This window comes from Cyprinodon variegatus, unplaced genomic scaffold, assembly GCF_000732505.1.
Source record: "Cyprinodon variegatus isolate N-32 unplaced genomic scaffold, C_variegatus-1.0 Scaffold91, whole genome shotgun sequence".
NCBI lineage: Eukaryota > Metazoa > Chordata > Actinopteri > Cyprinodontiformes > Cyprinodontidae > Cyprinodon > Cyprinodon variegatus.
This window is the reverse complement of record NW_015150544.1, coordinates 782,077-853,452: the sequence shown is the minus strand read 5'-3', so window position 1 is coordinate 853,452 and position 71,376 is coordinate 782,077. Positions and strand designations below refer to the sequence as shown.

The 71,376-nt window shown below is 37.0% G+C and overlaps 5 protein-coding genes across 7 annotated transcripts in view; 3 read left to right on the top strand and 2 right to left on the bottom strand.

The window, feature by feature from the left end:
• scamp3 (secretory carrier membrane protein 3) overlaps positions 1-10,264 on the bottom strand; it is a 10,850-nt gene extending 586 nt beyond the window's left edge. The window contains exons 1-9 of the mRNA XM_015373669.1: positions 9,891-10,264; positions 9,650-9,730; positions 7,726-7,836; positions 6,628-6,748; positions 6,322-6,450; positions 4,934-5,093; positions 4,572-4,673; positions 1,640-1,757; positions 1-309 (exon numbers count right to left, since the gene is read on the bottom strand). The exon at positions 1-309 is cut by the window's left edge and continues 586 nt beyond it. Of these exons, the coding sequence (XP_015229155.1) occupies positions 172-309; positions 1,640-1,757; positions 4,572-4,673; positions 4,934-5,093; positions 6,322-6,450; positions 6,628-6,748; positions 7,726-7,836; positions 9,650-9,730; positions 9,891-9,944 (1,014 nt within the window). The 5' untranslated portion in view covers positions 9,945-10,264 and the 3' untranslated portion in view covers positions 1-171. The remainder of the gene's footprint in view (positions 310-1,639; positions 1,758-4,571; positions 4,674-4,933; positions 5,094-6,321; positions 6,451-6,627; positions 6,749-7,725; positions 7,837-9,649; positions 9,731-9,890) is intronic.
• An 8,382-nt stretch (positions 10,265-18,646) lies between these two features.
• Positions 18,647-27,815, bottom strand: crabp2 (cellular retinoic acid binding protein 2). Its single transcript, XM_015373680.1, has 4 exons — positions 27,624-27,815; positions 23,127-23,305; positions 21,567-21,683; positions 18,647-18,941 (listed from the first exon to the last, which is right to left on the bottom strand). Exons 1-4 carry the CDS (start codon positions 27,703-27,705, stop codon positions 18,891-18,893), a joined length of 429 nt encoding a protein of 142 aa, XP_015229166.1. The 5' UTR covers positions 27,706-27,815; the 3' UTR covers positions 18,647-18,890.
• A 3,796-nt stretch (positions 27,816-31,611) lies between these two features.
• On the top strand, positions 31,612-33,950 carry mrps21 (mitochondrial ribosomal protein S21). Its single transcript, XM_015373692.1, has 2 exons — positions 31,612-31,729; positions 33,065-33,950. Exons 1-2 carry the CDS (start codon positions 31,647-31,649, stop codon positions 33,243-33,245), a joined length of 264 nt encoding a protein of 87 aa, XP_015229178.1. The 5' UTR covers positions 31,612-31,646; the 3' UTR covers positions 33,246-33,950.
• A 7,559-nt stretch (positions 33,951-41,509) lies between these two features.
• LOC107084042 (circadian-associated transcriptional repressor-like) lies at positions 41,510-50,453 on the top strand. The gene is made up of 6 exons (XM_015373683.1): positions 41,510-41,636; positions 45,808-46,080; positions 46,162-46,237; positions 46,322-46,400; positions 46,557-46,710; positions 48,319-50,453. Exons 2-6 carry the CDS (start codon positions 45,808-45,810, stop codon positions 48,667-48,669), a joined length of 933 nt encoding a protein of 310 aa, XP_015229169.1. The 5' UTR covers positions 41,510-41,636; the 3' UTR covers positions 48,670-50,453.
• A 1,340-nt stretch (positions 50,454-51,793) lies between these two features.
• LOC107084079 (regulation of nuclear pre-mRNA domain-containing protein 2-like) overlaps positions 51,794-71,376 on the top strand; it is a 23,041-nt gene continuing 3,458 nt past the window's right edge. The window contains exons 1-10 of one of the 3 annotated variants that reach the window (XR_001481206.1): positions 51,794-52,238; positions 61,088-61,217; positions 63,557-63,708; positions 63,875-63,927; positions 64,043-64,169; positions 64,277-64,452; positions 64,624-64,966; positions 65,056-65,424; positions 66,269-66,439; positions 66,533-68,414. Coding sequence is in view for 2 of the 3 variants with exons in the window: in XM_015373745.1 (XP_015229231.1) it covers positions 52,076-52,238; positions 61,088-61,217; positions 63,557-63,708; positions 63,875-63,927; positions 64,043-64,169; positions 64,277-64,452; positions 64,624-64,966; positions 65,056-65,424; positions 66,269-66,439; positions 66,533-68,184 (3,336 nt within the window). In the remaining variant the exon portion in view is untranslated. Of the gene's footprint in view, positions 52,239-61,087; positions 61,218-63,556; positions 63,709-63,874; positions 63,928-64,042; positions 64,170-64,276; positions 64,453-64,623; positions 64,967-65,055; positions 65,425-66,268; positions 66,440-66,532; positions 69,070-71,376 lie in introns of those variants that run through there. The other 2 variants (XM_015373746.1, XM_015373745.1) reach the window with 2 other exon arrangements.

The window sequence follows — 71,376 nt, the reverse complement described above, 5'->3', positions numbered from 1 at the left end:
ACCACCTAAATTTTTACCTTTTGGTTCATTCAGTTTGGCATTGTCTGCATCTTCTCCTGTACATTTTCAAAACAAAAAAAAAATATCAGAAAACTCATGCATGACTGCTGAATTTCAGCTTTCTAGAGGCGCTTTGTCATCAATCCCTGGCGCTCCGCTCATCCTGCTGTCCTATCGAGGTGCAGTGAAGGCCCCCTGGGCAGCAGAGGCAGCTGCTTGGCGTACGGTCTGATTGGACATGACTTCGGTGGCGAACTCAGCCTGAGCCTTTTGGAAGCTGGCATCGGTTTGCCTGTACATGCTGTGGATCTGAAGCGGAGGAAAGAAGAGTACACTGACACCTGAGACCTGCAGCAATTCATTGTCATGTTATCAACACAATGCGGATGAAAACGATACCTAGAACCTAATATGTGGATTTTCCCTCAGAGACCACTTGCTATCTGCTAAATATATGGGGGGTGGCTCAACAGGACAAAGCATAGAGATCATTTCATTTCATTACACACACTTAGATATTCTGCTTTTAAAACATTTCAGGAAGAATATATATCATTGTTTTTATGAGCGTCTGATCAACTAATCAGCAATATTTCAAAAGGAGATTAACTCCAGGTATATCAGGAAGAGAATTGCACATCTTTACAAGTCTGATTAATCCTTGGGTTCGGTTCAAGATGCCTGACTTTTTAAGGTTCATGTGTTCTAAGAGTGAGAAACAAGTGTAAAATCCAACTGAATGTTCAGCCATAGTAAAATTAAGTAAGGTAACAGGTTTGGAGTCTCATAGATTAATGTGTTTAAAGTGAAATGTAGCACTTAAACAATTAACAGGATTCCCCAGATGATTTAAGTTTTGAAATAACTGTAATTTTTATTAGAATTATAGAGATTCTAAATAATGCCATTGCTAAGCCAAAACTATGAAATTTGCTAAGTTTTGCCTTTCCTCCATTCGCACAGTTTAGCTTCACCTGGTTCAAAAGATCTCTAATAAAGGAGGGGCCCCATCAAAAAAAAAAAAAAAGTTTAGGATCTGCTAAATTAGCATTAGATTTGCAGATTTAGTCAGGCTTTGTGTCATTTTTTTTTTTTTTTTTTAAACAAGTTGGAGTACAATGAGATTCTGGGATATAACAGCATGGCTGATTATCGCCTAACCTAAAGAGACAATGAAAATAAAGAAAAAGTCTGTTTTTTTAAAGAGAACATCTGCTTCCATTATACAATTATAGAAAAAAATTGGAGGATAAAAACTTGTGATGATTTTGTTCTTACTTGAAGCTACTTACGGAATCAGAAAGAGTCGAGTAGTGCCTGCTATAGATGTAAATAAAAAGGTGGTGTGTTTGTAATGAGTTTATTCTGACTATAAACTGAGCAAATCAGTTTATTAAAAGACCTTGTCCCTTTTGAGATTTTAAAACTGACCTAATCTAATTTAAAACATGTCTCATTTCAAATCATGAATAAAAACCAAAGTATATTATGTGTGGGTAGGCAGTAAACAGCTTCAGAATAACCAAGTTTAAGCGTATTAAACCAAATAAAGATCAAAATAAGGACACAAACATCTGTCAAACTGCAGCCTTAGTGTGTTCTATCCTTAGATTAGCCCTACAAATAGAAATCCACTGACCTTCTTCAACAGGAAAACCCCCATGGCGGTCTGGGCAGTGAACAGGATGGCGTTCATAATCATGATCACACCAACGGCGGTGCTTTTACTCAGAAGAGCCAGGCTCACAATCCAGCCGCTGAGGAGAAAAATTGTTTACAGTAAAGATCCAGCGAGAGAAAGTAGGAAAATAAAGATTATATCAAGAAAAGCATAATGGTCGAAGATTATATTATCAGCTGCAGTAGCCTCCCAGGACAAATCTACTTGTCTTGATTTTCATAAAATAAAATTGTGCTGAATACATTAGTTGAAGTACTGAAACTCATCTGTATAAGAAAATTTAGTTTGAAACAAAAGGCATAAAAACGTACCTTAATCATCAGAAAATCTCTGGTCTAATTGATCTTATGCAGCTTTAAATGACTGCTTCTAATCCATCCTTTAAGTCGAAATAGTGTTTTTCTCAACTATATTCTGCAGCAGATGTCTTCTATTCTGTTCTATTATCGGCTGACCAAGGAACTTAACCCTAAGTTACCCACCAATTATCGTATTTAGTTAAGTGGTCAACCTGGCTCTAGTGCTACTGGCTCAACTTGCAGCCAGTGTTTTCATTTTATTTTATTTTTTTCAATTTTAATGTTTATTACATCCTTCAACAATTAAACATATGGTAAAACCAGTGATGGCATTGTCAGTACTGTAAAGTGTACAACGTTGAGTGATTGTACAGAGAAGGACTTGGGTTTTTAACATTTAATCATGAATCCCTCCCGGCCCTCCTGTACCCACCCCCCCACCTCCGCCAGCAGATGAGACTAAAGAGAAAAATATATAATAATAATAATAATTCTCACACACTGCATCTTTATTCTGGATCAATAGTGTTTGAGTCTTTCCTCTCTGGTTTTAAAAACGGTTCCCATGTACTTTGATACGCCTCAATCTGGCCGTTTATTTTGTGTACGAGTCGTTCATAGTGTTTTCATTTTAAATTGTAATAAAATAAATGTCATTTTCTGCAAAAACTTTGGAACTTACACTATGCTGCTTTAATTTTGAATAAACACCAGACTGCATATTAATACCTCAGAGAATTAGCTAACCTCACATCCTTCCTGACAAAACCTGATTTAGAAAAACAGGCTCACATCTTTAGTTGCAGTTAAGAATGCTATAAGGCACACTTTGTTGGAAACAAAAAATATTCTGATGCACAATAAGGCAACCATTTTAGCCGAACTCTAAAGGTTTGAGCAAATTATGCCCATCTAAAAATCTCTTCACTGTCTTTGGTCAAAGGAAATATATTCCAGACAGCTGCTTTATATTTTTAAATCCAGATCAGCTGGAGTGTTTTAAGTCTTTTTGGTTGTGATCACCTCTGATCAGTAGCTACAGTGTCTCAAACACTAAACATGCCTTTTTTTTTTTAAATCATCATTTTAGTAAAGTTCAGGTATTTTAGTTGAAAATTGCAAATGTCATTCTCTTTTCTTAATTTCAAATATGAGTCACTCTTGTGCTATTTTACCTTTCCACACAATTGCTTTATAATTTGTTTTACTGTTTTTTTTAATAATTTGTCTTATTTTCTATTTAGGGACGTTTGTACTCATTAAATAAAATGGAAAAGACTTGACTATTTAAACTTAGGGCTGAAACAATTAAATGGATTAATATCTTATTGATATAATTGATGTAATCATCTGCTAATCTATTAATTGTTAAATGCAGAATAGAGAATGTCTTTAGCTAACAGAGCAAACCACTTAAAGCACTAATTATACCACACTGTGAAAGAAAATAATATAAACATTTTACATTTAAGATAAAAACAAAAACTTTTTAACCTGTCTATATATTCCTCAAGCGAAAAAGCTTTAGTTGCACATGGTTTAAATTTGAGTTTAAATAAAAAAAAAGAAACCTTTTGGAATCTGATTATTAATCCATTAATCATAGAAATTATTGACAGATGAATCAATTAGGAAAATGATCTTTAGTTGCAGCCCTTCTTGGATTGCCTCACCGTGGCTTTCCACCTGAGTCACAGTGGTCTGTAGGAGGGTAAACAAGGAAAAGCAAAGGAACTTTAAAAAAAACCTCACAGATTGTTAAACCGTTTTAAGTTTCTCAGCTCAAAAATGACCATTTCCCCTTAAGAGATTATGTTTTTATCACGAGAGGCAACTTTTAGTTTTTGAGTCAAATTAATCACACTACTACTTGGAGATAAAAACTGAAACTGCTTTCAAGCTTTGATGTATACTACAGTGAGGAAAATGAGTATTTGAACATCCTGCTATTTTGCAAGTTCTCCCACTTAGAAATCATGGAGGGGTTTGAAATTGTCATCTAGATCTTCTCTAGATCAGTCAGGTTTCTGGGCTGTTACTGAGAAACACAGAGTTTGAGCTCGCTCTGATAATTCTCTTTTGGGGTTATCCAGGCTGTGCGCTTCGGATAATTGTCATGTTGGACTCATCTTCAATACCCTTAATTGAGGGAAGGAGGTTGTTCCCCATAATCTTGTAATACATGTCCCCGGTCATCCTCTCCTTAATACAGTGCAGTCACCCTGTCTTGGGATGGTACTCATCATTCTTCTTCCTCCAAACGCAGTTAGTGGAGTTTTGACCATAAAGTTGTAATTTGGTCTCATCTGACCACATGACATTCTCCCATGACTCCTCTGGAACATCCAAATGGTCATTGGCAAACTTAAAATGGGCCTTGACATGTGCTGGTTTAAGCAGGGGAAACTTCTGTGACATGCATTATTTCATACCATGACGTCTTAGTGTATTACCAACAGTAACCATCCAAGCTCTTTTCAGGTCATTGACTTCAGGTCATTGTTTTAATGGAAAAGAAGCTGGTATAAACAACAACCTGTGGGAGTATTAATTGGTTCAGCGAATCAAATATACATAGTGCCAGGTTGTACCTGAATCCTGATCCAGGGATTCCAATAGTCATGATGACAAAGACGCAGACTTGAGCAAAGAAGATAAAGAAGAAGATAAAGAAGTTGAAGGAGCTGTCACTCCTGCAAAAGAAAAACATTATAATCATATTATATCACTTTATCTTTTTATATATGATTGTTTAGTTTTAATACATTTTTCAGTTTTTTTATTCTCATGTACAGCACATTGTACTCTCTTGCTACTTAAAGTTGCTATATAAATCTGCTATATTCATGAAATGGACAAAGCAGCAACCACAGGAAGGGATTCTTAATAGTTTGAAAAATAACAGTCAGCATCTTTTGTCTAAACACAAAGGATGAAAAAAAGCTGGGATCACCTGAAGGCTTTATAAACAGGTCGATACCAGCAGACGAAGGAGCAGGGAGTGAAGAGGAGAGTCCAGAGGATGGAGAGTCCAAAACCGGAACCCTCGCTGGTGTCCACACAAAACATAGCCAGGGAAGAGATCAGGTTGAAGAGGAGGGTGAACGCACAGACTGTTTGTTACAAAGACAGGAAAATAAATCTCTTTAGATGGCAAGGAAATAGAGTGCTACTTTTCACAAACGGTTCTAAATTCAAAATAACCATACTTCATTCATATTAAACAGACATAGCTTAACAAAGAAGTTCATAAAAAGAACTAAAAAAAAAAAAAAGTTTCTTAGTAAGTCGGTTATGCCAGCACTAAGCAACCTGCTGACATAAATACCAAAATGACAGTTTCTCTGCAAGTTTCTGAAGGATTTGAATCCATATATAAGTGGGGGATGTATTTGAGTTTGTAACTGAAATTGGAGAATTAGGAAAAACTTGCCTCCAGATTTTGTTTTTTTGTAAAAATCCTCAAAGTTGTTTACTGCATCGTCATTTGACTGCAAATAATAGAGCAGTTCACATAAATCCCTGAATATATGATGTAAAAGTCATGCCTACTGGAGGTTTAACCCTTTATATGCAAGCTCCCGTTTGTGATCACTTGCATTCCCCTTACAAATGGAGTCCCCCCTGTCCCTCAGTGAGATCTAGAAGCACAAGATCTATATCCAGCCATTCAGCAAAGATACTGCTACATGGCTGTACATCTTATTTTGGCATTTGACCAATTAGCAATTAGCCCTTGAATGATATATTAACTACTGTAAATTAAGTTGGAAAAAAAAAGGTTAAAAAGTCAAGAAAAAAAAGGTAATAAGCTATTTTAAAAAGTTAATACAGAAAAAAAGGTAAATGCTAATTAAAAAAGTTAAAAAGTAAAGTTAAAAAGTTAATAAGCCTAGTTAACAATTATATATAGGTTTATGAACTAAAAAATATAAGTGCCAGTATCAGCATTAATGCCTCTACGTTTATTTTGTACCAAAAAAAAAATGTTTCTTTCACTCTCAAAGTGTTTTAGATGAATTTCTTATAGAAACGCTTTTTGTTATTTTTCTTAATATATCCGGGCAAGATGGCATTTATTGTTATTTCATTGACATTCTTTTTTGCCATCAAAATATCCATATTTTTTGAATGTTAAAGGTAATAAGGTTTTGTCCTGGACTCCAATAACACTATTGGCTTGACATTTTGATTTTCAAAGTATTTCACTGAGTGCCCTGTAAAGGGTTAAGAAAACATCTGACCAGAACCGTGCTAAATAACAACTGGTTCTCATGGGCTTGTGAGTCTTATTGAATTTGAAGTGTGTGGTGTGTATATATTTCAGTTCATTAAACTCACACATCCAGAAGTAGTACATAATGGTGACAGTACGCTGGAAGCGCTGGCTGATCTCCACACTGATGTCCTGGTAGAAGCAGGGCCCGACAGGAAAGAAGGAAGGCAGTGGGGGCCAATTATTCTGACGCGCTGAAGAAGAGAACAGAAGCAGCTAAAGCCAAAGAATCCCTTATTTAATATTTATTTGACAAACTGACGCCAATAGAGTCCTTTCAGGAAGCATTAATATAAAGAAAAAAGGACTTCCCACTTTGAAAAGTAAATTATATGCTGAACAAAGCAGAGTCTAGCTTTGCTGTGTCTTACTGGCTCCCGGTCCGAGGCTGTGAGACTGCAACTCCCGTTCCCTCCTCTCCAACTCCTGGGCTTTCCTCTCAAGCTCCTCCTGCTTCCTCAGGAGCTCTGCTGTGGTGGCGTTCACTGCAGGCTAACACACAGACACAGCAGGAAAACTGGAGGTCAGCTTTCACAGAAAAAAAACAAAACAGTCGCCTCTAATACTTAGAAGTGTTTTGCAAACATGTCATAGCTTAAAAGCAGTTCTAAGTGGTTTAAAGTGGTGGACTCATTTAGATGCTTACATTTATAATTAATAGAAAAAAAGTTTTTAGTCCTGTAAGTCGCTTTACTGTTCTTTTCATCAGCTCTAGCCTGATTTTCTGTCCTGAAAAATGCATCCCTGCAGCGGGAGGCTGCCCCTATGGTTCTCAGTGAGGATGCTGTGTTCAGACTGACACGCAGTGCTAATTTCCTGTCACACAAGTAGACAGAAAAGCTAAAATGTCAAGTCTTTCCAAAATACCTTCCCTTATATTTGCCATCTGTCTTACATGACCAATAAGGAACCTGCTATGGCTTTCTTACAACTCATCCACAGCGATAACAGATCCTGCTTTAAAAGTCTATGATTTCAGTATTTTTTGCAAAGCACTTCATATCCTCTTTATCACATTGATAATTACAGAGCCACATATATATGTGAACCTAACTTCTACTGAAATAAAAAGGGCAAAAGTGATGAGAGATCGACTTATTAAGGCCATCGCTGATTATTTGGAGATTAGCCTAACCGATTCCCGGTATGTGCTGTTGATATGTTTGGACCGATTCTTGAAGCTTATATTGCTTTTTCTTTTTCCATTCACATGACAAAAACGGAAAAAAAAAAAAAAAGCAAACAAACAAAAACAGAAATGTTTATTAACAAATAAAACAATAACAATAAACAGTAAATAGAGGAAGTGGAAACAAACATGCCTCATTCTATTTTAAGGTATGGCTGCTGAATATACTAATGATTCGGCTGAAACAAAGAAAAAAATGCTTGGATCGGCCAAAAATATCGGCCGTAAGATGAAATGCTCCATCAACGTTAGTGGTAACTGTACATTGCGAAATGACTACCTGGGAGGTATAGGAGCCATAGTTGCGAGGCTCAGTGGGTGTTGTTCTGCTGGGTGGCGTCTGTGCAGGAGCAGGTGCAGACGGAGATGTGGCTTCATATGGTGGTGGAGGCTATAAAAATAAAACAACAAAACATATCCATTAGAGTGATGAATAAAACATTAAAAACCAACGAGTTAATAAACAGGGCCTCTTGTACAGAACACTGTATATAACTTGGCTTCCTATACAGTTGTTTATATCAAAGTGTGAATTACATTTAGAAATGGGAACTTCTAGATAAGGGCCAACAGATCATGGGCCCTCCCTGTTAAGACCCCTGTAGTGAAAACACACACAGCAAAACACTCAGTATAAGAAAGTCATTTTCTCTTGAAATTGGTGTATTTCCCCTTGATTTAAGGAGGTAAGATAATATACTGATGGTGTAAAATGATTTAAAAGCATTTCATTTATCTTGCTTCAAGTGGGTAATACCTAATCATCTCATTTCAAGAGCAGAAATACTCATTCATTAGCCAGATCATCCCATTTATTCGTTGCAATTAAGGGAAAATTCACCTGCAATTGTTTAGCTAAATACAAAATCAATTTCTTATGATATGCAATCACAGTTTTCATCCATTAGATCAGGAATCTGAAAACCATTTTTTTTTTGGCTCACTTAATATACTAAACAATGCACTGTTGCCCTAGTTTTTATGTGTGCGTTATTGTTTTTTTCTGTCACCCAATGAGAAAACCCGGACCTTATCCTGCCCCCCCGGTTAATTTAGTCCAGGGGTCTTCAACGGTTTCCAGGCCAAAGACCCTCAAACTGATGGCGAGATGGAGCGGGGACCCCCCAATTATATATATTGTATGAAATTGTATTATATCAAACTGGTCCTATTGTCTCTCTATTACAGATGGAGTAATGTAACGAAAGTAATTTCGCTCTGGGATTATTAAAGTATTTCTGATTCTGATTCCTGGTTGATGGGAGAGGTGTTGTGAATGAAACGGTGCCCAGCTTAAAAGAGCTCTTGTGTGTCGCTGAATGTGTGCATTGATAAAAGACATCTTCTGCCTCCATTTATCTGTTCACTACAGTGTGTTGAATTCATCCATCCATTTTCTGACACGCTTAATCCCAAGTGGTGTCGCGAGGGGTGCTGGTTTCTTTCTCCAGCTGTCTACGGGCGAGAGGCGGGGTACATCCTGGACAGGTCGCCAGTCTATCACAGGGTAACAAAGAGACAAACAACCATTCATGCACACACTAACAGCTTGTTAGTGTGTGTGTGAACAGTCATGTTTTTGGACTGTAAGAGGAAGCCAGAGTACCCGGAGAGAACCCACGCATGCTCAGGGATAACATGCAAACTCGATGACAGGAATCAAACCCAGAACCTTCTTGCTGCAAGGCAGCAGTGCTACCCACTGCTCCACTAACATGTTGAATTCATGTTAATGTGTATTTAAAGACAATTTAATTATTGGAAAGAATTGCAGAGTGGAATATAAAAAAAAAAGTATAATCAACCAAAACTTTTGCAACCCCCATGCAGCACCACTGAGGACCCCCTAGGGGCCACGGACCCCCTGTTGAGGACCTCAGATTAAGTCTAAAACCACTACTTAGACCAAAAGCTGACTGTAAATGTGTGTCAAATATTTCTACTCTGTTCTGGCTTAAAAAATAGGACCTGTAACTGTAAACAGAGGGTAATGAAGAGACAAAGAAACAAAAAAGATAGAGAATAATCTATAGTAGTGAAAGGTATAAAAACAAATGAGTTACAGGTCTAAATAATGGATAAACATATGGATAAATGAATGAGTAGAGGAGCAAATGGATAACAATGTAAAGACAACTGAAACCAAATATGCAATATTTTCTTGCTTGTTTTATTTTCTAGGCAAAAACAAAGACACTGCTCACCCCAGCTGGTTTGTCAAACGGGTTGTAAAGGTCCAGTGTTGCAAATTCTGTGTTGCTGCTATGCTGAGTCACAGCAGGGTCCTAGTATATAGTAAAAAAAAAACATCAACAAGTTATTGAATTTTCTATTGCATTTAAATTTAGGCTCAGATGATTTATACAGGAGGACAGATGGGCCTGGACAAAAACCAGGTCAGATGAGCGACATCAGTGAGCCGTCATCATCCTGTCACTCACCCACCTGGAAAGGGTTCTGGTCCTCCGTCGGTTCTGGAAAGCTAGTGTACTTCGACATGTCACACAGTCACTGCCCACCACTGAGGGAAACGTTGAAGAAGCTAAGCTAATGCTAGCTATGAGATGTAACGAGGCTTTAGTTTCTTTTTTGTCGGAGAAAAAGGCGGATGTTGCTGTTATCGGTTTATCCAGTCAGATGCTGCTATGGTCAACATACCGGTTAACTAGCGACTAGTGGCTGGAGACTAAACCCTGTATTCGCCCAAGCTGCTAATGTCTACTTAATGGTCCTGTAGAGTCAAATATATCAGCGGAAATCAGATATTATAGGAGGCAGGAAAACAAGAACTAGCTAACGATCATGTGACTCCTGCTGCGGCACGGGGTCACGTGACAAAGGTCAAGGGCGGGGCAAAAAAAATAATATTCCGAAATAAAAATAAAATATTTTAAAGCTTTATCTGTTCAAATAGAGTAATTCTTAACAGTCACTGAAGAAAACAAATTTCCGAAATAGAAATAAAATATTTTAAAGATTTATCTGTTAAAATAGAGTAACACTCAATCGTCACTGAAGAAAACAAATTTCCGAAATAAAAATAAAATATTTTAAGATTTCTCTGTTAAAATAGAGTAATACTTATCAGTCAGTGAAGAAAAACAAATTTCCAAAATAAAAAATAAAATATTTTAAAGATTACTCTGTTAAACCAGAGTAATACATAACCGTCACTGAAGAAAAATAAATTTCCGAAATAAAAATAAAATATTTTAAAGATTTCTCTTTTAAAATACAGTAATATTTTACCGCCACTGAAGAAAAACAACCCTTTCAAATTTAACATTTGAAAACCTATTTCAAAAGAGGTTTCTAAATGAACATTTTAAATGGAATTATTCATAATTTACATTTTAATTACTAATCCATTGTTAAATACTGCAATTTGAAGATATATTTCAAGTCCTATTTCTAAATGGATATATGAAAACTACAACACATCAGACTACAAATAGGCCTAAGGTTTCTAATCACAGTTTAAAAAAAAGATAATACTTAATTGCAAATCCCTTTTCCTATTTACCTTGCATTTTCCATTCCTTTTTGCAATTTAAATTTTGGTCCTTGTACAACATGGAACAAATCAATGAAGAAAGAGTCATTTAAAACAGTTCTGGTGGGTTATACCTCAGTTAGTTGAAATTCTAACTAATCTCACCTCTGGGGAGATGAAATACATAGTCTGTAACTAATGTAGTTATGAATTAATAAGGGGAATGAAGACCTGTTCAAGGTGTAGCCCAACTTTAAACCAAAGACTGCTGGAGAGGGGGCCCCAGGCCCCCATGACCCTGACAAAAAGAAGTATATATGTATACTATATTTAACAACCTAAGTATTTATGAAAGATAAAGATGATTTTAAATAATAGATTCTAAAATCATTGCAAAATATATTATTCTATTTTATTTATGTCAAAGCCTATCTTATTTTATTTTTTTTATTCAGTGTTACATTTACTATTTTTTTTAAAAGTTTGAAATATTTTAACTTTATGAGTCTGCCATGCCACAAACATGAATTATGGTTTTATGATACTACCTCCTAACTATGAGATAATTTGTAATGATTAAAAATATTAATTTTTCTGGTCAAGGATGAGTCCAGATTTAATATAAACATCTTTGGAGGGAGCTACATATAACAGTGATGGCTGGAAGTTCTTCCATCCTCACACAATTCTCTCATTATTAAAGTTACTTGATCAATAGACCAAGGAAAACATTCCAAATGATCATCAGTAATCACAGGTAGGGTATGACTTCCTTAATATCAACTAAGTCGCATGTCTATAAATATTTTTACCAAACTACTTTTTATTTTAATTTTATTTATTTTTTTGAATGATACAAATGGAAACAGATAAATCATTTTTATTTTAAATTCATATTGATTTAAACATTTTCATTAATATCGAACAAATTTCTTCCTCATTCCTTATCAATGCCACTAAGTTAATGGAAAATCCTTTGAAAACAAAATCTGAAGTTTACCAAACTGTAATAACTACTTTTAACCAGTAGATGTCTCCCTCGTTCCTCGCCTATCAGGGCTCACATAAATGGGATTCATAAACTTGGCTTAATTAAAATTGGACCCAGATAATGCAAAACTATACAGCAACTTCTCCTCACTTCTTAAAGATACTGTTTAAATAGTCTTTGAAAAAGAAGCAGAGTAGTCAATCACTTAAGGTGGATGGGATTAAATTGATCTCAGATAATAAAGTAAAAAATCTTGGTGTTATTTTTTATCAGGATCTGTCATTTAAATCCCATATCAAAAAGGTTTCTAGAATTTCCTTCTAACATCTGTGGAATATTGCAAAACTGAGAAATATCCATGTCCAGGGGTGGTGATGAGAAACTGTTAGTCAATGCATTTGTTTCTCCAAGGCTGGACTATTGTAATTCTTTACTTTGAGAAAGTCCACAAACTGTAGTTAAAACCTCTCTATTTGCAGGTTTACTAGTGTTTCTACAAGTTCCTTATGTATCTCTGCTTCTTTCTGTAAGTCTGCTTCTGTCTCCTTGAACCCTAGTCAACCTCAGCAGATGGCAGCTCACACTGAGGTTTCTTCCTGTTATAAGGGAGTTTTTCCTCTCCACTGTCGCTACAAATATGCCTGGTGTGAGGGATTGCCTTTGAGGCAATCAGTCAATGCAATCAACTGGTTTTTCTTCTATATAAAACTTTAAATCAATTTGACTGTATGATCTGATGAATTGTAAAATGTCTTGAAATGACATGTGTTGTGAATTGGCACCATATTAATAAACTGAACTGAATTGAAATCGAAATATTATAGAAAAATAATAGATTTGTTTTGTAAATCACCACATATTCTCATCCACTGTCTCCATCGTCAGACTGAGCAGCAGCTGATAAGATTACATCTTCATGTCCAGCAGTCCGTGTACATTTCATGCCCTGCTGCCCTTGCTGAATCCGTCCGCCTCTCTTTTGATCTTCTTCTTCTATGGAATCACATGGGGTCACATGGGTGAGGACAGTCATGGGGTTTTATTACAAACCTACAATTCAAACTTCAGATCCTCTAAACTGCTTATACATGATGTCCCTCTCTTCCAACTGGAGATCTCTGTTATTTCTGACATCTATTTTGAATCAGTTTCCTCTTTAACGACTATCAAAAGTACACATTTTACTGGCATGTTGGATATATATTTAGAAAAGTGAACAGATATTTTCCTTCTTTATTGCTACATACAATGTCCTGCTGAAGTTATCGCACCCCTGAACATTCACATTTTAGAACATTGCAACCACAAACATCAATATTATGGGGATTTCAATGTGAAGAGAAAGAAAAAACACTTAATCAAGACAGCTGAGCTGCTTTGATGAGCTCTGATAGCTAGGTGAGAAAAACAGCTGATCCCAGGCTGTTCTCTACATCCAGTCTGTTCCTCTGCTTGGTTTGGATGTGTGTCACAGCTGAGGGTGAACTCAAACATATAAGTATACTTTACTTTTTGGTTAAAAAAGGCTTGTTTAATCTTTCAGGTGGGTCCTCAAAAAGTAGAACAGATCCCAGCCCTATTTTATTTAAAGGCCTAAGAAATGGAATATTTTCCTGTACCCTTTGCGATGGACTCAGGGTACACTAGGGTTCCCCGGTTGGGAAACACTGAAGTAGAGTACAATTAATAATGGTAATAAAACTACCATGACAAATTTGTTCACCTGTACTGACAGGCAGTGGTGGAAAAAGTACTAAACAACAGTAGTGGAGTAGAAGTATTGATACCAGGGACATCATTTTTAGTGGGAAAAGGGGGGACATTTCCCCCTGCATTTTTTCAAAAGGCGGTTTTGGTCCCATACATGTTTTACTGTCCAAAAACAATGTTACGCTACAGTGCAGAGACATTCGTTGAGCACTAGGACCAATCCGAAAAACCTCTGCTCAAGTTGAAGCCCGCTTCCCTGAGCTTAAACCACTTACAAGCTTCTGATTGGCCTACCGTCTTTTCTTTGTGTGATTTGCTGTCATGGCTGTCACTCTTGAGAAGCTCAATTTACAAACATCTGATGTGCGCACTGAACCGGGTCTGTGATTGGATGGTCAAACACGCTGAATTTAGTTATACAGTATTAAAAAATACTTGCGTCCGTCCCACTTCTGAAATGAAGATTTCGTCCATGATTAATACTCACAGTCAAATCTTACTCAACTACAAGTAAAAGTTACTTTGTCAATCATCTACTCAAATTAAAGTATTCACTTTTGAAAATACTCAAGTATTCAAAAGTACATTCATTTTGAAATACTTAAGTATGCAAAAATACAAATAGAATTTTCTAATATCAGTACATTTCTGGGGCGCTCAGTGGCGCAGTGGGTAGCACTGCTGCCTTGCAGCAAGAAGGTTCTGGGTTCGATTCTACTTATAATATCTTCTGCATGGAGTTTGCATGTTCTCCCTGAGCATGCGTGGGTTCTCTCTGGGTAAAAACATGACTGTTAGGAAAATTGTTTTCTCTAAATTCTCCTTAGGTGTGAGTGTGTGCATTTGTCTCTGTGTTGCCCTGCGATGGACTGGCGACCTGTCCAGGGTGTACCCCGCCTCTCTCCAGTAGAAAGCTGGAGATAGGCACCAGCACCCCACACGACCCCACTTGGGATTAAGCATGTCAGAAAATGGATGGATGTACCGGTACATTTCTGTATAACCTTGTAAATCTCAGAAACCATTGAACCACTGCTACAAATTCTAAACTACAGCATAAAAATGCCACAAAAAATAAAGAGAGCTATTTTGATTATTATTTCTATTTAGAAACAAATCTAAAAGAAAACTTGACTGTCTTGATTCTCTTCACTATGGAATAGACTCTTAAGGTTGTTTCTATTGCCACAAAAACTACCTTAATAACATTTATAAACTACTTATAATATCTGCCCAGAGTTTCTAATATTTGAGGACCGTCATGCAAATATCTAAAACAGTGGAGTCCAAATTCAGTCCTAAGTGATGCTATCTTGCAAGAAACAGCACCAGCAGTTTAAAAAGCTAAGCTGAGCCAAAAGGAACAAGTAACTAGCAGCTTCCTAGAAATGGAGTGAAGTACAAAGTATAAAATTTGACTTTGAAATGTAGTGAAGTGAAAGTTATAAGTTCTTCAGTTTCTCGTTGTTACTTAGCTCCTCTTGTGTGTTTTCCCCTGGCGTCTTTTGGTTTTTTTTTTATTTTTTCTTGTGTGTTTTCCCCTGGCGTCTTTTGGTTTTTTTTTTATTTTTATTTACTGGATTTTGCCATTGTTGCCTTTGGAACCGTGATTAAATCAGCAAAACTCATCTCTGTCTCCTCGTCTCTGCATTTGGGTCCTCACTAACTTCCACCAAACCTGAGAACCACTGTATTCAGATGTTGGTTTTAATGTTTTGATTGAAAGCCTATGTATCATAAAATCAAAATAAATTGCATAAAAAATTTGGGTTGAAATGTAAATAAATGTGGACTCTATTAATATGCTGCTTGACTCTTCTCTTATTTTACATACATTAGTGATGCATTCATTATTTTAACACAACAATGCTAATGAAGGTTATATATACTAACATCACACCTTACCAAAGCTTTTTTTTTGTCTTCATGGCTCTCAGTCGGCAAACTCCTGTTACTAAAACCCCTGCTGTTAAGCACTTAGCGTCCAGCTGGCTGCCAATCAATCGCTGGACCAACTGTCCTGAAACCGCAGCATTCCTCCTCAGCCATTTGAGCAAAGCAGTGCTCCATTACATCCCTGCCTGAGGAATGAACTGGCATAACAGTTGTGTGTGGAAAATAACCCACCTAAGGAGCAGCAGCTCTAAACTGCTCCACCGAGGCACACAATCATTTTTCAAATAGGTCATTTCAGTCGAATCTTGTATTTAGAGTTTTTTATGAGTGATCACATGTGGTTGGTCCAGTTCTTGAGCAAACAGCAGGAAACATTCCAACCAAAATAAGAGTGCAGCACTGTGCCCCAAATGGTGTGGTTTTAATGAGAAGTTGCACAATGATATGGGGTTCAGTGACACCACTGAACACAAAGCTTCTGCCTCATGACATAGAAGCATGTTGGAGATGGTGGAGCCTGTACAAACACTGAATACTTTGGAAAATGTTCTCACAAATTTTGATTATGTACCTAACTCTGCTTTTAATCAACTTCCATAAATCATTTTTTACTTTATGAAAGTTGCTACATTAAAAAAACAAAACAAAAAGAAGATTGTGACATACAAGTCATTTCTGCAAATCACAGCAATTTAATCATCTTCTTTTAGTGTAGCTGCTGTCACTATTGCTTTGCATCAAAAGGTTGAGGGTTTATATCCTGGTTAAAACTTTTTTCTGGTGTTTGCATTTTCTTCAAATTCACACAAGCTACTAAAGCTTAAAATAATGTAACTTAGGTTTGAATACATTTCTAGATAAAAATACCTAAAAGTTACAACAGCAAAGAAGATGTTTTGCTCTTTACGTTTTGCTCTTTACACTGCCTATGTACAGCTACAAAGTTTTATTTATATACATATGTAATACTTGCAGTATTGGCTGGGAAGCTGGGGTTGATTGGGTGTTTTCCATTCCAATTTTAGTGGACCAACAGGATAATGGCAGGTGGGGGGAAAAAATGAAGTTAGCAACACAAATTAACTATTTTATTTAGTATTTATCAGATGTTTTGATAGAACATTGAAGGATTCCATCAAGCCGTCCCTCCATCCACCATCCATCCATCCATCCATCCATCCATCCATCCATCCATCCATCCATCCATCCATCCATCCATCCATCCATTTTAGGAATTCATGGTATATCGACTTTGGCATCGGAGTCGGCTGTTATTCGTTATTTTCTTACACATTGTTTTTGGGCCCTATATATAAAAGTATAACTATAAGTATAAATAGCAGTGTGTTATGGTTCACTTGTGTTAACAATAGGAAAGCATTCAATAAATATATGTTTGAACTAATTTTTGGAAAATACAAAAACCTAATGAAAGTGTTCGGGTCAAGAAATTTTAGGTAAATCAGCTACCAGCCGATTTACCTCTAATGCTGCTTTTAATAACAAAGCTTGTTTGGTTATACAGTTGAACAGAGCCACACAATATATGTATTAATGATGCTTAAAGATGCATGTGGGACTTTAACGAATTGCTTAATAGCACAGTGGATGCTATATGCTTTAAGATTAGTAGACCTGCTAATCCTTGAATAAGACCTAACATTATAAGGCCTGACATTAAAATGACTAATCCTTGCTTCCATCCTAGTCATCCTTCATTCCATTCAATCAGTCAATCACTGTGATAATTTATTAACGCATTAAAAATCCAATGGCTAAAATGTACATCCCTTTAAATGGTGAAGTGCTTCTTTGAACACATAGCAAATGTTGATCTTTGATCATTTTAAATCTAATTGAGCCTTATTAATAATAATAACAGCTGAACTTTATTGATCTTGCATTGGAGAAATTTACCTCTGCATTTCAGAGGTTAAGGGTCTTACTACAGAATCTTTGGCATGTATTGATATGTGTTTCTACCTAAATGAAACCTATAGTTGTTTCCATCCATGCATCTGTTACTCCTTCTGTTCCTCCATCTATCCATTAATGTTTTTCCGGCATATTCAAGATCAAACAGATGATAAATATAGCAGGATAACCGTGACTTCCCTCTCCTGTTTAGCCTGACCTGAGAATCATGGCTTCATCTTAAATCATACGATCTTGACTTGCATCTTGTCATTTTATAGTACTGTTAAAGTAATTTACAATTCCTATGCTTTGCACCGAATGCAAAAAAAGTACATACAGAGTTTTATTTCTTTCAAAATCCTTTCCCTATTTTTCTCCCTCATTAATAACCTCAGACTCTGGGAATGGATCACCCAATAACAGATGTATTTTAACTGGATCAGGCAGTAAAAAAGTCCTTAGGGTACATTTTAGTACTTTTGTTTCTGAAAATGTTCTTAAATCCAGTGGTGCATTCTGGCTGCTAGCTCAGCACTGTGTAGAAATTAACCTGGGAAACAGATCAGGAGGAGGGAGGACAACATACTGATTAAAAACCTGCAGAAACCTTCACTGCCTGTGAACTGTTTCAGTCCTCTATTTGGGGGAGTGCCAGAGAGAGCCTCCAAAGGGCCATTTTTCCTGAAAAGTGAATATTTTCTCAAGCTAAACCACAGTATAAAATCTGGGATTTTTAAAGTTTTTATGTCTTTCATTTAAAACCAAATTATATACACCATTTGTAATCTATATCTTGTAAAGAAAAACAAAAATCGAAATGGTTGGACAATCCCAGGAGGTACAAAAGCAAAAGATTGCTGAATACTTTCTTGTTACAAAGAAAGCATTACCAGTAAATATACAATTTCTCATGGCCTGCTCTCTCCTTCTCTTACTCATTTTCCTCTCCACACCCTGTTTCCCCCTTTGTCTGTGCCAAGTGTCTCGTTGCAGAGTTTATAAAATATGATTCATCCTCAGGAGTTTTTGCTCATAATCAAGCACATATTGTAGTCAGAGAGCAGACAGGGGACATGGTTTGAAAATGGGAATAAAAAAAAAAAAAGCTGTGGAGAAAAATGGACTGGAAGGCTCAGCAAAAGCAACAAGATGTTGAAAATGAATCAGGAAAGAGAAACTTCATATAAAATAGTTTATTAACATTTATAACAGGAAAAGGTACAAGGATAAAGAACAAAAATGGAATGTGTGACATGATTATATCATACAACAAGAAGAAATTTTCATGTTTAAAAAAAATTGCCTTTTTTTTACTCATTTTATTGTTTGGCTGTTTGAGAAAGCTTTGACCGAATGAATAAACGAAGCTGAGTAAATGAAAACCATGCATGAAGCACAAAAAAGAAGTATTATATGACAGTATTGAGTAAAGGTCTCCTCATTCTCTCTCATAAACTCTTGTGCAGACAACGTCCCCGGCCGTCATCGTCTGAAAGAAAGCAGCAAAACAACAGACATGAGGTTGAACCTTTAAGGCTTCCTTCAAAGATTATCCTAATGGATACATTTTTTTTGAGGTTTAAAAAATGAAAACAAATTAGGTTGTTCTTAATCTGGGGATTAGCAGCTAACTGGTCCCCAATTTAATGTGCGGAATATGTGGTGGTGGGACTTATTATTTATATGTGGAATACATTTTAATTTCAAAAAGTAACTTTGCTTTGTTTATTGATTAAGTCTTTAAGTTGCATAATCAGTGAATACTTTGAAAAACTAAATCCACTAAATGATGCGCAAAGTTAGTCTCCGATCTGGGAATGGAATAACAACCTGGTTGAGCATATTCTCATTGCAGTTTGGAAAATGTTATATGCTATATGTTTTGGTGCTAGTTACGATTACCAATACAAGCCAAAAACCAGTGTATGTGCTCAAACGCTATGACACCATAAACGTAAAATAAAAGATTGTGCAGAGCTCTACGTGTGCCACTGGTTTGCCACAATAGGTACTGAAATCTGGGCTGTAAAAGAACTCTCCCTTACCTAGTAAAAAGTATGACTTCACGTCACTTTTACTTATCATTGTAACTATGAAGGAGAAAAAAAGTACAACAAAAAAGCAAGAGATTTTCTTTTGGGATGATGCTACCAATGTAATCTTTCATTGTATGGTGTACTTTCAGAAAGGTACTTTTTTGTTATGCCAACCACTTTGCATAAATTCAATTCAATTCAGTTTATTCATATAGCGCCAATTCACAACACGTGTCATTTCAAGGAACTTTACAATTCAACCAGATTGTAAAGTCAAATTGATTCAAAGTTTTCTATCTAAGGAAAACCAGTTGATTGCATCGACTCATTGACTTGAATGCAATCCCTTACACCAAGTATGCTTGTAGTGACAGTGGAGAGGAAAAGCTCCCTTTTAACAGGAAGAAACCTCCATCAGAACCAGGCTCAGTGCGTGAGCCCATCTGCAGAGGAGGAAAACAGACGCAGACATACAGAAAAAAGCAGAGATACAAAAAGCAACCGTATACCAGCTAGAGCCAGACTGTGTATACCAGACGAGCTCCAAGCCAGCTCCTATATCAGAGGACGAAGCGAGCACATCCAGCCAGTCACAGTACAACCCAAACTTGGAGTTTTGTCCTAAAAAGCTCCCACAGGCTTTGAGAGATTTTCAAATTAGCTTCTAAGCTAATTCAATAATGAAACCTAAATAAAAACAAGCACTCTTTACAGATATTTAACAAATTTGATAAGTCTTGTTAAATCCACAATTTAAAAGTAATCGAATAATGTTTTTACATATTGTACCTTTGGTCCAGCATGAATTGATGGACACAACTTTGTTATACAGTAATACTATTGAAATAACTTTTTTTTAATATATTATCTTCAAAGCTATTTTTAGTTTGATTTGTCAATATTAGCATTACATTTAAAAACTGTCCAGCTAATGATACAGATGGGTTAGGCAGCCTATTTAACGGATACAAGAGAAAAATGGCGTTTTTCTCCGCACAATATTTAACACAACTAATTTTTATTCTTTCTGTTTCCCTCTTTGCCTCCGGTGGGTGATTTTAAACCATCCTGAAAAAAACTAAAAACTTTAATGCTAGAAACATATAAAAGTTCTGGTTTCATTTGAAAGTTTTTTCCACCTGTGTTTTGAGCCCAGCTGAAACTAGAGGGTCTGAAAGTCAGAAACAACTGAGTTAAATCACTTTATACTCTCGCGATTTTCATTTCCTGGAAAATGAATAAAACCAAGAAAGGGGCACAGGTGTTTCATTTGAGTTGAGCATTAGGGTTTCTGGAAACACACCCAGGATCTTCAAACCCTCCTAACACATGAATTTGGCACACATAGAAAAATATAGTGAAAATCAGATGTAAATACACTTATGGAAAAAACACATTGAATCTATTTCTCTTTGCCTGAAATTAATTCAGACTTAGCCTTTCTTCTGTTTGAAGTCATTTAGGATTTTTAATCTATCATTAAAATAATTGTGTAATGGCAGATTTCTGCAAATTTTGCACCCAAACCAGCTCATCTCTTGGACACAGAGCCCATGTCCACCCTGAACAGTGTTAAGGTCGGACATTCCCATTGCTTATAACTAGAGATGAACATGGCAAAGATTTGCCCATGAGGCCCTCAGGCCTCTAAAAATTGAACCGAAGGGGGAACCTTATGAGTATAGGTCAACATTATTTTCTCTGACATTGTGGCTATATGTAATAATTTTGATGGTTAATAAATGGAAAAAATGTAATCAAATAGTCAGAAGGATGCCTATTTCCAGCAGTCATTGAGCATACACATGGTAGTCTGGCTGGTCAGGCTGTAAAGACGGATACATACTGGAAAGGATGGCAGGTTAACACAGACAGAAAAAACCAAACCACAAGAAGACACTCACTCCTAATGACAACTTAAACAGTACAAAACCCCAGTTAGGACTTTGAACATCCTTTTATATTGTTATTGTAAATATCTAATTTTCACTGAACACTTCACTGACGGTTAAACATAGAAAATTTGCATATAGATCTCCGATGAAGTTGAGTATTTGTCTTATAGAAAAGATAATTACCAGTATGAGCTCTCCATCATTGGTCAGTTCTCTGGTCCATGCAGTCTTTGGTCCGTCTCCTTTTGGTAAAGTCTGTTCACAGCTAATCTTTCGGTCTGTCTCCCACTTTGGAAAACTCTACAGGAATTAAAATGAGAAGAAGAACATAAATGGCTGGCATGCTTTAGCTGGATACTGGCTGCTTTCCTAAATCCGGGAATATAATAGAGCTGTTGGGAAGTTTGGTCCTGAGGGACACTTCATACATGTAGTTTTGAATATCACATAACTATAGGTGAGTAGTAACTAGTTACATGTACTAAGTTACATTTACTTGAGTAACTTTTATTAATAAACCTGAAATAAATGTACTTTGAGTAGTTTTACGATCATGGATGATAAGTAGGTCAGTTACTCAGTACTTTAGTAGCCTTTTTACCCAGATACTTTTTTTTTATTTCATTTGAGTAATTTCTCTTAGGGCCACATTTCACGTTAATTAGATTAAAATACAATGACATGGTGTTACTTTTACTTAAGTAAGATTTTTGGGTACAACATAACATATTGTCATACTTTTAGGTCCAAGAGGTAAATACCTCATGTAGACTTAGGTTTAAAGTAATCTTTCAGTTTTCCAAAGATTTATTTTTACTGGAAGTGTTATAGATATTTCGGACTGGCCCAGGCAAATATGAATATTTTTCTTAATTCGAGGAAAAATTATTATTTTCTTTTTATGATGCATGTATGTATAAATAATTTTGGGCTTAAATGTGCAGTTTCTATATACTTTTCCAGGAAGCTATTTCTTTTTGCTTTTTTATTTAATTTTTTTGCAATAGTGGCCTTTATTTGTAAAGTTAGCAGGATGGAGATACAGCGGTGAAATGAAGCACAGATCTCAATAGGTCAGGAGGGCTAAAACGTTGAGGGCTGCATCAATCACCAAGGCCTCTGTATACGGGTAACACGCTGCATTGCTGAGCTTCAGAGGATTTCTAATTGTTTCTTGGTTTTATCAGGGGGTGATAAATCCTCACACCAAATAAGAATCGGAACTGAGAGAGCAATGGGTTATAATCTAAAATCTTTGTAAAATTTCCGACCTTTAAAATAACATTGAATTAAATTGTATCAAATGTTTTTTTCTTTTATTTACTCTCCATAAAGTAGTGTATATACTTCACTTCAGAAAAATGAAATGATATACAATAACTTAAGTACAACATGGTTTGCTACACAAAACACAGGCCAAATGATTAAATGGACAAACTGAACCAAATGCCCCTCTGACACCTCATTACAATCAGGTGTGGTTGTAACTGGAGCTTAGATTTCCAGCTGCAGTCTGTGAGAAAAACCCTTACAGGCTGTCGGAAACCGTCACTCGACAGAGAAGAAACCAAGTACAGCCCTCTGTATACAATTCCTCAGTCTGACTCTTGAGTTGCACTAAAATTATTACCATATGTGCCTTTCTTTTGTAGAACTGCTGCCAGTTTTGCTGTTCTTAAGCAGAATCTGGTGTGCATGTAATGGCATTACAGAGGAAGGTCTTATGAGCAAAAAGATGAGTACCGTGCAGGGCCGTCCATCGACTGTGGCCTCGTTGAAGGACTGACCCACGGTGAAAGACACGTGGGTGGTGCGGACGCTGGTGGACGTCTTGATAGAGAGCGTTTCTCCTTGCTGGGTGATTTCCACAGCTGGGCTGGAGGCTGCGGCAACTGCGATCTTCCTTAGGAACACGTTAACACCTACAGATTCACAAACAGAGCTTAAGTCAGACTAACAGCTGTTCAAAATACAGTGCTAAAAAAATAAGGGGAACATTCAAATAACACATCCAAGATAAGAATAAATGATATATTCTCATTGAATACTTTTGTTCCAGCTTTTTGAAACAGGTCAAAATGGGGCTCAGTATTTTGTATGGCCTCCATGCGCCTGTATGATCTCCCTAAGACACCTGGGCATGCTCCTGATGAGGTTGCGGATGGTCTCCTGAGGGATCCTTTCCCAGACCTGGACTAAAGCCTCCGCCAAGTCTCGGACAATCTGAGGTCTAAGATGACGTTGGTGGATGGATTGAGACATGATATCCCTGAAGTGTTCTATCGGATTCAGGTCTGGGGAATGGGTGGGCTAGTCCGTAGCTTCAATGCCGTCATCTTGCAGGAGCTGCTGACATGCTCCATTGCTGTGCAGTCCTGTAAAGGAATGGCACCCCACACTATTAAAGACCCACTGCCAAACGGGTGAAGGATGTTGTAGGCAACAGATCACTCTCCACGGTGTCTCCAGACTCTGTCATGTCTGTCACATGTGCTCAGTGTGAACCTGCTTTCATCTGTGAAGACCACAGGGCATCAGTGGCAAATTTGCCAATTGTGGTGTTGTCTGGCAATTGCCAAGCATCCTGCATGGTGCACAGCTGTGAGCAAAACCAGCACCTGTAGATGTTGGGCCCTCATACCGTCCTCATGGTGTCGTTTTCTAACCGTTTGTGAAGACACATGCATGTTTGTGGCCTGTTGGGGGTCATTTCACTAGGCCCTGGCAGTGCTCCTCCTCTTCTTCCTTGCACAAAGGCAGAGGTAGCGGTCCCGGTGTTGGTCTGTTGTCCTTTTAGGGCCTCCTCTGCATCTCCTGATGTATTGACCTGTCTCCTGGTAGCGCTGATAGACACAGCTAACTTTCTTGCCTCAGCTCACTTTGATGTGCCATACTGGATAAGCTGCACTAGCTAAGCCACTTGTGTGGGTTCTTGAGTCAATCTTACGCTACCGCAAGTGTGAAAGCACCAACATTACTCTAAAGTGGCCAAAACATCAGCCAGACAGTATAGGTACTGAGAGGTGGTCTGTGATCCCCACCTGCAGAATCACTCCTTTATTAAGGTTTACTAATTATCAATAATTTCCACCTGTTGGCTATTCAACTTGGAAAACAGCATGTGAAAGAAAGTTGAATGAAAGTTGATTGTCAATCAGTGTCGCTTCCTAAGCAAACAGTTGGATTTCAAAGAAGTTTGATCTAAATGAAGTTATGTTGTGTTGTTCCCTTTATTTTTCGAGCAGTGTATATAATCATAGCTCTGCATGCCAGTGGCTTTGAAAGTTTTTGTGGTGGATAATCCACCACAGTAAATATGTCTCTGCCTTCAATTTTTTTATTTGAGTTTAACTCATATAAAAGCCTCCTGTGGTAATTCAGCACTGTGCAAAGAATGGCTGGAATTTTCTTTCTTGCCCTGGGCTCATTGAAACCATGTTATCTGATATTTAGGAGTCAAAAGAAGCTTTGATAAAGCACCAACAAAATGTATTTCACAATCTTTGCCTGTCACTGTTTTGTTCTTGATTGTTCCTGTGACAACATGTAATCTGTACTTTATGAACAGTTTTCACAACTGTAAGCAGAAATTATTTGATTTATTTCTCACTTGAAAGTCAGAATGAGCTAAACCACAAATGATCCTGCTTAATAAAAACAAGACGCATCTGATATGTTCCAATGGACCACAAATGGTAGAACTAACATAATACTATACTCCAAAATTAACAAATTAAGATAAAAAAAAAAAAATCTGTTTCTTTACAATTTTTGTGAAGGCAACAAAGGTTATTGTACTTGAGGGGAAGACAATCTGAAACTTTGTAGTTTCCCATTTGCTACTTTTGGTAAAGTAAACAAGATGTTCTAACGCCATTAAAATGTGAACAACATTTCAGTACCAAACTAAATGAGAAAAACCTGTGAACCACATGCCTTTAACAGCTTATTTTCCAAAACAAACGACTGTGGCGAGGAGGTTTCAGTAAATATCGTCATCCGAACGTTTAAGTATTCAGTTCTGGGCAGAAAAACACCACTTGGCTTAAGGTTGTTAACACGGTGGCTTGGTTCATGTGCACACGCACTGCTTAGTGTCAGTGATTCACCGGAGCAGGTTAGACACATAGGAAACCTGCAGGACATATCCTAAAGGCTATAACGGGGAAAGCTTATGCTTAAAAGAGTGAAAAGAGCCTCAAAACACTTTTGACTGCAGCATGTGCGGATGCAGATATGAATACATGTAATAAAGGTTAAATTTACAGTTTGCAACAGAAACAAAATGAACATAAGGTGATTGGGAACAATATCATGTAGGCAGTCAGTATACAAAAATAGGTTTTGCAAATGAAAACATGAGTAGCTTAAGAAGACCATATTAGATATTTATGTGGTGTGATGCTGAGGTATGAGATTAAAAGAAAGAAAAAAAGAACAAAGTTCCTGCACACTTTAAAAAGTCTTAAAGAAAGATGGCAACAATCTTCTCAGTGCATGTGTCACTCATATTAATGTGTTTTTCTAACTCAACAATATTTTCAATGCATAGTCAAGATGTCCCAAAAAAAAAAGCCACACTATGCATCTTTTGAACTAATTTAGTGTCTTGTAATATGATTTGCCAGTCTCAGAGACACTAAATTTCTCCCTCTGTCCCTTTAGGTGGTGTTAAACACTTGAAGTGGGTTTGTCTCCACGCGGAAAGGTAGAGAGAGTTGCAGCTAGCAGCAGATCCATGCATGCAAGTAGAAGTAAACACTTTTTCACACAATGATTACAGTCAAGACCTGTAACAATTCTCTCTGGGCAAGCAAGCTTTCAGAAACCAAAAGCCTGGGGTGAAACATCTACAAGCTTGGGGTAAGTGAAGAGGAAAATGGAAATAAAACCGCAATCAAAATTTTGATTGAAAATAATCACAATTGAGATATTTAGCAAAATCATCCAGCCCTAATAGAAACTAGGACATTCAACAAAGAATACACATAAACTGAATAAATAACCAAGCAAACAAGGTGGTACTCTACATTATAAATAAAAGTTCTGGAGAGTTATCTTGCAGCCACTAGAAATTATTTTAAGATACATTTTTATCAATCCATTTGGTCAGTCAGTTATTTGACTTTGAGGGCAAACTAGGTGATCAAAATCTTCTGCATGTCTATTAAAGTAAGAATGATTTGATTGCATTGACTTAAAGGTGTTTTAAGAAGTGCATGAATGAAGAAATTCACTATTTTCTTCCAGTGGCTATAGAGATCTAAAATCCATTAAAACAGAAGAAATGCAAAATGTTCAGTTTGTTTTTAAAGTGTGCAGTGATGAAAAATAATCCCAATCCTCTGCCGCCATCATTCATGTGGTTTGGCCTCTATTCAAAGGGATCAAGACAATTCAGATATCTGATTCAGTTTAGAGGAGGAGGTAACACACTCAAACAGACAAAGCACAGGATCGCCCAGAGCCTGAGGGAGGCGAAGAAGGAAAGTCAGGCTCAGAGCTGGTTGGCTGCTGGGGCCCATGTCAAGGCTTAGTTCCGTTTACATTGGCTGTAATTACAACCACATGATGAGGACGCTGCTTTAGATGAGTCTAATCTAACATTTGTCCACAGGCAATTTTCAGAGTCTCTAAAAGACACCACAATGTGGCCCTCGTTTGACCTCTGTTTCCTGCAAGAGGGACCCATACCTGGATTATGGCAAGTCACTCAAAAATGAGGAAATATCCTTTAGCATTTGATTTATGCCTACTTCACAACCCGGTGGACTTTCAACAGTTAAAATTAATGAAAAGATGCAAGTTTCTTATGAAATGGAGGGTATCAATTTGCCATAGACTTTTAATATTGTCTTATAAGGTGTTGGGCAACATTTTCCAACCGTTTTAGGAGTTCTTTTTTTTTTTTTTTTTATATATATATATATATAAATATCCACATAACAATGGAAGGCTAATTGGACCTGCTGCAGAAGATCATATTCACATAGTTTTTAAAACCATTTGGTGACATAAAACCAAATGCAACAGGGCTGGATCAAAATATTTGCCCATGAATATTAAATAAGGAAATAACTGGCATTAAATGGTACAATTATTAAATAATAAAAACCCTCTTCTTTCTTTTTAAACTGCACCTTTTTTTTTTTTTTTTTACCCTAGATAGATCATTAAACTAGGCAATCAGATCATATCTAATAGACTGGTAATAAAGTGCGCAACAGAAAAATAACTCACCTAGAGCTTTTAAAAGCTCCTCAAAGTTTTCTGAAGATTTCATTTTCCATTTCCCAGAGAAATCTGTCACTTTGTTCTCCATTTTGCTGCTGGTTGCAGATTAGAGCAGGAGTCTGAGCGCTCAGCTCTATGTGCGCCTGTTCCTAAAAAGCCGTCTCTGCATCTGCGCCTCCATCCATTGGCCCACAGCTCCTCTGAATCTGATGCTGCTCCAGCCAATGCAGAGACCCGTACAGAGGAGGGACTTCCCCCCCTCCCCAAAATCCCAAAATGCACCCTCCACCTCTTGCAGCGTGGTGAAAGATTTGGATACTAGCTGGAAAAATGCACTTCCAGTAAGGCGTTTGAAGTCGATTAGCTGCAAAGAGAAGTGTTAACTATTTTGTTTCTTTTATAGGATTCTTTATTTCTTGCATTGTTCAGACAATGCACAAGTAAGAACCCTATATTTAGAAATGATTCGTTAAAAAGAAATAGAGATAAATAGCAGTCCATCTTGCATGCAGGCGTTGAAGAGCTGGAATGTGAAATCAGATCCGGTGTGAAAGTTTTGTTCTGCAGGATGGGAGGTGGGAAAAGCTGGTAGAGACAGAGCAAAAGATAAGATATCCAGCAGGTGGCATCAGTGCAGCAGGAGGTAATCAGAAAGCTCACTTTGCATTTTAGATAGAGGATAAATCATCTCGCTTACTGGTTCCCAAATCAAGGGTCAGGGGCTCAAATTGGGTCATGAAACTTCAGGTCATTAAAAAGCAACATTTAAATTCAATTTAAAAAAGAGAATGCAGCTCCAATATGAATAGCTCCAAAAGGTCACAAGAAATTAAATCAAATTGAAACTTAATTTCTTTAAGTTACGTTGGTTCAAACTTTATTTAATCGCTGATACTTTTTTTTTACCAATTAAAGCAATTCATTTAAAGTTGGATTGGAGGATTTTTTAAATGACCTGCCCTCTCTACTTTAAAAAAAAAGTACACATATACAACCCTGCACCCACGCCGCAGAGGGAACGCCTATTGAACACATGCTCTCTGTTTAAAAGTTGCTGTTTGCATCACTCATACAAGCTTACTTTCCAAAAGAAGATTTGCAATGTTTCCACTATGTGAGACTCATCACCGGTAAGTGAAAATGGGGACGTAAACATATCACCAGAATGACTGACAAGTAGGAGGACCACTTATTTAGATGATCCACCCGGAAAAAGAACACCCTCCTCCAACTCCAGCTCTAACCCAATTCAATGAAATTCATCAGAATAAATTATGGATGCACACAGTTCTTTCAGTTTTAAGAGAATGGCTCTGCTGTAAAACATAACCACAGCTTAGAGCTGTTTTAATATCTATACCAGGGGGCCTAATAAATGGGTCTGGTGCTGTACTTCAAACACAGATTGGAGGAAGGCTTGGTTTCTTTGTGGGTGTTATTGCCCAAGATTGAAATGTAATTTCAGTCCCAGTGCCATAAATAATAATAATAATTTTTTAAAATTAATTGCAGGACCTGAGACAAAAAGTAAGAATTGTTAAAAGATTAAAACATGCATTTCAAGGAGATGTTGACATTTGGGCAGAAATGTGCATTGGAGGCTTTTAACATGTGCTTTAGTTCCACCAGGGGTTCACATTTCAAAGGGATTTATAATGTCCCCCAGGAGGCAAATACTTTGCGGCCAACAGTTGTACACACACTCAATAAAAACAAGAGGTAGTTACCAGAAACAAGAGCAGCTGCTGTCGCCTGTCAACGTTTTTCCTGTGGAACTTCCACCATTTACGCACATATTAACCCAACTTTTCCTCCCCAAAGAGCTGTTTCAGTATGATCCCCCATCAATAAAGGTGCAACAGCTGTGTCCCTAAGAAAAAAAATTAGACATGTATTTTTTTTTTCCATTAAAATTGGAGCATTTAGAACAATCCTTGTGAATCTAATCATTAGCAAGAGATAAAACACACCACCAGAGGTGACTTAAAGATTTGTAATAATTCAGTGAGAAACCTGACTGTACAAAAGATATGTTTTTATAATCTAAATACATTCTGAAAACCTTTGCATAGTTCAGTCGACAAATATAAAAAAATGAAGGTGGGGAAATCGAAAGAGTCCTACCAAATGGGAATTTAATACTGGAATTAAATCAAAATGTTGTCTAAGTTGGTATCAGTTTAAGACTCTCCCTGCTTATGGAACCAGGTTTTTGCATTCTAATATACCATTTTCATCCCATAGATGTATTTGATAATCAATTCACTTGTACACGATACACCATGCATTTTAGGATGGATGCTAAATTTATCCATGCATGTACGTGAAGTAAGAGAGGTTTTGATGACTGACAGAGCCGCTGAACACTGTTGTTAACATAGCAGCAAGCAGAAATATCAGATTAAACAATAAAAAAAAGGGTTTTCCTATTTTGTATCTCACTTTGTTATTATTTTCTTTCTCTCTTCATTTCTCTCTCTTTCTCTCACACTCACTCTCTGCCAGGACGGTTTCATCACACTTGGATCAAATGAAGAAACATGAGGCACACCATTCTTCTCACAAAGGGACTCGTGATATGATCTATGCAGGTTGGGTAAGTGTCTCTGAACACAGACATGCAGAAGAAAGACAGTATATAGTTCTTAGACCAAGATCGGAACTAGCTTCAAATGACAAGGTTCTCAGAAAGATGGGACACATATAATACTAGAATGCAATTTTGACAAGCATGGCATCACAAGCAAACCTGGAAGTCAGACAACACGACATCAGTAGCAGCTCAGAGTTGAGGGGAAGATGAGGATAATGGGCCTGGTGTTTAGGGCATAGAGCTTGGAATCCTGAGGTTCTGAGTTGGAGCCACCCTCCCACAGACTGCCACTCTTGGTCTCTGAACAAGACCCTTATCCCCACACTGCTCCCTGGGCACCGCACAATGGCAACCCACTGCACCCCATGGGGATTGGTTAAACGCAGAGGTAAATTTCTCCAATGTGAGATCAATAAAGTTCAGTTATCATGGACTTGATAGTACACTAACTAGACTTCCTGCTACTATGACAAATATGTTTCTCTCATTGTGATCTTTTATTTTTACGGCTTATCAGGGGAGCCATGGGGAAAAATCTGAGAAATGTTTACAAAGAGTGAGATTGAGCTGTAGATAAAATTTGACAGCTGTGTTTTATCCATTTATAAATGTGCATGCTCTCAGTAACACGGGGGGACAAACATGTGACACATTTGAATTAATTATTTTTTATGATTGTGTGTTTTAGGAACATGGTGAATTTGCAGAATCAGCACTGTTGTTGTAACCTCAGATAATAAAAGGATATTAATTTCTATGCAGAAAATAGATAATATATTAGTTGCATAGCTTAATGGTTATTTTTACTCTGAGGAGATTTGTTTGAACCTATAAAAAATGGAATTATTTAAAAGCATATGTTCTAACACACTGATATGTCACGAAAATAACTTGCAGTGCTATTTAAAATACTGCATCCTATACAGCTTTATGCCTTTGCTTTCTCTTGTGTCACACTTATATGTATATCTCAGCTTATTTAATTTTCAATGTATTATTTTACTCTGTTATTTATTGTGTTGCAAAAAATAATAATAAAATCCTGTTTTAGCTATTTACAAAAATCCTTAATATGATTTGTCACCTTTAAGTGGACATTTGGAAAACTTTTGAACATTTTTGAAATATTTCATGCCATTCCAAAAACAGTGTAAAGTAAACATCAAAAAACATAATTTAAAGCAAGTGCCTTCAATCTATTCCATTGGTTATGTTCTTTGTCTGCTGAACAACTCTTACTTTATACAATATTTTGTAGAAAAAGAATATAATTTCATTAAACTGCCAAATAACACAGGATAAGTGGATATTTGAGTCACGCGCCACCTAGCGATAGTATTTAGCGTAGTTTTTAACCGCCATATTCTACAACCCGGAACCATTTACAGCTAGGCGTTACACTCCGGAAAGAAATAGGGGAAGGACATACTTCCAACATGTCGCGGCACCTACGCTTCATAGCCCGAACGGTGATGGTACAAGATGGTAACGTTGATGCAGCGTACAAGATCTTAAACAGGTTAAAGTCTTTCTAGTTAACGTTGATGTTGCTTTAGTTGATGTCAGGGGAACTAAAGGTGAATAAAAAGAATCTTAAATGTTAGCGATCAGCTCAATGTCAAAGAGTGCGGCTGCGCAGGAGAAGCGACCTAACGGGTTTCCTCTGTTTCGTTACACAAGATTATCGTTCATGTGATTAAATTATAAACTAATAATAATAATAACAAATATGCAACGAACTGTGGAGACGTAATGATGTGACTCTTGTTATAAAGAAACGGTATAGTGCTCAATTAATGGTATTAAAACATTTGCCATCATAAGTATACAACAGTGGGGCTTCCCTCCTCTATTAATCCAAAGGTAGAAAAAATGCATCACTGTGAGCTTCTGTTTTTACTTGCAGATATTTTCTCACACCAAGACATATCTGACTGGATTTTGCATTAAAAGCATTTTTGAATAATGCAATAAAATATTCAACCCTTATCTATCTCAAAAGTCAATACCACCTTCAAGTTATTCATCAAATGCAAAGTCATTTGAGTTTTACGGAAGGTTTCGATTTCTTTTAGAAAACTAGAAGGCAGGTTATTGCAGTTTATTATTCAGGAAGTAATAAAAGTCTCTACTAAATTTTGTGCCTTGGATCGAGATCAAATGAAATAAATAACCTTTTAAATGTGAGCAACAAAACCCAAATGGAATCCAATGTAGCACCAAGATTTTATCAAGGAGATTGATTTGAGGTTTATTGTCATTTATGTTCATATTCTGATGTCTCTTAGAGTACTTTTATTAAGTTTTCAGGGACTTTGGAAGGTAAGCAGGCCCACAGACTCCTAATCACCATATATAATGTTTGTTTCCCAAATATTCATTCAAAATCCAGGTTAATTCGACCAAATCTTATGGTTTTAGTTAGTTAAACAAACGTCAGGTGTTTTTAAGGTAGTGTACGGGAATGCTTTCTCCCCCAGTATGACTGCCTGCCATAATACTAGTTGATTACTGTAGTGAATTTTTGTTTTACCCTACTTTCCATCCTCCTTACTGTAGGGGTCCTTGTTGATTCTGGTCGATGGTCGTCAAAAGAAGAGCGTGCCAATTTTAATTATAGCCAGGGAAACACAAAGTCAAAGATTTCAGATAAATTGTCTCTATATCTGATTACACTGATTAGAAGTTTCTAAAAACTGAGTAGAAAATAAATCAAAAACGTTAAGGTACATTTATTTTAAAGAGGTTGTTGTATTGGGAATACTTATAGTATAGCTTCCCAGGGCTTTAATTTTAATGTAGTGTTTCCTTACCTACATGTTTTCACCTTTTTTTACCCTGTCAATTTCTTCAGGGTCCTAACCCAGGACGGAATCATCGACACAGTGAAGCGCAGACGCTACTTTGAGAAGCCCTGTCGAGAGCGACAGCGAAAGAACTTTGAGAACTGCAAGCGCATTTACCACATGGAAATGGCTCGAAAGATTGCCTTTGTCTCCAAAACAAACAGAGAGGATCCCTGGCTCGGCTGTTAGGGAGACTGAAAGGACAATAATGATGAACTCACTAACCGAAGAGAAACGCTTGGTCTGCGTTACACCTGATGGGACTTGTAGAAAAAGTAATATGGTTAAAAGCAAGTTTCAAAAAGGTTTATAGATGTTAATTCATACATTACTTTGAACGCCTGCTTAATAAATTCCCTATGTTGTATTTGAGACTTTTGTTCAACCATCAATGTCATGAGTATCTTGGCTTCTGCAATATCTCGGGCTACGGGCTATTGAGCCCTCAGATAAGAGACTAGATTTTCTGCAGGAAGTATGCATTTGTACATATATTTCTATTAGCCAAGCTGACCCTTGCTGTATATTCATTAAGCTCTCACCACAGGATGCTGTAATATGTTCAGCCTCATGCTTGATTCACAAAGGGAAATAAGTATTTTAACCACACTTCATATCTTTGCAGTCATCAGGTTGTGTTTCTATCCTGCGGCCCAAGGCAGATCACAGAAACGTTCTAGTGACAAGTCACCCATTTGGTTCATTTGGCACAAATCAATAAAATGAATAAATCTAACATTTATGTCTCTAGCTTTTATAGAGATCCTGTCAAATATTTTACATTTACGATTGTATCTAAGAAAAATAGAGCCTAGTTGATTTACAATTGTGCCTCTAGGCCGCTAGCTCAGAATTTAAAAATTTTAAGAAATGAAAGCTTAACCGGTCTTAGGCCTAAAAAATAAATATGGAAATAAAAAGTAAAAGTTTTTTTGCTATTTTTTTGTCAGCAAAAAGTTAATAAAAGCTTTGATTTCTCAGTTTATCAGAACTTATTTGTTGATGGTCATACAAAAATAAACAAATTGCTAAATTATAATATAGAATTCCTTTGCTTGAAATATGTTAGCGTCGCATAGAAAAAGGAAATTTTTCATCAGATTAGCAAATAAAAACAAGTATTTTCTAAGCTTCAGACATTTCCTCTTTTTGAATGTCTTACATGTAAAAAGGGAATAACTTTGATTTTGTCATATCACTATTAACAGAAAATTAATGCAGAAATATTTTTTTCATGTCCTTGTGGGACCAAGATGTTTTCTTGATATTGAAGCCAAACACTTTAGCATGATGATAATATGGATAGTTGCTATGGAGACCAAAGCTTATCTTTGCAACAGGAAGCCGATGGTGCTATATGAGTATATCAATAAATCATTTTTATTCCAGTGCAAAAATAATATAACAGGGTTAATTTTAAGGCTGCATAAATAACATGAAATTGGCTTTGAATATAGATTTTTTTTGGTTTTGTTTTGCCTGCTCTATATAGCAAGGAAGTTTGAATAAAATACTTCAAATTCTTTCAGTTAGATACTAATTGATTTTATGAATAATGACTCTTGCAGCTGCAGCACAATCTGTTAGCAGTTACATGCTAGAAAGCTAGATAGTCAGAATGCAGTGTCCATGTTGGAATCTTTGAATGAATCATACAGGCATATTCAAGATAACAAAATACACTGCTCAAAAAAATTTAAGGAACACTTTGAAAACACATCAAATCTCAATGGGGAAAAAAATCCTGCTGTTTATTTATACTTATATGGACTGGGTGATGTGTTAGGAACAAAAGGATGCCCCATCATTTGATTGAAATGAAAATAATCAACCTATAGAGGGCTGAATTCAAAGACACCCCAAAAATTACATTAAAAAAATAATGCGGCAGGCTAGTCCATTTTGCTGAAATTTCTTTGCAACAGCTCAAAACGGTGTTCAGTAATTTGTATGGCCTTAACATGCTCCTAATGAGACGACAGATGGCGTCCTGGGGTATCTCCTCCCAGATCTGGACCAGGGCATCACTGAGCTCCTGGACAGTCTGAGGTGCAACCTGGCGGCGTCGGATGGATCGAAACATAATGTCCCAGAGGTGATCTATTGGATTTAGGTCAGGCGAGCATGGGTTCATTCATTGGTATCAATTCCTTCATCCTCCAGTAACTACTCTTGCCACATGAGGCCGGGCATGGTCGTGCACCAGGAGGAACCCAGGACCCACTGCACCAGCATAGGGTCTGACAATGGGTGCAAGGATTTCATTCTGATACCTAATAGCAGTCAAGGCGCTATTGTCTAGCCTGTATAGGTCTATGTGTCCCTCCATGGATATGCCTCCCCAGACCATCACTGACCCACCACCAAACCAGTCATGCTGAATGATGTTACAAGCAGCATAACGTTCTCCACGGCTTCTCCAGACCCTTTCTTGTCTGTCACATGTGCTCAGGGTGAACCTGCTCTCATCTGTGAAAAGCACAGGGCGCCAGTGGCGGACTTGCCAATTCCGGTGCTCTGTGGCAAATGCCAATTGAGCTCCACGGTGCCGGGCAGTGAGCACAGGGCCCACTAGAGGACGTCAGGCCCTCAGGCCACCCTCGTGAAGTCTGTTTCTGATTGTTTGGTCAGAGACATTCAAACCAGTGGCCTGCTGGAGGTCATTATGTAGGGCTCTGGCAGTGCTCCTCCTACTCCTCCTTGCACAAAGGAGCAGATACCGGTCCTGCTGAACGGTTGTAGACCTTCTACAGCCCTGTCCAGTTCTCCTGGAGTCTCCTGGAATCTCCTCCATGCTCTTGAGATTGTGCTGGGAGACACAGCAAACCTTCTTGCAATGGCACATATTGATGTGCCATCCTGGAGGAGTTGGACTGCCTGTGCAGCCTCTGTAGGGTCCAGGTAGCGCCTCATGCTAACAGTAGTGACAGTGACCCTAGCTGAGAGCAAAACTGGTGAAAAAGAGTCAGAAAAGATAAGGAGGGGAAAAAATGTCAGTGGCCTCCACCTGTAAAATCATTCCTGTTTTGATGGTTGTGTCGTTGTTGCCCCTCTAGTACAACTAGCTGAAACTGATTAACAACCCCCACTGCTACTTACCTGACCAAATCAGTATCCCAGAGGTTTAATTAACTTGATGCTATACTCTGATTACAAAGTATTCCCCTAATTTTTTTGAGTAGTGTACTTTGTAATGGGGCTCATGGACCAGATTAAGAGTACAACAACATTTAACCATTGAACTTCAGGTTTTCTCAATTTAGACCAATCCTGAGAAACAAAAAGAGAGTGTGGTCATATAGCTTACATATCTTACCATTATCCAGCTCATTAGATGAGACCAAAGCTGAACTCTTTGTTGTAGCTGAACCATATTTTGCCCTCAACACAAAGTCTAAAATGCGAAACATGGTAGTGGCAGGATAATGCTGTTGGGATGCTTTAGAACAAACACAGAGGCTGAAGAGATCTAAATTACAAAAGGCTGTTTTCTAATATATGTGATATATGTGTGACCTAAGACTTTATTTACCTTACCTCACCTTTCCTTACCTTACCTTCCTGCACACCAGTTTTGGTTTCAATTGTAAGACAGTGTGACCTGTGATTTGCCTTACGTAAGCTTAGCTTAGTTTACCTCACCTTACCTCACCTCTTTGTAATAAAGACGAACATTTCAAATGTTTCGATACTGCTCAGGGAACACAAATTTTGGTTTCAGTTGGTTTCAACAGTGTGACCTGAGACTTGACTTACCTTACCTTACCTCTTTATGCTTTAAAGTTGTGAACAAGTTAAAGATATTTCAGTCATTTTGTTAAGTTTCTTATGTAACATTGATAGAGCATCAATGTGAAAAATATGCCAATGACCATGCACAAAAAACATTTGCACTGATAAATGGCAGCTGAGGCAAGGAGGGAACTTAAACTAATGCCTGTTGTCTTTATATTTAATGCATGTACAGTTTAATGTAGTTTCTATGATAAAAATCTCAGAAACTCAGTGAACTTTCAACAAATCAAGCTAAACTACCATATACCCCCTGACTTGCCTGTTTATATGAATGGCCTTCGGTAATGGCCGTATATGTTTGCTTTCATGGCTTTTTATCAGCCCAGGGGCTTGTGGCCATTAAAGGTTGCATGGTCACAGTATCTGCTGTGATGCAAAAAAAAAAAAAATCCCCAACTAAGCGTACCTGTGCAAACATCAAGAAAGTGATCCATAAAACATTACTGTGCCGGAAGCTTGTAATGTACAGTCAGTTGGGGAACTCTGGTTCTTTAATCTTTCAGGTTAAGGATACAGTAGATCGATTGTTAAACACTTCTCTTAAAATGTTTGAACTTTCTCCCCAACACCCAGGATTACAGTAGCACTCTCATTTTCCTTGCTTTCTGTTTCCTGTTACTCTCTGTATAGTCCTTTTAGTTATATTCATGCTAATTATAAAAATCATCTTTTTGTTTCAGTAGTTTAATGTAATTTCTACATCCTCTCTTTCAGCTTTATATATGCTCTGGAGAAGTTGTTCACCCTTTAAGTGTTTGTGCTATAATGCAATTCTTTTAGACTTATGTATTACAAATATTTCAAGTTGAGCCTTGCCACAGCAATAATGAGCATATATGTATTTCCCTTTTTTAAACACATTTGCAAATGGAAGTGTTACTGCCCCCGATTTAATAAGAAACAAATTGAAAGAAGTGGAAATGCGCTGCAGCCATTGGACAATCATTTATCCTGTGTGGTTGTGTGCAAATCTGATTAAATTATGACTAACTTATGACTAAATATGATGAGCAAATAACCAGCCTGTTTTTTGATCGAATGCAGCCAATTCGACAGATTTCAGTCTCATATCTGAACTCCAGAGACAAACTTGACACAGAATGATTTTTGTGGTGCTTTATCTGCTGGAAGTAATGCATCATTCAAAATGTATTTCTTTGCATTTCAAGTTGTAAAATTACAAAACAGCTCACAGCTATATACTGCATTTAATGAATTGCAAGCTGGTATTAGCGGTTCTAGACAGGGGTCAACACGGGCCAATGCCCGTGTAGAAGAGGTCCTATAGCTCAATTTATAGAAGCTGCACTGAAAACCAACTTCAAAATTTAAAATATTAAGTAAGTTAATTTCCCTTTAATTAGAGTAGGTGGGTGACACAATGTGCAGATCAAATGAAATGATTTGCATTAAATAAAAATTAAAAATAAGAAAACCCAACTCTATTATCTAATTTCAAGTGCATTATATCTGACAACTATTTAGAAATTACTGTTAGCTTTGAGGTTAGTTCACAATGGTAATCTCCAATGCAATTTCTTTTCATGTCAAGCAACTCAGTGTGAATAGAGAGCCTTCTGGTTAAGCATAGTGTGAGCAGATCATGATCTGTGCAGATTTTTTTCAACTTTCTCTGCACCAGAAACTGAAACAATGCCCCGTATTTCACTGTGTCAGATTATATACATATAGTACAATAAAAACAAAAAAGGCGTGACTTTAAAGAAAAGCCCCACTTCATGACCAGTCTGCTCTTGAGAGAACAGATAGAAGATATAATATAATAAACATAATAAAACATAATAAAATAATATAATAAAAATAAAATGGGAATGTGGGACGGCTGGTTGAAGCAGTGAGAGGTGAGAGTGTTTCGTGAAGCTTGTCAAAGTTTATTATTATTTATCATATATAGGGGAGCGTTATAAGCTGTACTTTTTGTTTTTGTGGTTTGTTACCTTGTTGTTTTTGGATTTTTTTTAGGCCAAAATAGGATCACTATTTTACTTTCTGAGCTCCAATTATGTATAAGGTATTCTGTTTATTGAAATGATGAACTGATTTCATATGTCTGAGTCTGCCCCGATTCTGTGATTATCTGTGGGTCTATCTCTGGCAGAGCTATGCAAACCATTTTGCAGAAAATGATATTCTCACACTGACAATCTTTTATGCTATGATTTTCTGTTGGATAAAATTATTTTCGGTGTGTCCAGGGCGTCATCCATATTAAGATAGGATCTCATTTTTCATCTTTCAGATCAGGGGTCTACAACCTTGACTTTGTGGCTAACTTAAACTAAACATGCAGGGCCTTACACAGGACCCAAAAAACACTGAGGTGAAGAGTCACTTCTAGGTGGGTTCATTGGCGTGCACCCTAGAAAATGTTTTTGATTTGGTTCATTAAATCTGGCCATTTACAGAGTCTTGAGCAAAAGCAACACCATTATGACTTTTGAATAGGCTAGGCAATGCATTTAACTGTTCCTCTTTCCCTGCCAGACACTGTCAGGCATTATACACGTGTAAGCTTGATTTTTATGTAATCTTTCTTTTGAAGCTTCTATGTAAGTTCTTAGAAATGTATCACAAAAGAATTTCCCGTATAATTGAAATAGGTTGCTTCATATTTACTTCAGTTTCTAAAATAGACACCCAAGCCCTATTACATTATTATGTAGATGATAGTGCCTAATCTGTTCCCGCTTGTTAAGGAAAGTTAGCTTTTGAACATATTTCTATTATAATCTTACGAAATACTTCAAGTTACATGCAATAAACATTTGACTTTTAAAACATACAGTTCTGGAGCAGTATCTTCCTTATTTATTATCTGCTCTCCCTCCATCTCTCCCTTCACTTCTTCTATTGCTGCTTACCCCAAAGAGGAGATTGTTTTGACTCAGCCTTTTTCTACATACACTGTTTTCCCTTTAGTAGAATATCAATGCAGTCAATTACTAAAGTGATAGAAATGGAAAAAAAATATGCAATTTCAACATCATATGTCAAGGGGCTTTATTATTTATTTAAAGACATGTTAATATGAAATGAAATTAGTTTTACACGTTCCAGTGCAGCCATTGTCAAAGTATGAAATTGGACAAATTGCTACAAATAAGTTCAAGTATAACAAGATAAAATATGCACATTTAAGCAATTATATAAAATAAATTAATATGGTATATAACATTGCACAGTTGTAATTAAGAATGGGGAATTCTGAAGCTTTTTGATGGAACATTATGGTGACTCTTGAAGTAAGGGCAAGTTACCACTTCTATTGACCGCCATGACTGATAGACTCATTAACGTCATCCATAGCCTGTGTGTGGCAGTTACTAAAGCGACAGTGTGTGTTTATGGTGTGTAGCACATATGCCCAAACCCTCAAGCTTCTCAATATTAAACACCTTGCAATTTTGTAGAAGACCTAATTCATCATCCTACATTCAGTTTCAGTGAAATTTATTTTTAAAGTATATATATATATTAGTGTTGCACTGATACCGATACCAGTATCGGACAGGGGCCCTGATCCAGCACTAAAATGGTGGTATCGGTATCAGCGAGTACCAGCAAATAGGCCACTGATACCATTTTTAGGGCCCAAAGTTTATTCAACTATTGTCATCCATTCCAGGTAGGCAATCAAAATTTCTACTGGATTCACTTTGTATTAGCCTTTTTCCTGCTTCACAAAGGTATTCAGCAGCTTGACACAAAGCCATGGTGGCAATTATTTTACATCCAAATAGTATGCAGTTCTTCATATATACACACACACATCATTTTAAAACAGATGGTATTATTATGGTATCGGTATTGACCGGTACTGCCCAACAAAGTATCAGGTATTGGGGCCAATATATATATATATATATATATATATATATATATATATATATATTGCAAAATAAAAAAATAATGAAAAAAAATAGAGAGAAAATTACCAAGGTGTCCTCAATGGTAGTTACCGCTTGTTTGTTCTGTGCCCCCATAAAAAAATACTGGCCCCACCCTGCCCCCCTGGTAAATTGCTCTAGATCCGCCACTGCAAACTGACTGAAGTATTATGACAATTGCTCATCAGCAACTTTAATCAAAGCTGGGTTTAATTCACCCCTAACATTAAAAAAACAACAACAACAAAAACAATAGAAAGGAATGTCTATATCCTTGCTGAAGTCACGTTGCTGTCTTTAGACTTGATAATTAGGTCTAAAATTGGAGATGTAATGAATGGTATGTTTCAGGATTTTTAAAAATGTGAAAACACTAATCTTATATAAATCAAATTTAAACTGGACTTCTTCTTTTTCCAATTCAATTTGTGTGCATCCACAAAAAAAGAGTCATACATGACCCTGTTATGAAGAGCTTAAGTTTTAACCGTTGCCAGCAGCAGGAGCCTCGTGCAGCGTTCCTCTTTCTCGATCCACAACACCGACACGTGCGGTCCACGGAGGTGAGGCGGTATCCCAGCGTGTACGGGCCAACCAGAAGCAGAGGATACAGCTGATTGGTTACGGTTTCATCCAATCAGAACGCTCTGGCTCCTCGTCCAACCAAACTCTTCCAAGCACGTGCGGCGGCTGTGCGCTTGTCTGGTGTAGGGACTGTTTGTTCGGAGCGGAGCTATCAACAGAGGGAGGAGCCGCAACACTGAAGCACGGAACACAACAGAACGGGACTCAGTTTGTCTCCAGATTGGAAGGAAACGGTTTATTTTCTCAAACATCAACCTCAACTACCCAGTTTCTGGACTCTTCACACAAAAAGGTAAAGACTGAGCACTGTCATTTATATATATCTACATATATGTTCATGTATCTTTTTTGCACCAGTTTTGTTTGTATAAATATAATTATAGTAAGAAAACATCGCTTAAAGAAGTGATTGGTTTATAAATAATGGGTTCAATCTAAAAAATAAAATGCACACCTGTGTTCTCTGTTAATTAAATTGTGTTGGATATATGAGAAAACTCATAGAGAAATGAGAGCTTAGGTTTTGTATGAACAGAGGTGTGTTGTATAAGGGTGTGCGTGTGCATCCGATGGTTTAATTTAGGTGAACTTTCTAGAAAACCCTTTGTAACTCTTGCGTAATTTGCTTCTTACTTCTAATAATTCTCATTTTGGATTAGAAAAAAATTATTTAGCATAGAGTTGATCAGTGGCAGTTATCTTATTTATCTATTGTCTTAGATCTTCCTTATTAAAACTGGATTTAAAACAGTTTTGCCATTTTGAGTCTGTTCAGTTACCAAAATAAATGATAGAAATAACAATAATAAATACTATTTATGCTATTAATGTTGCAGTGATCAAAGAAAATATTTAAGTAGCTGTTTTTGAATTTATTTTCCCCCCATTGGTAAGACTTAATGATCATATTTAGGGTGTCATTAGGGCTGCAACTAATTATTGTTTTACAGATCGATTAGTCTGTTAGATTAGTCGATTAATAAGCCAAAGATAGCCAAAGATTTTTTAAAGAAAACTTTTTACTAAATTGATCCAGGTGAAACTCAAACTTTTCCACTTGCTTTATTTATTTTTATTTTTTTACAAACTTGGTCTAATTAAAATGAATCGATTACTAAATTAGTTGACAATTCTTTCAATAATCGATTTATTATGATAAACCCAATTAATTTTTTCAGCCCTAGTTGTCATGATACAAAAATGTTAAACTCTACTTCCATACCCAGTAAAATATATCCTGTACCATGTGATTAAAAAAATGCAAAATATTTAAAGCAATACAAGCTACATTTCTCAAGATTAAAAAGTTCCCAATCTTTTTCTCAACATGAAATGTGCCTTCTCTGTTAGTTAAATAAGAAAACAAATAACTGTAAAATAAAATAAAAACACAAATATAATACAATTTGATAATATTTTAAAGTTGTTTGAGGTTTTATTCTTTTAATGTGCAAATAATCTATACATTTCCAAATTAAAATGTGCAAACAATACAAATATTTGGTATCAGTACCATGCCAATGCAGCGTTGCCAACCCTACATCAGCTATTCAATTATTTTATAATACAAGAAGTCAGTTATAAATAATTTATGACAGTCCTTCTGACATCGTGCTGCATTATGGTGTTTCATTCCAGTTCTTATTTGTGGTGGATTGTTCCATAGTTTCAATGTGGAACATGTCCAAATTAGTTTTGGACATCACCTAAAATGAAGGTCTTCTTCATAGTGGTCAAACTCTCATCCTCAAGGGCTGCTGTCCTGCAACATTTAAATGGGACTCTGCTTCAACACATTTGAATCACATCCATCGGTCGAAGAATCTGGTCCACATGTGATTCATATGTGTGGGTTGAGGACATATTTGGAGGTAACCCCTCAATAGCTGAATTTTAACTGCACCTATATTATTGAAAATTTGTCTCTTTCTGATGAGCAAGGTTCTCCGTTATGCCTTTTAAAGTATGTTTTCTGTACATGCAGTTTTCTGGGTTTAATTACAGGAACGCTTTTGCAAGATTTTACCAATATTTCTGCAGACATTTCTCTCTATAATGTTTTGGTAATAATTTGCAGCTATTATAAACTAAGGGTCCATCAGAGTTCATCAATCTGATAAGGACTCTTACACCAAAGCAGAAGTGCCTCAGCGGTCGCCATGATCAGTGCTGTCTGAATAGTGTTGGCAGTAAGGGAAGCAGGATGCTATCTAATGTCAATCATTCAGAGTAAGGAACCTCCTGACTTTCCTGTCTGGCACTTAGGAGCTATTCAGATTCAGGCTAATTTACGGTTTTCCTTCAGGTCTTACCTGCCAATTTGGATTTTAAGTTATCCCAGTTTCTTTTTTCGCTCATCTTAGGACTTTAGCACATATAGACACTTATTTACAAACATATTCCTTCTGAAAGGGGATAAAATAAAATGCATAAGTATGACATGCTTATCACTGATCTGAGGTGATTAATGTGGAAAGTTGACTAGATTCAGCTTCTAATCATTTTATTAGCTTGCAGCCTGGAAAGTCTTACCTCATGATTCCAACTTTAGTCCATTGTAGTTTCTTTTACCATGATACGTACAATTGATTCGACTAAACTTGGTCACTCGCGCTTTTACTCTGACAAAAAAAATAAAAAAATAGATAAAAACAATGTTGTGCATCTTCCCTAATGGAGGTCAAACATTTTGATTTAAACAAATAAAAAAGACAAAAACCTCTTTTAACTTACCTAAGTGTATGTAAGTTTAGTCTTAACAGAATAAATAAACGTTAAGAATTCTGTTTTCTTGTCTTCAATTAAAAACAATGCTTTTTTCATTCATTTGATGTATTAGTATTTAATTTTTTTGGAAAGAGGGAGAGTAGTTTGTCAGCCCTGTATAGGATTAAATAAATTCCTGCTGCTAAAATAGAAACTTGCATGCAGTTTGGTCTAAATACAAATAATTTAAACAATTCATACTCGAATGGGTATTTTTTGATGTTCCAATAAAAAAAAAAAAAAATGATGCTTTTCTGGAGTACAAAGGAATGCCACATGATTATTTTTTTTAGCGTACTGCTTCTCAGTATAAGTATTTGATAATATTTTTTATAGTAGTTTTAAATGGCAGGGCAATTCAGAGTGCTTATCATCATACAATAAAACAAATGTGCAACATGTTTATCAGAAATGTTGCAGTTAAAAACTCTTTGTAGCCAAACTAAAAGTGTCTTAACACTGATGGTACTTTATGAGTTCGCTCCCAGTTGGAACCGAACCACTGTGTGATGTCACCAGAGGGTTATAAACTGTCAAAGTTTGTCCTGACTCTGTTCTTTTCATCATTACGTTATATTTGCTCAAACATGGTCAGACATTACTCACAGTTCTGTACAACCTGCAGTGATATTGGTTTCATAATAAGTAAGCATTTGTATGTTGCATAATATGCAGATGAAATCCTTCTGTTTAAGCACTTTAGTGAAGAATAAAGAGTGACTGATCTTTTGAAATATCTTGAAATATATAAAACAAAAATACCTATTGCATTCATTATTTAATCTCCCCCCATTTTGACATTAATTACAAATATGAAGAGGTTAATTAGGAAGCAATGCCCATTTTTTCTCCTACTTTTACATAAGAGTCCTTTTGATGCTTCAGATATACTGAGTTCTAAGGTGGGAAATAAAGGAAAAAGCAGTGGTCTGTAAACTGCTTTAAAGCTTTTTAAAGGGACAAAAAAAAAACAAAAAATGAAAACAAGTAATAAAAAAAAAACGAAGAATAAAATATAGAATTCTTTTTAACAGTAAACATCAAACTTAATTTTCTTGTGTAGCTACTTATAGCTGGTAAAAAAATAATTAATTTTATCTCAAGTTATTACGGTAATAAAAACATGCTTCATGTTAACTTAGTTGTGGTTTCTTAATAATTTAAGCTCCTTGTGTCCTCCTTTTTTTTTAAGGTTTCTTGTACAGATGAAACATAATCTCTCTGTAAAATATTACAAACCTATAAACTCTGAATGCTCTGTGCTTTAATGATTAGCTAACAGTTATTGCATGCTGTAATATTTCTATAAAGATACATTTGCAATACATGGGACATCCCTTTACTTCAGTTCTATATATAGATTTTTTTCCCTCCTTTTTATAAAATAAAATTCCCCTAAAATATGGTGTTAGTTTTTGAGAAGTGACGATTTTGCAGGATAATGAAGGATCGGTTGTTTGGCTGTTGGGTTAGCATTGGGCAGGCATGCATGCAGCACCATCACCACTTTACTGCAGATATGTTTTTGCATGAATTTTGAAATAAAGGTATTGTTTTCTATTAGAACCATATTACGGAAAGCAATAAAATACGTGTTTAAAAAGCTGATTCTAGCTGTTTTTTGCTGTTTTAATGCAGATCATTTCTGTAACTGTAATGATAAACCTAACATGTACTCTCTAACTCTGTCTCCACAGATGAACACATTGAGCAAATCTTCCAAATGGCCATCTTATGATTCCCTTCCCTCCACCTCAAGCTTTCCCCCCAGCGAGAACGAGCAGACCGAGGACGAGGCAGATGTCTTCTCTGAGGGAGAGGGGGACAGCGATTTAAAAAGCCCTCTACATGCAAAGATTCATGACCATCAATCTGAGCTCTACTCTGATGAAGCCAAACATTTGTCTCTTGAAGCAGCTGCACTCAGACCATCATCAGCGACGCCAGGAGATTTGACCTTTGCTAAAAAAGTAAGCATCTCCTCACTGAAACTAGTTCTACCTTCCCAGTGTTTTTTATTTTCATAACACTTGCCTTTACTTTTTTATTAGTGCGCTGATTTGCACAGATATACCCACCCTTTGCTTGAGCTTCTAAAGGGATTAAAAACTGGACGCTTTGAGAAAGGTATGTGGATTAATAAGAAGCTAATATTATTGACTAAAAATAATAAAAACCCAGTTTGTCTGACATTCTGATATATTTTTATAGGCTTAACCAGCTTCCAGCAGAGTGTTGCCATAGACAGATTACAGCGAATTCTTGGAGTCCTACAGAAGCCTGAAATGGGGTAAGAAAAAAATAAAAATAATCTCTTTACAATTGTTGTTGTAGTTGATCATGTTCTCTTTTATTGTACATGTGAAACATTCTGGTTAGTTACACCTATTTAAACATTTAATAAGCCATAAACATGTTATTAATGTCGTTGATTTCTTTGCTGCAGTGAGAAATACCTCCAGAATCTGCTGCAGATAGAAATGCTGCTCAAAATGTGGCTCCCTCAGGAGTCATTCAAGCCTGTGGACAAACCCAAGCAGACCAGCACTCCCACACTCACCTCACACTGGAGGAAAAACCAACTCCACATTCCTGTCAAGGTGACATTTTTGATTCAGCTGCAAAATGAACCACATGTTGCACGAAGCAGATATGAAATGATACTGATTCTGATTTTTTATTTTTTATTTTTTTTTGAGACAGTAAAATCAGAAAAGGGTAGCATGTTTTGTGTTTGCTCTCCTTTTCTCTAATAAAAAAAACCCCCTTTTCAACCCAAGTGGGAAAATAGTCCTTCTAAGTATGAATGAAGCTGACTTTAAATTCAGTTGTTCTTTTTTAAGCTTGACTGTTGTAATAGCATCATGAACACACTAAGACCAAATAAATCAATTCTAACGGTTTGGAGAATAAGGTCATAATTGATGTTCTACTCAAAGGAACTAAATTCAGTTTGTTTTTTTAAGCCAAAATTCAAAACTCTGACATGTGACACGCTTGTCTGATCATACGATTCCCACAATGAAACACGGTGGTGGCATTATCATGTTGGAGGGCTGAAAGGTTTTGCCAAAAATCTAAATTCCATTTTCATTTTAATCTTTGCGCTAACAATTAAATCTTTTTATAACATTGATAGTTTGCTTTTCCAGAGTCCATAGTTGCAGGATTTTACTGGTACTGTTGTGTGGGAAAAGCACCGTCGCTACCCGATCTGTTACGGAAGCATGATCCGTACCATCGGCTCATTTCCGCATGTGCAAGCAGATATTCATCCACGCCGCCATAAATAATGTAATCATGGTTATAAAAATTATAGACTAGTGATAAAACAAAGGCATATACTTTCTCAGGAAATACTCATTATTACCCTTTAACATGTTATAGTTTAATACGGTTTAGGTATNAGCGGATGGTACGGATCGTATTTCCGATACAGATCAGGTAGTGACAAGCATTTACTTCTACCTCTACATAGATCTGTGTGCTAGCGGCTGTTTCATCTTTTCTTCGGTGTGGCGCCAAACCTATTTTAAGCGTATTACCGCCACCTAAAGGTTTGGAGTGAGAAAGTCAGTTCTTTCTCTGGGTTAATGTAAAGTAACTTAGTACCTCTGCGATTTGTAAATTGTCCTTTTGTTAAATTATGATTATACTGCAAATGCAACTAACTGGCCAGCCTACTTGATGGTCTGGGAACAGTATGTGGATGGAACTAACGCCTGGGCGATTCTGGAAGAAAAAATTAAAGATTTTACACTGCAGCAGGGATTTACTTCCCATCTCGAAAAATGCCATCATTACATCTGGGTCTCAGCTACATTCTGTGAGCAACTCAGAATAAATACAAAACTATGTCCATTCTTTTCAGATTTTTATTTGAAAAAAATTTACTTTAATTTCTTAATAATGCAAAACTTAGTCTAATACAGAGAACTATACCTTATATTCACGTTTGTGGTTGTGACAAAATGCCCCCGAAATTCAAAGGCTATCAATAAATTTATAAGACAGAGATTTTGTGCATTAATGACATTATATAAAGTAAACCAGTGTTCTTTAAAGAGAAGAGAGTTTATGTTCAGCCATGTTTAGTCTTGGAAAGTGGTTTATCTGTAGTCCAGTGTTTCATAATTCAAGTATGTTTTTTAATTTCCTATAAGACCTTTGTCACAGTCGTTATATTTGGTTCTATCTTTCCTCTGCAGAAAAGGAAGCTGAGCTGGTCAGACCCAGATGTCACAGCGTCAGTCCCAGCTAAGCAGAGCTGTCGTCAGCATGAAGAACACGAGAGCTGCCTTACTTCTACATGTCTTCCTCTATCGCCTGAAAATCTGACCACGCTAGAGGACAAAACAGCAGAAATGGACAACTGCTCAGAAGGGCAAAGATTTCCAAAAAGGACTAACCCCATAAGCGGGTCTCATTCATGTATCAGGGAGGAACATGAGAACCAGAAACCGACTGAGGATTTTCTCCCCTCTCCTTGCGGCAGCCCTGCTACGCAGGTCTATTCAGTGTCTTCAAGCAACAGTGTTACTGCAATCGACTCACCGTAACTGACCTTGCTATCACATGGAGGGAGCTCAGCTCATCCGTTAGAGTAGACCCGATTACATAACCATAAAGTTTGGCAGGAGGCCATCCTGTGATGCCTGCGAGGCACATTAAACCAGATTAGATGGGAAAGACGCTTATTGACCACCAACCCTCTGGGTTTCTTTTTCTTAAGAGGCCGTTTCATTTTACAAGCCATTGTTTGGAGGAAGGTTATGTTTTTGTATGAAACTAGGTTGAAGAAGTTTGGAAATATTTTATATATTTTTTTGTGTTGAAGCAATTGTCGCTGTTTTTTTTTTGTATTTTCTTTTTTACATAATGGATGGAAGCCTGAAAAGTTGCAGCACATCATTTTAAATAATAAAAAGAAAATAATTATTATTTTTTGTATTCTTATTAGCTCTTGTTAGTAAGAAGGTGATCTCTTGTGCAAAGCTCAGTTAAAAAGAGCTCAGACATATTTGATATTGTGCACTAAAACAGTTTTTTTTTTTTTTTACTGTTTTAAGCTTTTTACAAATTGTAAGGCAGTCTGAAAAGATGGGGTGCAGGAAATCTTCACTGTTGCTAAGCTAGTACTGGTATTAGTTAGAAACACATGATGATATTGGTGACACACAGTTAATGTTTTTAAATCTAATCTACACTGCAGTAATTTCATGAGCCTTAATGTTGATTACTGACCATTTGTGAAGTAAACATTTCATTTAGACTGTGATTTTTAAGATATTTTTAGTCAATAAAAAAAACATTGACAAGAAGAAAGGCACTTTTTGAGCATATCACCTTCTAAAGCCAGTTTGCTTTGTTTTTCTTTGTGACTTGGAGGCACTCAGAAATTAACTTGATCTTCCATTGCCTGTTATCTCCTTCCGACTTCCATTTAATGTATCTCTGGTAGATCTGGTCTTTTTTGCAGACATTTTCCCCTCTCTACTTTCTTAATTTTTTTTTATTTTCTAAATAAATTAAGCCCAAAATGATGTAAAGATGTAAGGCTTCTACCAAGATCTGCCAAAGACACATCCGAAATGTCTTAAAATGATGACACAAATATAAATTAGACATGCTTAACCTTTAATGGTAAAAGGTGAAATAATAAAATAAAGGTGAGCAAAATAAAAATTCTGCCTATTGCACTCATATGTAGTGAGTGTGCCAATGTCTTGATTTTGTTGGAATAATTTTTCATTAGAGATTTGTATCTTTCTGTAAAAGTTAAATATATCTAAGCCTGTCTGCACCTGAATTTATTTATCTGCACTTTGGATGAAAATGAGGAAATGTTACACATCTGTGAACCACAAAAACATTATGTTATTTATAAAAAATTTACTTGATATTTTCATTTCCATCGCCTGATTCATGTTGCACCTTAGATCGGAGCTTCAGAGGTACTTGAATGAGAGATATGTGGAAATGTACAGGAAAACATTTGAGGAATAAATGTGTTATATGTTTTAAAACAACATGAGTTGGTAGAAACCACCTGCTGTGCCTCCATTTAAACAGATTTATCCCTCTGATATGCTTTTATAGGTTTGGCAACACTGTTCAAGTGCAATCAGAGAGATTACAATGAAAGAAGTGAACCATTTCCATTCGTGAACTCATTGTTTTTTATCTTTTGATATCAGTTTAATCTTTTACCACTATACTTTCCTCAGGTTTCATTCATGTTGAATGACGTCTCATCTCTGATGGTTTGTCATCAGTCAGCCTTACATATAAACCACAAAACTAGCAATGTATTTGTCTTTTAAATTATACAACAAAGAAAAGTCAAATGAATCATTTGAAAAATGAATAAAAAATATTTCAAAACGATTGTGCTTTTTGTGGAGGTTTTTCTTAGACTTTGCTTCTAAAGATGAAATAGTAAAAAATAGTTCTTTGTTTCTTATAAATTATACTTCTATTTATAGTGACTGCTTGATGAAAGCATTTTTGTACATATTAAAGACTAAAAAAGAAATTTAAATCAGTTTTTTCATTTTTTTTTATCACATCCAGTGTATGAGAAGCTATTGGCAGGTAGTCTTTTAAAAGTATTTTATCTTATTTTTTAACGTTAAAGCTACAATTATTTCCCCCCTAGTTTTATGTTGATTATTTAATGCTGTGGTACACTACTGCAAACAAACTTATTTTTTAAGTTATCAGGAATGTGGAACAATGTTTTATTCTTTTTATGCTTTTTACAAAAGGTGTACATTCATTTTTCACTCTCTTCACTTACCTTGTTTCAATTATAACTGATATTATTCAGTAATTCACACTTTTTCAAATCAATACATGGGCCAACAGGGACCAATGCTGCTATGGAACAGATCCTGGCCCCTGTTATGGCCCCTATACTGGAAACAAACCCTGCAAAAAATATAAATTTATTGGATTTTACCTTGATTTTGGCAGTTTGTTAAGGCAATGATAATACAAAAACTAAACCCATTATATTATTTTAAGTGCAACATACCGAATTCTCTTATTGTAATCGAATAAAAATGCATTCATTCGGTAGATAATCTCATTTGATATCTCAAGTTATGGAAAAACACTGTTATTTTAAGAGACTTTTACTTATTAAGATCAGCTTTGCATTATACTACTTAAACTTCTGATGATATAAGGTCACAGAATAGACCGTAACTGCCTCTTCCCTCAGACCAATTTGATATTTAACCTTCAAAATTTATATTGACAGGTATTGAGAAATTACTGCCAGCTTAAGATTTAGCTGTGTTGAGCCAGGATCACAGTTTTTATCTGTTAGATCAGGAGTCTGAAACCTTTCTTTGACCCTATCATAAACAGCATTTAAAATTGCCACTGTAAATACACCTGCCAGTTTTCATGAGAAATGGAAGGTAATCATTGGCTTCAATGTCTGTTTTTAAAATGCATATATTTATAGATAAATAAATAAAAAATACTGTTTTAAAATTATATATTCACTATTAAAAATAATAAAAAAATTAAGACATGAATTAAAATATTTGCACAATTCTGTTTTGTAAAGAAAAAAAAGTCCTACCCAGCAGGTGGCGCCGTGTGCTACGTTTAATATTGCATTCCCTTCCACTAGGGGGCACCATACCCACAGCGTTTTCCGGAAACATACATCTGTGCATCAGGATGTCACAAGGCGCTAAGTTTTAACCAAAAGTGTTAAATGAAATGACAAATTATCTCCGGGAAAGAACCTCATTCTGAATAACCTTTAAACACGAGAAGAGGATTAAAAACAACTAAGCCGAGTTTTAGCTCTTTGTAAAATCACAGCGGGAAACTGCCGAGTGGCTTTTGAACGCAATGGTGTTTGTGTAAGGTTTAGCTAGCATGCTAAGCTAAGTGCTAGCCCAAGCTAAGTTGATGTCGGAGCGATAGAAACTGAATCCCGGGGACATGGCAGCGGGAACAGGCGGATCATTCGAAGCCAGTTTGGAGAAGAGGTTCAGAGGTCTGACCAACACCATGGATTCCATCCAGGGACTGTCCGCCTGGTGCATAGACAACAAGAAGTACCACAGCCTCATTGTGCGCCAGTGGATGAAGTGTTTGAGGAAATGTGAGTAGCTTTATACCTGCTAACAACACAGCTGCAACGGTCGGAACTGGGTTAGCAAATGTTAATATGGAAGTTTAAAAGGTATTTAATTAGGGTTTTCAACAAATACTTATTTAGGCAATCGAGGCCGCTTTTAAAGGAATATGTACTAGCTTCAGTCAGTTCTAGTTTAAAGTACAATTGTCCAAATTGATCTAAAAAACACATTTCAATCCAGTTTTTTTTTTAACTCATTAAAATAGAAAACAATTGTATGGAAAATCATTTAAAGTTTTAGGATTTATTTATTACCACATTTTTTATATGTTGATTGTCTTTCTCGTCTATTTATCCATCCATTCACCTGTCTGCTTCTCACTTCATCTGAACAGTATTCAGTTTGGATGATGATCTCTTCTGTCTGCCAATTTATTCCTTTTCTGACCAGACTTACCCTTTCACCTAATCTTCAAAGCTAGTACGATATATAGAGGTGTAAATGATAATCGTTTTATACCGATACATCGATCCAACAGCCGATGATCCGATGCATCAATACCAAAGGCGTAAATATCGGCAAGCAGAGACTGCAGTTGCTTAGGGGACCCCGACCTCTTAGGGGCCCCATCACTAACACCTGGTAGTCCCCCTATGCATTTGGGGACTAGGACGTCTCTTTGCAGATGTAATGGTGTGAAAACATCTTCTTAAACCCACCTGACATTAAGTTAACTGACCGGACCTTATTTATGCCGCAATACACAGCAGATTTCAACAGGATGGTGAGACGTTTAAACACGACACCAATAGAAAAACAGACAGTGGTGCTTTAAATTACTATGTTAATAACTGTGTATAGTTCATTAGACGGTTGGTAAAAAATAAACTCATATAATATGTTTCAAACCGCAATAAAGATCTTAAAAGAACGATGTATTTGAGTATTTTATTTTTTACAATTGAACTTGGAATTATGGGTAATCCAGAGCGTAGATTAAAACCATAACCGAAACGTACAATGTGTTAGCGACGTTGGATACCAAAAGCTGGTAGGCAAGTGGATTCCAGAAAAGAAAAAGTAAAAAAGAGCTGCATCAAGAACGGAAAAAACTCCCCAAAATAAACAAGTTATTTCAAAGAAGTGAAGAGGGAATGGTGGAAGTTGCTGCTACAGTGAGTAAAGATTGCGACCAGGAGATGAATGGAGAGAGCGTGGGTGAGGAGGGTAGCCCGATAAGACTTATTTTACAGCAGAATTTACTAAAGTATGTCTAGTGAAGGTGAAGAATGATGAAATCTGTATTTATAGGGCACGTTTCGTGTTGGTTGTTTACAACGACGGGGTGGGGTGTTGTACTTCGTATGGGGCCCACTCAGATAATGTTGCCTACGGGCCTATTGTTGTAGTAACGTTTCATGTTTCTTTTTCTTCTAAATGCATATTTTACAGTCTCTATATGCCAGTTAATGATTAACTGATAAATAAATTAGCTATTCATTCATTTGTAGCTATGTCTATATATTACTTTTGCTTTCTCAAGCCTGTTATACAGTTTTAATAGAGGTATCCAGGAGTTGATCTAGGATAGGAGATTGCACACAATATGATTGTTTGTGTACATGGTTTGCTTCTATATCCTGAGTAAAGTTGTCGTATAAATGAGCTAATTACTGAAAACTTTGGGTTGGAAATCACTCCAGATGATTATATGCTAACCAGTTAAGGTTTGCATTTAGCTTGATTCCTTTTTTTCTTCAGAATTTCTGTGGTTTTGGAGAACCGCCTTGTTCAGTTAAAGTAACTGTCTTATTGAATTGTTTTGTTGGTGTTTGATGAAGTTATGTCTCGGTAGACCCCTATTGATATTTAGGTGAGGTCATGTGATAGACTGAGTATTAATTTACCTGTTTTCCTTGAGGGGTGTCTTTTTTTATTGCCAACAGGTTGGGCTTTATTAGTCACTGAAGAGGCACTAAACATAAAACAGTAACTAAAAGATCACAGATGGCAGTTTTTAAAACCTCTTTCAAACTAACCTTGAAATTAGACTATTAGATTTTTTTAACAGTTTTCCTGATGTATGATTCTCAATTAATATTAATATCTTATTTATATTGGCTACCTATCCATGATTGCTTTGGTAAAATGCATGTTTCTTTTCGTCATGAAATTGAATACTTTTAAACCAACACTAAGTAACTTTTCAACCTTCATAAAATATTTTCACAGCTCTTGTGATTATGCGTCGACTTACAACTAGTTGAATGACACCTCTGTCACGGCCCGAGAGGCCTGTATCAGACTGCAAACTGCTTTGCGGCACACGTCACTTCCCCAAGTCGCTATAAAGACAAAGCCGATGGTACTACATATACCTGACAGACGCTACATTCATGAAAATTCAGTACAGGGTTGACATTCAGCTACCAAGAGACCAGCATTTTGCCATGCTATGCGCTGGTCCTCATGGAAAATGTGATATTCCTTCAGGCCAAACAATACAGCTTTTGTCCCCTGGACGGAGCCAAAATCGACCAACGCTGAAACTTCATTAGATTTGCGTTAATAGATGACTTTCTTTTAAAAATTTGTCTGTTATTGGTTGATTTCTCTTGATCTGCTCTGATGGCTCACTGAAGAACTGAAATCTATTTTTTCTTATTCTCCTTCAAAAGCATTCAAACTATTTTTTTTCATCAGAATACTAATCAACATGTGCTTGCAAAATAAAAATCAAAGTTGACGACTTGTGCTCTGATATTTAACTAACAACGACTTTGTGTTTCCAACACTTTCTGTTGGATTTCCATTTACTTCTCTATATAGATGTCCAGACCACGGTTTTTAGCTACTCTTATTTATTTTGAAAAGCTGCTCATAAAAATTGTGGTCAATTTAGATTTTTCTTTTTGAATCAGATTTAATAATATCCCAAATATTTCTGTTTCCATCCTGCCCTAATTAGTCATTCTTACATTCATTTTCAGTGTAACCCTGTGTATTTAACCGGTAGTAGTAGATGGAAAACTTTTGTTTTCTGCAGTTGCACAATTTTAAAGGGCTGCTCTGATCTAGTCATTGGTAACCTATTGCATTTAAACTCTAATGTATTCATGCTCCTCGTGTAAATGTACTTATCTCCTCTGATGGACTTTTACCTCTCTTTGTGCAATTTACTAAAATATTTGTTAAAGCTTTCATGTAGATCAGTGGTTTCCAACCCTTTTCCCCAGAAACCCCTCCTCCTGTGTCCTTGTTGCATGACACTGGACACTGTGCTGGAACAGAGACGCATCTAAAACATGCAGGGCAGGGGTCCCTGAGGAACGGAGACAGGAACCATTGATCTAGATGATTGCAGCAAGATTGGAGAAACATTGTTTGACTGTAACGTTTTCATGGGAGGCTGGTCACTAACTGGTTTCAGTGAGACCTGCTGAATATGAAAGTGGAAGTAAATACAACAAAATCGCTTATCAGTGAAAAACGGGTGGAATGAATCACAAGCTACCTGTTCATGGATATAAAAATATATCTGAGTGAACTTAAGCTTAGAGATATTATTGTATTTTCACCGGATTTAAAAAAAAAAAGCAACTAACTCTTATATTATCTGATTAGTTTAGGATGAGCAGTCAAGGTGGGCGATACGGTCAAATCTTGTATCAGAGTATATTTCTGAACTTAAGTGGATGCAAATTGATTCTGATATCGATATAAAAAATATGAAAGGCTCAGAAAGACTACCAGAAATGCCCCAGTTAGATTCCTTTACAAACTTAGGAAAATGATCTTGGTATGCCCTGGAAACTCCTCCAATATAACATTTAATAATAATAATAAAACAAATAACATATCTATTTTTATTTGGAGCTACAAGCTCAAGAGACAAAATTCCCATTTCACCAGACGATTATATCTTCCTTATATTCCTCATTCAGTCGCTTCTTACCGCTTTCAGTTTCTCTTTCCCTGGCTCCTTTATTTTATAATTAACTGTCATATGTTTAAGAAGAAAAACACACCTAAGTCTGCAAGACCATCTAAAATCACTATAGAAATTCAAAATGAGATGAGAAATGTACCTTCAGTTTGACTAGTTTATATGAAGAGGGACCTTTTCAGCTTGAAAAGATAGAAACTCGTATGCTGCATCCAAACTTCCCTTACGGTTAAAAATTATATAACGTCTAACCACGTCATGCAAAGTAGTTTTTTAACAGTGTACTGCAAACTTACTTTTTTTTAAAAATCATTCCATAAGTGGTGATCTTCCTGAACTGGATGATAACTGTAGTATTTTAAGCAAAGACCATACAACAGGTTGTTTTAATTGGTTTAGAAATTTGTACAGGAATTTAGTTCCCAGAATAATTTTCAATATTTCAGATGCAAAGTTTAAAGTATTCTTTACCAACAGGTTTCTCTGATTGGAAGTGATATTAAGATTAGGCTGATGACAATAAGGCAAAGTTTTGTTGATGATAAATCAATAAATAACCTTTTAAAGATGTCTAAATTGTTATAAAACAAATATGATAATGTATATTGAATATTTGGTGCTGTTACATTGTTTAAAAAATGTCACTTTGTGTAGAACTTTAAAATTCTGGTTATTTCATTTTAAAATCATGCTTTTTATAAGGAGGTTCGTCCATCCTTATAATCCTTTACTCCCACTGATTGATCACATTCTCTTTAATTAATGGTAGGAGTGAAATACTTCAAAAAATGCTGCAACATTAATTGTGCACAGGAGATTTTTGCTTTATTATTTATAAATCTCTTCATTTTTCTGAAATTTTCACTGTAAGTCTGTGATGTAAATATCCCCTTTTTGTCATGGTTCGTTTGTGTGCCGCCATCTGTGAATCTGAGGTCCGGGTCGGACCAGCTGGTGTTTAGCTCGCTCTTTTTTTCCAGTTCTGAGATGCTGTAGCGTGTAGCCAATGACTAACAGCTAGGAAAGCACTTATGTTGATGCTTAACAGTAGCAGCTCGGCCATGAGAGCTGTCACTATCTGTACCGGCAATGTTACGATGCAGCTGTCAGTTCACCTTGAACATGCTCAAGTAGTTACACACGCAGAGAACAAATAAACCTTTCTTTGTAAGGAAGGAAAAAGCAATTCTAACCTTTTCCCACTGCTTGTTGCTAAGTTACAACACTCTACATCTTTTGGTTCAGGTTTCATAAACAGTTTTCATCGGGGATTTTCTGGGCTTAATCAGAAAACTTGCTATTAAAGGATCACAGTTATTAGTTTCAGGAAGAATTAGCTCTGTATGAAAGTACAAAGAGGCTTATATTGTAGTGCTGGTGTATCACTAATACTGCAATGAGCTTAATTAGGTATAGGGAAGTTGACTTTTACTAAATAAATAGCTTTCTTTTTTAGTGCAGACAAAATAATCACTTTTTTAAGTATTTCAGATACGGCTGATTATAATGGTTAAAATAATACTAATAATATTTGATTCTTATTAAATTCTTGATGCTTTAAAAACACTTGCAGAATATTTAAAAATAACAAAGCTTTAACTAAAATATAACTATTTAAGATTGATTATAAACAATATGTTTGCCAGCTAAGGAATATGGCTGTTTTCTAGGGTTGAATCAATTGGATGAATCGATTATTGAAATAATCGTCAGCCAATTTGATAATCGATTAATTGTTAATTAAGGTGTGAAGACTCTAAAACCTGCAATTAACTGATAGAACAAACACTTGGAGTAGTACAAATGCTGAAATTGTAAAATAAAATGTTAGGAATTTGTATTTTAGAGAAACATTTTGTCTGTATGTATTTTCTATCCAGAACTCCTCGAGTGACATAGATTTAGATTAAACTGGTTTAAATATAAGGCACCTTTTGTTTTCTGGTTAATATTAAAAAAATCAAGAGATTAATTGATAAGCAGAATAATCAATAGTTGCGGCCCTAGCATTTTTATTTGTACGACGGGTCCTGACAATTTATTCTTCAGTCACCAGCAGCTTCATGGACAACATTTTTTCCAGTTCTATTCACCTGTAGGATCCTTTTTTTTTTTCATAATTCACAGAAAAAGAATATCGAATTGTATCTTCCATAAAGTAAATCACCATTGGGGGTGTACTTCATCAAAACCTATTTTTATTTGGTCAAAATATAAAAAAAATTACATCTATTAGGCTTATCCTATATAGAGTGGTAGCTGTTGGGTGTGCTTGTTTCCAGCTCCATGTTAGCTTGTTATCACCGTATCCAGTAGGTGGGCTAGAGCTCCACTTCTCTTCCCACCAGCCTTTCGTTCTGATACATGACATTTCTGAAAATATAATGCATAATATAGCAGCCAATGAGAAGAGTTTTAAATCTGTAGTAGGGACTATTGGTCGGCTCTGCCCTTATATTGTTATGTGTTTATTGAGCCTCTTGATTGAGAGACATCAGGTCATTCCAGGGGTATTACGAACTTGCTTTTCAAAGAAATTGTTCAAAGAAGTATTTTTGGAAGAAGATTTGGAGCTTTCAAAATAGGAAAATGTTTTTTGTATTGCTCAACAAATTGTAAAATGCTTATAAACAGAATCTAGATAATTTAGACACATATATGGCACACTGTGCCGAATGGACCCATTTGGTACAAAACAACATATAGCATCAATGGACGTCATCCCACCGATTTAAAGTTTTGCGCATGTTAATTAGAACTACAAGTGTAATAAATAATACATACAACATGCATGCTATAATGTATGCCCAACATGTGGTATCTAGCTTTTTTTTTTTATTTTTTTTTTTATGGAAAATCCTCACATTTTAAACATGTTTAAACAGATGTAGTTAAAGTTCTGTAACAGTCACAATTAGGAGATTTTTATCACGAAAACTAGAAGCTCTGCACTTTAGAATGAATCCAGTTTTAATAGACATTGCCACTTGGGTATGTCCAAAATTAGTTGGGTGGTAAGAGGTAAAAATCAAGTATGGTCACTGGTTACACATGCAACATGGAAACAAATGCATTTGTTAAAGATATTGTCTTTCTTGCTTAATTGACTGGATCGCATTTTAGAGTTTCACCTAGTCCGTTTTTACTGTAAATATCGCATTGTTTCACTTTGGTTGGAAAAAGAAATGACCCAGTTTGTCAGTTCTATGCTTATATTTAATAAATTGCTAATCAAAAACCTCAAAAGTTACAGAAATTTATTAGCTAGAGGTGTTCGAATTTAGAATATCTTGCAATTTTGATAATGTTGGTAAATCTTGGGCAATGTTCTTTCTCATGTTTTTTTTTTACACACACTCTGTTTCTTCAGCATTTAACAATGCAATTTACGTAAGAGTTTGGACATCTGCATCCTAGAGACTGTCCATCTGTCTGAATATTACATTAACATTTAAATCTATGTTGTTTATAACACTTAGAATATATTAGTTGGATATTAATGCTGTCTATAGTATGGATATTTCCCACACTAACTATATGATGTTATATATTGCATCCTTAAAACTAAACTTAAATACCCAATAACCACAAGAACAATAAACATTAAAAAAAATGTACAAAATCCTTCCACCTAGTTGTTGGTAGAGTGTCCTTTCTGTTTGTGGAACATTTATCAAGATAGTGGTGATCTGAGCTAGCTGCAAGATATTTTTCTTCCTTCTCTGATTTCATGGCCATGACCTTTGAACTTTGAGATTTGGTGCACTATTTTTAGTGCAGTTATCAAAGGAATTATTCAGAACATTTTTAGAGTAAATGAACACAGGAAACACAGGATGGAGGTTACAGTCAGCTATTGTTCACTTGTTGGCTGCCTGGTAACTCCTAGTGGTTCTGTGTAATCCGTTTCATAGCTTAACTAGTAAAATTACATTTTCTTCTATTTTCTTTTTCATTATCGTCACATTTGTTTTTATGTTGGGCTTCTTCTCAAACTTAAAAAAATAAAAAATAGGGATGTAAACAGATGACCCAGTTTTGATCAATCGTTGGTTATTGGTTTGTTAGATAAAAATTTGTTCCATCACAGGGGGGCAGCGGTGGTGCAGGAATAAAACCTGTGACCCATTTGCAGAGGCTTTAGTCCTTCAGGCTTTCAGAGGTTCGAGTCTCGGCCTGGTGACCTTTGCTGCATATCTCCCCCTCTCTCTAAGCTCTAGTTCTGTTTGTCTTCTTTTGAAAAATACTCAAATAAAATCCACTAGGGCCTAAAAATAATAATAATAAAAAAAGGTTAATCCCAATAATTGATGATGTCAGTTTAAAGATAATTTATTTCAGTGTTGTAATGTTTTGGTCATCCTCTAAAGGGGACCACTGTTCATTCTTCAGAAAAATCTCACTGGTATTTGCAAGAGAAGGAATGCCAGAGCGAAGGCATGCTAAAGCAGAAACACAAATCAATTCAGAGTTCGATTATTTACGCTGTTTATGGCGACAAGGATGCAGAATGAACTTTAAACATATAAACACTTGAGTCATTTAGCTGTGCTGCATGGTGAAGCAGCTGTGCTCAGGAAGGAAGGGTGTGATGATAGAAAAGTGGAGCAAATTCCACAAAACATTTATAACCTGATGGGAAAAGACATTCAAAGACATATTTAGCTCATGTTGAGGAAAAACCCTCCCGTTACAAGAGAAAACTTAGGTTTGTATGAACTTACAATTAAATGTTAGTTGATCAATCAAATTTAGATTAATTATTCAATCAGTAATCAATCATCCTTAGTTAGATGTTTTATTTGTGAACTATATGAGAGTTATTAACTTTCCTTACTGGTTGGATCCAATAGTGGATTGGTCTATTGTAGGAAAGTGAAATCTTTTTTGTTTCTCTAATGCTGTTCTCTATCTTTCCCTCTACAGCGAATGCCTCCCACAGACTGAACCTGATGTACCTGGCTAATGATGTCATTCAGAACTGCAAAAGGAAAAACGCCATTAATTATCGTACAGCGTTTGCTGAGGTGCTGCCAGACGCCTTCCAGCTGGTCAAGTAAGTAGCTCGTAGAATGTGCTTTAGCAGGACAGGGTCAGCACAATAAAAAAACCTCTGTTCTGATGTTTGTGTTTATCACTGTAGGGGAATTGGGGTCCTGGGTGTGGCTTGGGGAGCAGTTGGGGACTGGGGTCAAACACTGTAAGGCTTAAACCTATGCTAGATGGTCACAAAGCTCCTTTATGTTTAGGGAAGTTTAGCAAATGTAATTGACAATTTGCTCTCATTCAAAATCTTAAGATGCCCAGAATCTGGATTATATTAATTTATTCTACACTAAGCACATATTTTAGAGAATGTAGTTTATGATTTGTAAATATATTTTTTTCTATTTCTCAAAGAAAAACAGAAAGGGTTTGTTGGTCCTTCAAATGCTTTCAGACCTGGTGTTAGTTTGTCTCCTGGTTGATTAGATTACATGGAGAAATATTCACACCCTGTGATAAAATCAGAGCAACTTTTTTAGAGGCAAATAAATATGTAACTCTGTCACACAGTGGGACATCATAAAGGTCTGCTGATGTTTCTGCCATGTCACCAATACTTCAAAACCGTTGATCTGGATTATTACTACTGACACATTTGATCACTCTTGTTATTTTAATCTGCTTCAGTTCACATATATGTTTCCCTCTAAAACAGCACTACATTAAAGAAGCTGGAAAAAAATCCTCATGCACTATTTAACTATAAAGAACTAACATTAGCGTTGCTAATGGATGAACATTTTTGGTTTTTATTTGGTTTATTGGTCTTTTTTTATCACATTACAATCACTTTGTGTATCGCCTTCTTTGCCAGTAGATAGGTTATACTGCTCCAAAATGCAGCACAGCTAAATGAGCACTTTTAGGTGATAACTTAGGGTGTTTATTCAGTGTTTATATTTACAAACAGAACCACATAAAATGTTGCCATTAAATGCTGTAAATAATCCCAGACTCTCAATCAGCTCGTGTTTCTGTCCTTGCATGCCTCCGCTCTGGTGATGAATATCATGTTATCAGTTTTCCACTATTAAATGTATCGGTAGCTATGTTTACATGGATATAAATAAAGGCCTCGTCAGATCAAAAAGGTGCCATGTAAACATGTCGGCCTGACTATTCTAATCAGATTCGATTCCGAAAATAGAGAGGTGTTGGTTTTCTGATCGCCGTCCTGGTCGGCATCCATGTACACGTCCATTCAGATCCTTGGAGTAAAATAATCTCCACAGCGCATGTGTGGCATGCTTTGTCCAGAAAATTTAGTATTTCCGCACATGCTTAAATGATTTATTTAGGGCTGGGCAATTAATTGCATTTGCAATATAACAGCAATTTAAGAAATTGCAAATTTGAAATTGCATCACTGGAAAAATTCGAAATCTAGATAAGTAATTTTTTCTTAAAATAAGTGCATTTGTTCTTGGATTGAGGACGTAAAAGAGACATTTTGCCAATGGAATAAGACGATTTACACTTAAAATAAGAAAAAACAATTGCATTGTCTTATTTCAAGTGCATATTATCTAATGATCTTATTTTAAGAGTAAAAATACTTATTCCATTGGCATATCATCTCATTTACCTTCTCAAATTAAGGGTAAATACACTTAATTTAAGACATTTTTACTTATTTCTAGATCGTTTTTCCAGTGGCAGAGATGCTCAATTTTGGTCTAGTTACATTTAACAAGACTAAGAGACAATTTTCATGTGTACAAAGTGGATTTGCTGCCACAAAAAATGAAAGAGAAACTTCTAGCTAGCGCTCCGATCTATGCTAGCAAGTAAAAGTTACCACTTTTCCAAACAAAGGTTAGAATAATGTTCCACAACAACAGACTTTAGACAAGCCAGCTTTTAAGGTGAAACTGAAACCCTGTGAAACATTTAAATGCTTGTGGTAAGTGCAAAAGAAAATCGCAATCACAATATCGGTTGAAAATAATCGCAATTTAGACTTTTGGAAAAATCGTTCAGCCTTAGATATAATCTGATCACCAGCTAGGTCCATGTATACACATGTAATTATCTACTAATTTTATTTAGTGTCCTTGTAGACAGATTTTGAATTTCTGATCAACCATAGTTTAGATCAGACCAAGGGAAGGTTTGCATATGTAAACGTAGATATTGTCTCCTGCAGTATCATCTAGTTAGGCGCTTTATTTGCAAGTACAAGGTATTGCTAAAGCATTGAGGAAGCATGTAAACATCTCCAAGTTGCTTTTAAAGGAAGAACTGAGCCCCATGAAGCTTCAGTGAAGCGTTTACGTTTCAAGGTTTGTTTTCAAATTTGCCACAAATCAGACTTTGCTCTTTTATATTCTTCTTTGATGTTTTTTTCAGACTTGAGAGTGACCCGAAGATGATAAAATCTGTGGAGAGGATTCTGTCCATCTGGGAGGAGAGGGATGTATATTCAGGCACGCTTGTTAATGATCTCAGGAATATCCTGGTTAAAGAAGAGTCGCCTCCTCAGACACCTGTGGAGCAAAAAAGTGAGTGATTCATCATTTCTGCTGACATTTCAACCTGTACATTTCCCACCCCCTGTTAAACGTTATGCTTACTTAAACCTTTCTTCATATCTGTTCAGCTTAGATATATGCTACAAGTATAAATGTGGATTTTTATGTGTTGTGTTCCTTTTTAATCTTTTTAAAGCTCCGGTTGTGTCTAAAGCTGAGCTGCAATCCAAGGTTGTTGCTGAGTTTGTGGTGAGTGAGATTTTAAAAACCTAAACTGAAGTATAAGGTCACCACCTCCATAAACACAGCAGACCGCTTTGTGTCCATTAACCTAAAGCTTGAACTATGAATGTTTCTGCTTCAGCCCCAGGCTTTTATAGACCAACTAAACAAGTACAAGAAATCCCTGGAGGAGGTTGACCTCAAAGAAAAACAGCTGGCAGCCATGAGAGTTGACATCTTCAGCTCTGATGCTCTCAGGAAACTCAAAGGTGCCTCCTTTACGTGCTTTGCCATCCAACACAGCTCAGTTTTAACTTGGAATCTTAGAATAAGCCATTTCTCGTGGTGTTCTTTAATTTATGTTCCTCTCTTGCAGATAAAGCAGGAGGAAAGAAATTCTCCAGAGATTTTGAGGAGGGAAGTGCTCAGCTACAGGAGTTTGTCAAGTTTTTTGAGAAACAAAGCAAAATTGGTCCTGCACTTCTTGAGGCTCTTGGAAATGCAGATATCTTTTATGAGATGCAGTACAAAGAGGTCAAGATTGTTGCTAATGTACGTATTTAAGCTCTAGCCTGTGCTTCTTTTTGTTGTTGCATCTGTTAGCCAATATTGTTTTAGTCCTATTCAGTCACTGTTTTCATCATCAGTTTGTGGTTGATAAAATCTTATAGTTTCTATAAGTGTTGTTCTTGAATTGTAATGTTTTTCTGCTTTTTTATTCAGGCCTACCAAACGTTTGCAAACAGGGTTTCCCACCTCAAGCGTAAACTGGATGCCCTGAAGGCCACCTTACCAGATCTGGATGAGTCCCCTATCCCCTCGCCGACTGCAGACGCTCCATCTCCAACAGGATCGGAATCCCCTTTTCACGGCCTGGAGTTAGCGCACCCAGATCCAGACCTTGATGGTTCTGCCATGGATGATGACGCAGAGCCGCCGGCCCCGAGTCCTCTGTCCTCACCAGGAGCGTCCCCGAAACCCTCAGAGATCATCGGGGAGGACGACAACCGTGAGGTGGCGGACATGGAGCTGTCAGAGGAGGAAATGGACAGCGGTGGCATCATAGGTGAAATGTCTTTTCTGCTTATGGGAAGTGATGTAAAATGAAAAAGAAAAATCCCTGTATTCACTATTCTACCAATTCTTCTCTTTCAGTCGAAGAGCAGAATGAGTCCTTCCCTCAGCCAGCCGTTTCTGCTCCAACCCCTGCAAAGAGTGAGCCATCTGTAGCAACAGAGCAGATTACCCAGCCGGTCAGGCCTTCTGCAGCCGTTCCCTTAGACGTCGCCGCAGCTCTTCCTGCAGCTCCTCCCTCCACCGTCCTTCCAGCCGTTTCCTCAGCCGCCCCTCCACTTGTTCCTTTAGCCGCTCCTGCAGATATTTCCAAAAACATCCTTTCAACTGTTCCTGCGTCTGCTCCTGTTGCTCCTCTTGCAGCTGTACCTGCAGCCGCCTTGGAAAATGTTGATCTGGGTAAAATTGGCTCCATCCTCAGCAGCTTGAGCCCAGTCATAAAAAGCACAGGTGAGTTCAAGTCTCTTTGTGGAACTTACAGCTGGATGCCTTAGCCACATGTAAAGACATCGAGCTTTTTGACTAGACTATAGGGTGATGTTTGGGGACATGTATGAAATTATTGCACATTTTGGTGAAGTGGCACCTAAATGGTAAATGCAGTCCACTGTGTGTTCAGCGCATCCAAAAAATACTTGGAGCTCTTTCCTCAATAATGATTACCAATTTTATACCAATCAGAATAAGGCTGTATCAAAACTAAATGTTCTTTCTGGATCCACTTTAGCTTAAGCTCTGCATGAATCCAATTGATCAGTTGAGGCTTTAATGAAACGGCCTTATTATGTGAAAATCAGGGAAATGGGGCTGCAAACTAACGAAACATGGCTGCCGAGCGGTCAGAAACCAAAACCGTAGCTCAGAGGTTAATGTGATGGTATAACGATTCTGTTTTCTTGCTAACTTCTAGTCAGAAACCCAACAAATTTGGCTTTTATGACGGAGAAGCAAGATGAATACCCCTGCTGTGAGGAAGTGGATTTTACAGACATAATTCACTATCAAATTTCAGACTTGCAGCTGTAATCGGAGTAAAATGTGTTTCTAGAAATTATTGATTCACAGAGGAGTGAATCTAAATATAGCCACTTTGTGGTTATTTGATTTATAAATAAATGTATAAAACCATGCATAGTTTCTTTCTCCCACTTTATCCTTGCATTACATTCTGTTGGTCCCATTAGAGAAGCCGAAGTCTGAAGGTGTGATGTAATATAAAATCAAGATGTGTAAATAGCAGATATATCTGTTGTATGGGTAAATGTATGAAAACGACTAATATTCTGTTTTGCAGCAACAGCAGTGGAGGATCATCCTACAGCTCCTCCAGTGATACCCAAACCCGCTCCTCCTTTGGTGCCACAGGATGCCAGTTCACTAGTGAACCTCCTTTCTAAGGTGGATGTGAGTCCTGCAGACCTGCTCAGTGCCCTGTCCAAAGTTCAGAGCCATAGCAACTTTAAGGGTCAGTCCTCATCTGATTTACTGTAGATTTAACAAAGAGCACTACATATGCGTTGTACTTACTGATTTGTTTGCCCTCTCTATTCCTTTACAGGTACTACCCCCCTCCCGTCTCCAAATGTAGCCCCACACCCCTTCACTTCAAGCAAGACAACTTCCTCATCCTTACCAGCATCAGCAGCACATTCTCAGAGCACTGCTCTGTCCATCCCTGCAACTGTACATTCTGCAGCAAACACTGCTGCACATCAGAACTCAGAGGCAGCCCCCAAAACCTCCAACAAAGCCTCTGCACTGGTCCAAGCTCTGCACAGAAATATGGATTTGAGTACAGATCCAGAACCATCTGTTTCCTCTTTGAGCTTAGACTCTAAAATTCACAGCTTCCTACAGGGAAACCCTGCATTCAGTGGCTTCGATCAGAGTTTTCCAACAAACCCATCTAGAGCAGGGGAGAGTTTTAGCCCAGTTACTGGTACAGAAAACCAGGAGGGAACCCCAGTCAGGGATGAGGGAGGAGGCACCCCGACTCAAGATGAGATGATGGATAAAACGGTGTCAGCCGCGTTGGCTACGAGCAAGAATCAGTCTTCTGTGGATGGAGCAGCCAAAACGGCCCCTGTAGCATTTGAGAATAACATGCAGAGGAACCCCAACAATCCTCAACATCCAGCTTACCCGCTGCCAGAATTGGCCCAGAACGGCCAGGTCTTCCAGTCCTTCCCATTCGGGAAGCAGGAGATGTTAGAGAGCAGGCTTCCTGCACCAGCTGAACATAATCAACATGTTGCCATGCATCCAGGAGGGCCTGCTTTTGGAGCGGCAGTTCAAAGCCGTTCCAGCATCTCACAGACAGTCGAAGGATTTCAGAGGGCAAACAACCAGAGTTGGTTTGGTGATGAACACCCAGAGAGGGGCCCTCAGCAGCCTAGCGGCTTCAACATGTTGATGCCAGGAGTGAGAGAGAATCGAACAGCAGGACTTTATCCCTACCAAACTGAGCAAAATCAGGAACATCAGGAGTTTGTTTCCAAACAGGGTCCCTCTGTCAACTCTGCTTTCTTTGGAGGAGCTCTTCCTCCTGTCCCAAAGGTACCGCCCCCTCCTCCTAGCTTTGATCCCATGATGACATCCCCAGGCGGTGGTCTGGTTAACCCCCCACAGCAGGAACCTGTACCCCACACGGCCGCTGGGGGGTGTATGGAGAGCAGAGGGGATAGCTTTTTCAGAGACCATGACCATCAGCATTCATCCATGCATCCAGACGATCTGTTCCATGACCCGCATCCACCTCCCCAACCAGAGGATATGCGTTTCCATGAAGATCCTGGACAATCTGATGGCCATTTCCTCCACGATGATTCATACTACCCAGCCGACGAGCCGTATTTCAGTCCTCCTCACCCTTATCCCAGAGGCCGTGGGCACATTCCTCCCCCACGCTCACCTTCAAGGGACCCTTATTTTGCCCAAGAACATCACAACCGCCCACTTCCACGTCAGTACGGCCCAAGGCGGCCGCCCCCTCCCCATCATGAAATGCGCCACCCTGGTCAGCGGCCCCCTCCGCCTCGGCAACCGCACTTGGCCCGCCATCCAAATCCAAGAGGCCCGCCTCGCCAGCCGTTCCCTCGTTTCAATGGCCCTGACCCGAGGTTTAGAGGCAAGCGGCCGGGGTGGCCAGGGCCGAGAGGAGACGGTCCTATGTTCCCTCCGAAGAGACCCTTCCCACCCCCACGGTACTGACGTCTCCATCTTGAGTTCAGGGGGGTGGGCGGGGTAAACGCTAGCTAATCAAGAGTGTTCAGATCCACACTCTTTAAAGCTGTGCAGATCCCTGATGGCATCAAAGGACGGTTAAACAGACAGAAGCTAATAAACAGAAGGAAAAACGGAGGAGAAGGAAAAACGGACAAGATCCCAGGAGGCTCCGAGAAGGCTGCAGAGGAAAGACAGAAGATTCAAGAAAATGAGAGGTGGATATATACATATATAAATATTTAAATATAATTCCCTTTTGTGTTGTTTTTCTTCAGTACGAGTTATTACGTTAAATGTTAAATTTGTAATGAAGCCTTAGTTAAATAAAGGTCAGATAGTTCAGGTGCCGTCAGTCAGCTGGAGGTTAACTCCTCGCAGACCACTCCTCATATTTCTGTCCCCCAACTTCCATTACCATAGAAGACTTAGATGCTGCTATGTTTTTTTCTCTAAATCAAGTTTACTGTCCAGACGTTCTAACTGCTACCCTTATAAATCAGCAGTTTACTTGTGGTTTCTTAAATGAAAAATCAGTTTAAATCCCCTTTGATCCTTTTCATAAAGCGTATTGGTTTTTCTTTTATTTTTGCAATTGTTCAAACCTGGGAATTCCCTATTTGTGAAGCCATGCTCACTTCACCAGTTCATCTAGATTTCTTCAGTTTAAGTTTAATGTCCCATTTAATTTTTCGGCGCAACTCTAGAAAGGTGGAGGCGTCTGTTTTTTTTTTTCTTTTTTTTTTTTTCTTGTTGTTTCTTCAGCATGCAGCACTATCAGCCCTGAGGAGTAAATATCTGCAGGAGGTGAAGACATGATCTTCAGTTTTATTTCATTGTACTGACCAATAAAATTATGAGTTTGAAAGCTGTGTCATTTCCTGTGTTTGAACATTTAACGATACATCACCGATGCATTAAATTCTGATGCTTTAGCCATTTTAATAATCACATATTTATAACGAAAAAAAAAAGAACAAATTCTCTTATGTAGTCATAATTCTTAATCCATTCCTTTTTAGATGTTCTCAATTGTTATTTTATACTCAGGAAATAAAGTTGTGCATAGTTGAAGTTATTAGCCCATCTGATACCTGAAGCACCTTTGTTTTTAATAAGTGTCCTGAATCCAGCCTGTTCTTGGGACCAGATTTAGCAAGCTCCCATAGAAATGAATAGTTTACGGTTGTGAAGTTTTATCTTTAAAATAAGCGTTATCTGTGTCCTAATACATGCATACAGTAATAACTTTTTTCGATGGATTTGTAGTTGGAGCAATAAAATGCTTAGATCTATGAGGAAGTGTTGGCCTTGATGGTTCTGTATCCCTTATTTTAAGGTAGGGGTACAAACAGGCAGTGGGAGGGGTCAGCAGCGGTAGTTCTTGTCCAGTGTAACTGGAGTCTGTATCCAGCAGTGGTCTTTCTGTGGCGTGCAGCTCATGTACCGCATCATTGTGTTTTGGCACAGGAAGTTCTCCTTTGTGGTTCTGTAAAAGTTCACAGGGTACCAGTTTCAGCTTCCAGAGGAAGAAGAGTCTGTTAAACCTTCTTGACCAGGATTGAGGTGTTTGGGTTCAGGGTAGATCAGATGGTGAAGGTCCTGGAACTTGATTTTCTCACTACACTCTACTGCCTCTCTGACTTATCAGGAGTCCACAACAACTTTGATTTTGTCGTTATTTGGAACAAAAGTTATTGTCTGAACACCACTGAGTCAGGCTGTGGATCTCAGCTATAGTTCATCTCTGTATTGTCTGATTTAACCCAATATGGGTCTATTGAGGGGGGTTAGAGTAAAGATCATCAATGGGATGTCCCTGTTTGGATTTGATTTAGGATTCTTGACAATATCATGTCTAATTTTTTCCCCCTGGGCATGTTTCTTGACATGAAATACATTGTTTTAGGTTATTACTAATGATAAAGCTGTTACTTGCCTTATCTGACTAAGATGTTTTTAGCCTGCTTGGTCCTCCTGCAGGTCCCCTGGCATTATTCAGCTGGCTTTAAGCTGTCTGTCCTAAAGAAGCTTCTTTGCTGTCCCTATTGCCGTCTATCCCAGTACAGAGCTATAATGATCATTGGCGTTGAGGTTAATGTTATCTTAATTAAATCATTTGTATCTTTGCAGTTCTGGGGTCTCAAAAGAACCCTCTCACTAGTTTTATTTGAATAGTTTTTTCTCCTGCTTCTGCCAGACTTGTTCTTTGTGTTGTGGCTATTATTTGTCAGTTCTTGACAAGTAGGAACATTGTCATATTTTAGCATCATATTTTAGTATTCCTTTGTGAGCTAAAACTGTGCTAAGTTCAAATAAAAAAAGCTCAGATTTCTTTCTCCAAAAGTAAATACTGCCACCTCTGTGCTTCAGGGTTATAATACTGAAGCCACTGATTTATTTTTTTATGAAGTAGTAACTGCTTTACTTGTGTGTAAATCATTTGTTCACATTTTTATACTAGTAGTTTTACAAAAATGCACTGAAAATTCCCTCCTATCAAAATAGCTTTAAAAAAAAAGGGCAAAATTAAAATCTGGGGTAATAATTTTGTCCTTGGCTTTACACACAGTACTGCACACAAATCTTAACATCCTTTATATGCGTTTATTCCTGCAGGAAGATCTTTATGTTTTTAAAGTGGACCTGATTATTATTTCTCCTGACTTTCTAACGGCTTGTTCAGGTTTTTATTCTTCGGTTGACCATACAGAGACTTTCATGTTTGTTCGTCTGTTTGGCTCTGATCTATGAACGGCCATGTTTAGGAGAATGTGGCTTTCTGGGCTATAGCTGCTTTTTATTTCCTTACATTTTTCTTTAAGCCTTGCAAAACTAATAGAATGATGGTTTGTTCATGTTAGATATCAAAGTTTTTAGCCTTCGTCTACAGAAAATTATATTTTCAGATATAATCTTTCGATTCCTTTAAACAGCCTGATCTCTAGTAATATATTGATTTAAAAAATCCAAAGTGGATAAAGCTGCTTTTTGCACTGGCTTTAGATTAGATTAGAGGTCGGATTAGAAAACGGTTAGCTGCCGTGTACCACAATGCTTGAATTTAAATAACTGTTAACTTGAAATGTTCTTTTTAAGAATTTAAATGCCACATATGCATTCCTAAAAAAAAAAAAAAAAAACTTTTAATTGGCATCCATATAGATACAGACTTACTGA

Bases quoted from the DNA above. Each gene is read 5' to 3' on its own strand.
- mrps21 (XM_015373692.1), top strand. From the start codon at position 31,647: ATGTCGCGGCACCTACGCTTCATAGCCCGAACGGTGATGGTACAAGAT. The intron at 31,730-33,064 runs GTTAAAGTCTTT...CAATTTCTTCAG, and splicing joins GCGTACAAGATCTTAAACAG to GGTCCTAACCCAGGACGGAA.
- LOC107084042 (XM_015373683.1), top strand. From the start codon at position 45,808: ATGAACACATTGAGCAAATCTTCCAAATGGCCATCTTATGATTCCCTT. The intron at 46,081-46,161 runs GTAAGCATCTCC...CTTTTTTATTAG, and splicing joins ATTTGACCTTTGCTAAAAAA to TGCGCTGATTTGCACAGATA. The intron at 46,711-48,318 runs GTGACATTTTTG...TTTCCTCTGCAG, and splicing joins AACTCCACATTCCTGTCAAG to AAAAGGAAGCTGAGCTGGTC.
- crabp2 (XM_015373680.1), bottom strand. From the start codon at position 27,705: ATGGAGAACAAAGTGACAGATTTCTCTGGGAAATGGAAAATGAAATCT. The intron at 23,306-27,623 runs GTGAGTTATTTT...GTGAATCTGTAG, and splicing joins GGAGCTTTTAAAAGCTCTAG to GTGTTAACGTGTTCCTAAGG. The intron at 18,942-21,566 runs GTAATTATCTTT...GCTTTCTTTCAG, and splicing joins ATGATGGAGAGCTCATACTG to ACGATGACGGCCGGGGACGT.